Source organism: Schistocerca serialis, chromosome 2 (assembly GCF_023864345.2).
Source record: "Schistocerca serialis cubense isolate TAMUIC-IGC-003099 chromosome 2, iqSchSeri2.2, whole genome shotgun sequence".
Taxonomy (NCBI): Eukaryota; Metazoa; Arthropoda; class Insecta; order Orthoptera; family Acrididae; genus Schistocerca; species Schistocerca serialis.
Window position 1 is genome coordinate 743596810 of NC_064639.1, and position 72089 is coordinate 743668898.

The window sequence follows — 72089 nt, forward strand, 5'->3', positions numbered from 1 at the left end:
TTCTCTGCTTTACCTAAGAAGACTCTTTGGCAGTTTCGTATCGAATAGGTACCTACTGGCATCTCAATTTTTTTCCTACTTGTGAGTTACATTTAGCTACCCTGGATACAGGTCTTAATGCTAGTGACATTCGAACGCTCATGGTTGATTAAAGGAGTTTGTTTTGTACCATATTTTATGAATATATCTTAAAAATTCTGGTCAGTAACATTCCATTTTTACTAAATTTTGGCTTGTTCATCGCTATGGTGGAACTGTTTTGTATTGAATTCCAGGTGAAATCTCTTGTTAATATTGATCTCTGCGTTCCACTGATTGCTCCTTGTATTCCGTGTGCTTTGCTCACGCTACTATGCAAGTGACCAGCTTATACAATACATCATCTATACATATGCAGCTCTTCTTGTCGTTTTCTAGTAGCATGTAAGGTTATTTTTCAACTTGAAACTCTTTGACGTACTTTTTGTCAATGAATGTGTCAATAGCTTCATTCTTACGTTTGCATTTTCGTAATATTTAACGTGTTCTTACTCGATTTTCGGAAGCACTACAGTTTAATACTCTTGTCATTGACATTCTATTTATTTTTGTGGTTTTAGTTACATTTGTAGCTTTGTGTTCCAATTACGATGATACACGTAACAGATGACGGTTTGTAACCGGAACTGGTTGTAAAATAAAAGAACCACATACAGTTTTGTGTCATAAATATTGTGACAGATTTCTGCTCTTGACAACTGCCCAAAGAAAATGTTCAATACTTACGTTACACGCGGCCACAATTCGGAGGCCCCCAGTGGCAAAGGGTTGCAACTTGTGTCAGCAAAGCAGGACAATCGACCGTGTAACATGCGATATTGGGAACAATATAAAAAGTTCTGAGGCATTACTTTTCGGTACGTCCTCGTAGTTTCAAATTAATTTTACGGTTATTCTTCGTGAAGAGCTAAGCGGGGTGGTACATTTTTCAGAAAAAATTTATCGAGGTTTTGGCGACTATATGTGTAGATGAAAGTAATTGAGTCGGTCATGCCCGAAGGAGCAGATACCACTGGAATACGAGGGTTGGAACTTAAATAGTGACAACTATTTATTCCCAACCGATACAAAAGAGTTACGGGTTTGCACTAGTTACTGTCATTCAAAGTAGTCACCAGCGTAGTGAAGAACCGTTTCCAGCGATGTGGAAGGCGCAGTATACCATTAGCAGAGTCTTCTATTGATGGTGCGAATGGAACGGTCTACCGCCTGTCGAACCTCGGGAACAGTTCTGAAGCGAATGCCACGAATTGGTTCCTTCATCTCCGGAATCAAATCAAAGTCAGAAGGACTGAACTTCAGGGAGTAGGTGGATGGTATAATACTTCCTATTCCCATAGACAGAACAGAGCAGCCACAGCTTGCGCTGTATGCGCCCGCGCTGGTCGCAGGTGTTGCTCCAAAAACGTACAGTAATACTGTGCATTGACGGTCTTCCGTGGAGGAACGCAATGCGTTAGGATAACACCATCACAGTCGTACACGAGAATCACCATAACTTCGGTTGTGAATAAATCGTTGCCACTATTTAAGTTCGAACCCTCGTATACAGATTTCTGGAGAAAAGGAAGACAGCTCTTCAACGTTTGTTTCAGTGCAGGAATCAGGATTTGTGAGTAGTGAGTTTAGTGGGCGAGGGACACTGCTTTGCAGAGTGCCATAAGTTTGAAATTTCAGTCGGTCAGGGATCGTGTCCAGAGGACCGAAGCGGTTAAGGCAACCGCTCACGTTGAAAGCGGTAAATCCAGGTTTGATTCCCGGTCCGCAGAATATTTCAATACATGCGGTTAGTTGTCACGATTTCCCAACCACCCAGTCTCTTTCTATCCACTTTCTACATTTCTTAATTACAGGTAAGTGCAGTGAATTGATCTCTATGCACATGCTGCTGCTTTTCTGCACTATAATATTGAAACTAAATTCAGACAAGCTTGCAAGAGAAAAATCTTGGTAGCTGTTAGGAAACAACGAAAGTGTTGTCTGTGATGACCCCAAAGACGTAGAACAATGCGGAAGAGAATCGTCGGAGAAGAAAGGTGTGATGCGAAATTTTAAGTAAGAGGCCGAGAGGAGGCAGTCAGTTAATTAAGTCTGGCGCGGGATAGGATGGGGGTGAGCGAAAAAGGCGATGAGAGGGGGGTGGGGGGTGGGAAGGGGGCGCGACTTCATTAGCGGCGCGACCCGTCTGCGTCTGCGTCTCGCGCGCCGTGCCGTGCCGTGGCGTGGCGTCTGATCAGCAGCGGGTCGATTCTGTTAACGAGCAGCTCGCGGCGTGCTGTGGCTGCTGGCCTTGCCTACCGTCGGGCGCTCCGGGGCACAAGAGCAGAGCAGAGCAGAGGAGGGCAGGCGGCGGCGCTAACGACTGGCCGGCCGGCTCCACGTCGCCAACCACCTGCCGCCGCGCCGGCTGACGTCACACGACGCCGCCTTCCCGTCTCCTCGTTCGCCTAACTTTCAGTTTCATTTCTCGTATCACGTCACTTTGCCAGCCTTGATTTAGCAGTCAGTTGAAGTGGTTTTATTTCTTAATGGCTTTATCATTCACAGAGCTTTTAATGTAGTCAGATTTGGAGTTCGGTCAGCACACACTGGTTGCTGAGTTGGTTACTCTCATGTTCCGTTGATAAGTATTGCGACCTTTCTGTGTGGTATGGAACGTCTCAGTTTTAGCATCACAGTACATGGTACCAGTTCACTCCGAGGCGATATAATATGCGTTATGATGCAGAAGCAACCCGCATCGGCGGAGCGCATAGAAACATCATGGTAGAGACTTAACTGGTTCACACTGAGATGATAGTGGTATGACACAGACATGCATCTCCACCGTACTGTCCTGCACAAAACGGTGTGCTGCTCTTTTCACGCAACTCCTGTCGTACGATACGTGTAGAATGAAATTTAAAGTTACTCAATTTGCTTTAAAAAAAAATTGTTTTATATAGATGCAGCTAACTACGACCGTTTCTGTTGTTAGTTTTTCAGGAAAATTTTATTTTTTATGTAAAAAACAACTATTTTTGCGTTTCGAGCGTCTTTTCCGCTACACTGTCTTTCACATTCGATGCCGAGAAAAATACGCAGTATATACACTACTGGCTATTAAAATTGCTACACCAAGAAAAAATAAAAAATGATAAACGGGTATTCATTGCACAAATATATTATACTAGAACTGACATGTGATTACATTTTCACGGAATTTGGATGCATAGATCCTGAGAAATCAGTACCCAGAACAACCACCTCTGACCCTAATAACGGCCTTCATACGCCTGGGCATTGAGTGGCGTGTACAGGTACAGCTGCCCATGCAGCTTCAACACGATACCACAGTTCATCAAGAGTAGTGACTGGCGTATTGTGACGAGCCAGTTGCTCGGCCACCATTGACCAGACGTTTTCTGGAGAATGTGCTGGCCAGGGCCGTAGTCGACCATTTTCTGAATCCAGAAAGGCCCGTACAGGACCTGCAACATGCGGTCGTGCATTATCCTACTGAGATGTAGGGTTTCGCAGCGATCGAGTGAAGGGTAGTGCCACGGGTCGTAACACATCTGAAAGGTAACGTCCACTGTTCAAAGTGCCGTCAATGCGAACAAGAGGTGACCGAGACGTGTAACCAATGACACTCCATACCATCACGCCGGTTGATACGCCAGTATGGCGATGACGAATATAAGCTTCCAATGTGCATTCACTGCGATGTCGCCAAACACGTATACGACCATCGTGATACTATAAACAGAACCTGGATTCATCCGAAAAAATGACGTTTTGCCATTCGTGCACCCAGGTTCCTCGTTGAGTACACCATCACAGGCGCTCCTATCTGTGGTGCTGTCAAGGATAGCCGCAGCCATGGTCTCCGAGCTGATAGTCCATGCTGCTAAAACGTCGTCGAACTATTCGTGCAGATGGTTGTTGTTTTGCAAACGTCCCCATCTGTTGACTCAGGGATCTAGACGTGGCTGCACGATCCGTTACAGCTATGCGGATAAGATGCCTGTCATCTCGACTGCTAGTGATACGAGGCCGTTGGGATCCAGCACGGCGTTCCGTAATACCCTCCTGAACCCACCATTTCCATATTCTGCAACAGTCATTGGATCTCGACCAACGCGAGCAGCAATGTCGCGACACGATAAACCGCAATCGCGATAGGCTACATCGACCTTTATCAAAGTCGGAAACGTGATGGTACGCATTTCTCCTCCTTACACGAGGCATCACAACAACGTTTCACCAGGCACCGCAGATCAACTGCTGTTTGTGTATGAGAAATCGGTTGGAAACTTTCCTCATGTCAGCACTTTGTAGGTGTCGCCATCGGCGCCAACCTTGTGTGAATACTCTGAAAAGGTAGTAATTTGCATATCAGAGCATCTTCTTCCAGTCGGTTAAATTTCCCGTCTCTAGCACGTCATCTTCGTGTTGTAGCAATGCTAATGGCCGGTAGTGTACATCCTATATGCGCGTGCATTTCACGGCATATATCGTTGGGTAAGAAATGTAGTTAACATGTCTAAAAATGTTTTTAACGCTCGTCAGTAAGCCATACCTCTTTCCAGTCTGAGTAAATGAGTGACACGTTTTGGCGTTTTGCCGCGACGAGCTATGACGTGCTGCACTTGACGCTACGACCGCGCTTCGCGGTTTATGGAACCACAGCCGAAATAAGCCAAGGCACTCACTGGTAAGTGTGCTGTCCGGCTGGAAAGGCGTTTGGACTAGTGCATTTCTTTCTGTGCTGCCAACATCACACGAGGTCACTGTTCGAAAGTGATATTTTTTGCCTGGCTTTTTGAGAAAAGCCCTTGACTGTGAGACTGCAGGATGATCGTATTAAAGGGCAAATGTGACCAGCTTGGAGTGGACGATGATAGCAACGGAAATGAGAGAGAAAGGTAAGAATTTGCTGTGGAATTTGTGCCTTCGTTTCTAACTCTTTATCTTCGTTGATGCATTTTCTTATTCAGATAATAAACCTGCGGCTTTAGTCGATCGCTGTAAAATGTTAAGCGTTTTCTGAAAATTACTCGACTCGAAACTGGAATGGAGGAACCCCTATTTAAGATTCTGGATATTAATTGCAATTATACAAACTGCATTCTTTGTTTATATATGTATTTCACTGAATAAAGAGTCACATTATCTGGTCTCATTAAATTAATCTTTCAGAGGTGGCATTTTTAACGTAAATCACACACTTTCGCCAACTTACCTTATTGTAATAAGCAGCCGCTCAGCACGAGAAATAGCTGTTCGAAAATTTTTGTCCCGCTCTGACAGAGTGACTGATACAAATAGCTCCAAAAACTGCAGGTTCACCCAATATCCTTTTCCTTTTCAGTTGTCTGTGCTTTAAGTATTGATAACCCACAGTAATATCATCTTCAGATGTGTTCATGATTGCAACTAAGCCACAAAGGTGATTCGGTGTCTTGTTGCTTGTCGTAGCGCACGGCGCGTCACGAATCGTAGCACATATCGCATCGCTTCAGTGGGAAAGCGAGCGTCGCACTAATGAGCGTCATCTCGTGTTATATTTATTACAACGAATTGTATCGCACATTCACTGAAGAGCCAAAGAAACTGCTACACCTGCCTACTGCCGTGTAGGGCCCCGTGAGACATGCAGGCATGTACTCGACTAATGTCTGAAGCAGAGCTGGAGGTAATTGACTCCATGAATCCTGCATGGCTGCCCATACATCCTTAAGAGTACGAGCGTGTGGTGATCTCCTTAGAACAGCACGTTGCAAGTTTTTCCCAGATATGTTCAATAATGTTCATGTCTGGGGAGTTTGGTAGCCAACGTGTTTAAACACGGAATAGTATTCCTGAAGCCATTCTGTAGCAATTCTGGACGCGTGGTGTGTCGCATTGTCCTGCTGAAATTGCCCAAGTTCGTGGGAGTGCACAGTGGACATGAATGGATGCAGGTGATGAGAGAGGATCCTTACGTACGTGTCATCTGTCAGAGTCATATCTCGACCTATCAAGGGTCCCATATCACTCCAACTGCACGCGCCCCACGCCACTGCAGAGACTCTACCAACTTGAGCAATTCCCTGCTGACATGCAGGGTTCATGGACTCATGAGGTTGTCTCCATACCTGTACACGTCTATCCGCTCGATAAACTGGAAACGAGACTCGTCCGAACAGGCAACATGTTTCCAGTCAGCAATAGTTCAAGGTCGGTGTTGACGGACTTAGGCGAGACGGAAAGCTCTGCGTCGTGTAGTCATCAAGGATACACGAGAGGGCCTTTGGTTCCGAAAACCCATATCGATCATATTTCGTTGAATAGTTAGCACGCTGGCACTTGTTGATGGTCCCGTTCTTGCAGGACCTTCTTCCGGGAGCAGCGATGTCGGAGATTTGAAGTTTTACCGGATTCCTTATGTTCATGGTACACTCGTGAAATGGTCGTACAGGAAAATCCCAAATTCATCAAATGGGTCAAATGGCTCTGAGCACTATGGGACTTAACTTCTGAGGCCATCAGTCCCCCTAGAACTTAGAACTGTTTAAACCTAACTAAACTAAGGACATCACACTCATCCACGCCCGAGGCAGGATTCGAACCTGCGACCGTAGAGGTCGCGCGGTTCCAGGCTGTCCTGCCTAGAACCGCTCGGCCACTCCAACCGGCCCCACTTCATCACTTCCTCGGATATGCTGTGTCCCATCGCTCCTGCGCCAACTATAGCACCGTGCTCAAAGTCAATTAAATCTTGATAACTTGCCATTGTAACAGCAATAACCAATCTAACAAAAACATGGCTCTGAGCACTATGGGACTCAACTGCTGAGGTCATTAGTCCCCTAGAACTTAGAACTAGTTAAACCTAACTAACCTAAGGACATCACAAACATCCATGCCCGATGCAGGATTCGAACCTGCGTCCGTAGCGGGCTTGCGGTTCCAGACTGCAGTGCCTTTAACCGCACGGCCACTTCGGCCGGCTACCGATCTAACAACTGCGGCAGACACTTTTTGTCCTATATAGGCGTTGCAAACCGCATTGCTTTATTCTGCCTGTCTACATATCTCTATATTTGAATACGCATGCCTATACCAGTTTCTTAGGTGCTTCATTGTAGAGTCGCCTCAGTGTGAACCGCGCCTGATATGTCCTCATTTGAGGTCGTTAATAAAGATGCTTAGACATCTTCAAAAACGTACCACATTATTAAGTTTATTTACAACATGTACTCTTACTAACTGAGAGACACATACTTCTGAAATTTCGTGAGATCCTTCTGTCGTTCTGAGCTATGAACAGCGGTGAGTAATGTTTTTGACAGAAACACATAGTGTTGTATGCAGAGACAATCAGATAAGTCGTGGGTAACTAGTAATGCTTACTCACGTCGTGCCAGGCCGATAGTGTCCTCACTGCAGTCTTCGTATTGAGGTTGATATGACTCTGAAACTTAATCTGGGGTGGAGCTCTGAGAGTGGCTACTTGAAAATATACACTGATCAGCCAAAATACTGTGATCACTGCGCACTGCGACGTTGGATACCGCCTGGTAACGTGCGGGCACCTGATGCAGTAACTGTCTATAAGCGGAACACATACGGACAGGGGGCTCATCCTAGCGAAGAAAAGGGCTGCAACTGGGGAAATCCATTGAGGTAAGCGACGTTGGCAAAGAGCAGATTATTGTTACGCAGGGCCTGTGAACGAGTTTCTCAAAAACGGCGAAGCATGTAAATGTTCACTTGTTACTGTCGTAAACGTCCACGGAAAGAGGTAGAAGGAGAGTAGGCACTAAATGGTCGTAGGTCCACGACTCTCCACTGAACGTGGAGGCTTTTCTGCTCTATAAAACAAGATAGATTATGATCTGTGACGTCTCGGCTGAAGGAACACAATGATGATGCACGCACTAGTGTTTCGGAGCACACCGTTTATCGTTTTTTTTTTTTTTTTTTTTTTTTTTTTTTTTTTTTTTTTTTTTGTCATCAGTCTACTGACTGGTTTGATGCGGCCCGCCATGATTTCCCTTCCTGTGCTAACCTCTTCATCTCAGAGTAGCACTTGCAACCTACGTCCTCATTTAATTGCTTGACGTATTCCAATCTCTGTCTTCCTCTACAGTTTTTGCCCTCTACAGCTCCCTCTAGTACCATGGAAGTCATTCCCTCATGTCTTAGCAGATGTCCTATCATCCTGTCCCTTCTCCTTATCAGTGTTTTCCACATATTCCTTTCCTATCCGATTCTGCGTAGAACCTCCTCATTCCTTACCTTATCAGTCCGCCCAATTTTCAACATTCGTCTATAGCACTACATCTCAAATGCTTCGATTCTCTTCTGTTCCGGTTTTCCCACAGTCCATGTTTCACTACCATACAATGCTGTACTCCAGACGTACATCCTCAGAAATTTCTTCCTCAAATTAAGGCCGGTATTTGATATTAGTACACTTCTCTTGGCCAGAAATGCCTTTTTTTCCATAGCGAGTCTGCTTTTCATGTCCTCTTTGCTCCGTCCGACATTGGTTATTTTACTGCCTAGGTAGCAGAATAACGTAACTTCATTGACTTCGTGACCATCAATACTGATGTTAAGTTTCTCGCTGTTCTCATTTCTACTACTTCTCATTACCTTCGTCTTTCTACGATTTACTCTCCAACCATACTGTGTACTCATTAGACTGTTCATTCCGTTCAGCAGATCATTTAATTCTTCTTCACTTTCACTCAGGATAGCAATGTCATCAGCGAATCGTATCATTGATATCCTTTCACCTTGTATTTTAATTCCACTCATGAACCTTTCTTTTATTTCCATCATTGCTTCCTCGATGTACAGATTGAAGAGTAGGGGCGAAAGGCTACAGCCTTGTCTTACACCCTTCTTAATACGAGCACTTCGTTCTTGATCGTCCACTCTTATTATTCCCTCTTGGTTGTTGTACATATTGTATATGACCCGTCTCTCCCTATAGCTTACCCCAACTTTTTTCAGAATCTCGAACAGCTTGCACCATTTTACATTGTCGAACGCTTTTTCCAGGTCGACAAATCCTATGAAAGTGTCTTGATTTTTCTTTAGCCGTTTATCGTACATTGTTGAATATGGAGTTCCGCAGCTGCCCACCCCTATGTTTTTCACATGTTAACCCAACGACATCGTCAGTTACGATTACAGTGGGCAGGGGACCATCGGGATTCGCCCGTCGGTCAATGGAAACGTATCGCCTCTTCGTCTGATTCACATTTTTGCTACACTAGGTCAATGATCGTCTCCACAAACGCCGTTATCGACGTGAACGTGGGATCGAAACGTGCCTTGAAGTCTTCCCCGACGGCGATGTCGTCTTTCAGCAGTACATCTGTCCATGTCTCTGAGTCCGAACCGTGCTACAGTGCTTTGAGGACCAGTCTAGTGAACTCACTTTGATGTCTCGGCTACCACATTCACATGATGCAGATCCTATGGAACCCATCTGGTTTGCTACCGGCCACCATCACCGCGTGCGCAAACCAGCGGTCCGTTATTTACGCCAATACATGACCTGTTCGTAGACATACATCTACATATAAATCTAGGTAATTAGTCTGCTATTCGCAATAAAGTGCCAGGCAGAAGGTTGAATGAACCACCTTCAGGCTGTTTGTCTACCGTTCCATTCTTGAACGGCGTGCGGCAAAACCAGCACTTAAATTTTTCTGTGCGAGCCCTGATTTCTCATATTTTATCGTGATGATCATTTCTCCCTATGTAGGTGGGTGCCAACAGAATGTTTTCGCAATCGGAGGGGAAAACTTGAGACTGAAATTTCGTGAGAAGATCCCGCCGCGACGAAAAACGCCTTTGTTTTGATGATTGTCACTCCAATTTACGTATCATGACTGTGGCACTCTCTCCCCTATTTCGCGATAGTACAAAACGAGGCGCACAGCAGTACTCCAGAATATGGCGAACAAGCGTGGTGTAAGCAGTCTCTTTAGTAGACCTGTAGCACCTTCTAAGAGTTCTGCCAACGAATCGCTGTCTTTGGTTTGCTCTGCCCACAACATTATCTACGTGATCGTTCCAATTTAGGTTTTTTGTAATTGTAATCCCTAAGTATGTAGTTGAATTTACAGCCCTCAGATTTGTGTGACTTATCGCGTAATCGAAATTTAGCGGATTCTTTCAGTACTCACGTGAATAACTTCACACTTTTCTTTATTCAGAGTCAACTGCCACTTTTCGCGCCATACAGATATCTTATCTGTATCATTTTGCAATTCGTTTTGGTCATCTGACGACTTTACAAGACGGTAAATGACAGCATCATCTGCAAACAATTTAATAAGGCTACTCAGATTGTCTCCTATGTCATTAACATAGATCAGGAACAATAGAGGGCCTATAACGCTTACTTGGGGAACGCCGGATATTACTTCTGTTTTACTCGATGACCTTCCGTCTATTACTACGAACTGTCACCTTTCTGACAGGAGACCATGAATCCAGTCACACAACTGAGGCGATGTTCCATAGGCACACAGTTTGATTAGAAGACGCTTGTGAGGAACAGTGTCGAAAACCTTCTGAAAATCTAAAAATATGGAACCAATTTGACTTCCCCTGTCGATAGCACTCATTAGTTCAAGAGTATTAAGAGCTAGTTGTGTTTGACAAGAACGATGTTTACTGAATCCGTGCTGACTATGTGTCAATAAATCGTTTTCTTCGAGATACTTCATAATGTTCGAACACAGTATATGTTCCAAAACCCTACTGTAAATCGACGTTAGCGATATGGGCCTGTAATTCTGTGAATTACTCTTATTTCCTTTTATGGGTACTGGTGTGACTTGAGCAATTTTCCAGTCTTTAGGTACGGAATTTTCTGTGAGCGAGCAGTTGTATATAATTGCTAAATATGGACCTACTGTATCAGCATACTCTGAAAGGCTCCCTGATACGCTGAATGTGTAATGTATTTCGTTCTGAAGACGGACAAAAAAGCTATTAAACATGTGGTCATGATGTTTTGGATAATTAGTCTACATCGACCTGTCACAGTGGAAGCAGTGAAGTCTTGTGCATTTAGCGTCCTGTGGTGGCGTGTATGTGACGCTTCTCCGGCCCCCTCCTATCCCTTCCCCCTTCCCCTCCAACGAGGGATAGAAAATACAGTTAGCACGGCAGGACGTTGATGGGAGATTTAAATAATGTGCCGTCTCCTGTGTATCTTTCAGCTGCATGCAGTGTTCCGGGGGCGTCGGTGAAGATGCCGTCGATATCGCATTGAATAATTTTTGTAGTGATTCATGCTTAACTTTCTCTCACAAACACACACAAACACGCACACACACAGTAATACTATTATCCATTCAAAAACTCTTCTGTGGTGTAGAAAGAGTTGTTGAGCAGATACGATTTCAATTTGTGTTGGAAGTTAACTTCATCATCGATTACATTCTTTATATCATTGGGTAAGTCAAAGATGTCTATGGCTGATATCTCACTCTTACTCTGCACAGCAAATGTTGAAGAGTATAGCAAGAAGGGGCAAGAAGTATGAAATGAAGATAGATACAGTGTAGTCATACGTAATGAGAGTAAGTAAAAAAGAAGCGTCACGTAAAAGACGGAACAAGTAAAATCTCTACTGTACCTGTTAAGTTTAAAGACATGGCACGGAAGCTGTGCAGAAGAAATAGGTTGGAGGATATCTGTGCGAAAGAGCATTTTAAATGTGAAGCAGAAGTGCTAGAATAATTTCCATGCAGCTGAGCAAAACATCTGCTAAATGTTAAGCGTCGAGTGTAGTGTTAAACAGCAGTCAATCATGAACAGTTAAAAAGAAATAAGAAATATGCTTAGAAAGTTTTATTTTTAATTTTTTGATGGCTTTTTGGCATCACCCATACAGCCAGCCTCAGACCCCACCCTCACACAAAAAAGAAAGGAAATATAATTATCTGCTACATTCATTTAAACTGAACTTACGGAAATTATCTGTCAATTATATTTACTATACTATAATGTAAAGGAAGTTACATTTCCTACATTCTTATTTGATCTTCTGTTATGAAATCACATACTTCCTTATCCACTTCTATTTACTCCGTACATAAAATGATTTTAATGTTTGGTAGCAAAGCATTTGCAGAGGCCACCAGTTGCCGTAAAAATTTCGTAGTTTGTTGATTGCTTTTGTGGCAGCCGAAGAAGTGTGATTAACATTTGTCTCAGTGCCGCATTCGAATGATGAAGGTGTGAGATGAGTCCGGACTGAGGCGGTAGAGATATTACTGGAACTCCCATGATTGAAGCGAGGTCATGCCATTCTCACTATAAAGATTTTGCTGTATCAGCAATATTGGTACCAAGAACATGAAGGGACATTGGGTACCAATGCGGCATTGTGTCTATTTCGTAAATTTAGAGTGTCTTGAAATGTAAGTATGGGGAAAATTAAGGTAAATTCGACTGACAGGATTAAGAATGCAGAACTAATGAAGAAAATACAGAGAGAGAGATAGAGAGAGAGGGAGAGAGAGAGAGAGAGAGAGAGAGAGAGAGAGATTATTGGAAGGGATCAGAAAGAGGAAAAAACGTTTCTTGTACACACAGTGGGTAGGAATTGTCTGCAACAAAGACTTATAGAGGCCAAAGTGGAAGGCATGAGAGGAGGAGGTAAGAAGCAAATTCGAATGATAGACAACGTTAGGGATGGACGAACATAAAAACGGATGGAGGAAGATGCTCAGAGAAGAATATGATTGAAAGCCTCCAGTTGAAACCTGTCGCAATAAGGATGCAGTAAAGAAAGAAGAACTTTCACTCCTTTCTGTGTAACATTAAGGCTGCATGCTGAATAGAGTAAATCATTACTTCTTCAACTATATACACTCCTGGAAATTGAAATAAGAACACCGTGAATTCATTGTCCCAGGAAGGGGAAACATTATTGACACATTCCTGGGGTCAGATACATTACATGATCACACTGACAGAACCACAGGCACATAGACACAGGCAACAGAGCATGCACAAAGTCGGCACTAGTACAGTGTATATCCACCTTTCGCAGCAATGCAGGCTGCTATTCTCCCATGGAGACGATCGTAGAGATGCTGGATGTAGTCCTGTGGAACGGCTTGCCATGCCATTTCCACCTGGCGCCTCAGTTGGACCAGCGTTCGTGCTGGACGTGCAGACCGCGTGAGACGACGCTTCATCCAGTCCCAAACATGCTCAATGGGGGACAGATCCGGAGATCTTGCTGGCCAGGGTAGTTGACTTACACCTTCTAGAGCACGTTGGGTGGCACGGGATACATGCGGACGTGCATTGTCCTGTTGGAACAGCAAGTTCCTTTGCCGGTCTAGGAATGGTAGAACGATGGGGTCGATGACGGTTTGGATGTACCGTGCACTATTCAGTGTCCCCTCGACGATCACCAGTGGAGTACGGCCAGTGTAGGAGATCGCTCCCCACACCATGATGCCGGGTGTTGGCCCTGTGTGCCTCGGTCGTATGCAGTCCTGATTGTGGCGCTCCCCTGCACGGCGCCAAACACGCATACGACCATCATTGGCACCAAGGCAGAAGCGACTCTCATCGCTGAAGACAACACGTCTCCATTCGTCCCTCCATTCACGCCTGTCGCGACACCACTGGAGGCGGGCTGCACGATGTTGGGGCGTGAGCGGAAGACGGCCTAACGGTGTGCGGGACCGTAGCCCAGCTTCATGGAGACGGTTGCGAATGGTCCTCGCCGATACCCCAGGAGCAACAGTGTCCCTAATTTGCTGGGAAGTGGCGGTGCGGTCCCCTACGGCACTGCGTAGGATCCTTCGGTGTTGGCGTGCATCCGTGCGTCGCTGCGGTCCGGTCCCAGGTCGACGGGCACGTGCACCTTCCGCCGACCACTGGCGACAACATCGATGTACTGTGGAGACCTCACGCCCCACGTGTTGGGCAATTTGGCGGTACGTCCACCCGGCCTCCCGCATGCCCATTATACGCCCTCGCTCAAAGTCCGTCAACTGCACATACGGTTCACGTCCACGCTGTCGCGGCATGCTACCAGTGTTAAAGACTGCGATGGAGCTCCGTATGCCACGGCAAACTGGCTGACACTGCGTGTGATTATTGCTTGTACAGCCCTCTCGCAGTGTCCGGAGCAAGTATGGTGGGTCTGTCACACCGGTGTCAATTTGTTCTTTTTTACATATCCAGGAGTGTATTTATGAATGTCACGTTCTGGTCTCTCAGGTCTTCTGGGAGCGACTGAGTGATGGTATGCATCCGGGTGTTACGTGTCACAGGTGTTTCCATGTAAACAACAACTCGGAAGAATAAACGAAAGTATACCATTAATGTTACTGGTGTTTTCAAACTGTGATTTATTGTTCCCAACTTCATAACTGAGTTAATGTACTGCGAGGCTTTTGTCAGTACACCCAACCTTCTAAAGAGCTCTCTACAAGAGATTCCAGAGTGCTCACCATACTAGGTCTGCTCAAAAAAATTCGCATCGTTCGTAATTTCGCGCTGGTGGTTTGTTGGAGTGAATTACGGTAGGCATCCCTGCACACGTCTATGTTTAATGTGTCAGTATCGGATGTTTCGTTGTTATATGTTAGTTACTGTTCAATTCTGTATTGAGTAGAACATTATGTCGCGCAGTCTGCGAATTTAGAGGTGGTAGAGTTACAGGAGTAACGCGTCTGCGTTAAATTTTGGGTGAAACTCAAGAAAACCTTAACAGAGACGCACTAAATGGTTTAGGAAGTCTATGGTGATGAGGGCTGAACCGTACTCGGTGTTACTAATGCTCCACATTGTTTAAAAACGGCTGAACAGAAGTTAAAGCTGACCCTCGTTCAGGACGCCCTTCAACGTCTACCGACGAAGCTCATGTCACGAACATTAACGAGGCTGTGTGTGCCAATTGAAGACTGACTGTCTGAGAGATTGCCAAAGAATTTCAATTTGATCTTGTCATGAAATCCTGACATAGCGTCTTTGAGTGCATCGTATTGCCGCCAAGGTCGTCCCGCGGGTCATGAATGAACACCAGAGAGACCTTCGCCTCGCAATCTGTGAAAAGCTTTTGGATAGTGCAAATGAGAACGAGATACTCCTTAAGAGAATAATACGACCAATACGGACTTCTCTTTATTCCCAAAGTTGAAAACCCCGTTGAAAGGACAAAGATTTGTAACAATGGACGAGACAAAAGAAAATTTGCATACGACGCTTCGCGCGATCCAGCAAGAGGCGTGCCAAAACTGCTTCCGGAAGTGGAAACGGTGTTGGCAGTGGTGTATCACTTGTGGAGGAGAGCATCTCGAAGGAGACCAATCACAGTAAGTAAACGGCAAGGGCAAAAAAATTTTGTGGCCAAAGTTTCGGAATTTTTTGAACAGACGTCGTACTTCTGTGCAACAAACACTTTTTTTATCAATGGCGAATTACCCCAGAATATGATACCATAACGCATTAGTCAATGAAGGTATGAAAACTGAGTCGCCTTTTAAAATTTTTATCTCCATAATGTGCTTCATAAGGCCGAAGTTACAGACCTAAGACGATGAGAAGATCTGTAACTTGTGAGGTTTAGGTCTCCTTCCGATCCAAAAGAACACCAAAGACTTTGAATAATTTGTTTCATTTGTTGGATTAACCTGGTGAATCATTTCTAATGAGGTTGTCAGGCCGTGTTGACTTACTCAAACTCCTAGTAGATATGATTTTTCATTGCCTTTCAGCGGCTGTTACCTGCGTCGGTTGGTGCACAATGAGGCAAATGGCTGCATGTAGTAACAAGGCGAAGATCAAGGTTTAAGAACAGTTCACTGACTTGTCCTCACAGCGTCTGATGATACAGAAAGTTATGCCACTGCAGCAAACTGCTCCCACTGTAGGAAAAAAAAAATTCTGGTACCTGTATTCGAACCTGATATCTAAGAGGAGTTCCCAGAAAGTAACCCACCGCTTTCTTTTTCTCAGCTGAAAATAATGCTACAAATACGAATCGTTACTTATGTACTCGTATTATCTGACATCTTCTGAGTGTGTGCGACAAGTTTCCGTCACTAGCTACAGGTAGCGTAGCTGCAGGACAGTTTCAAAATGGTGTTTGTAGGTGATACACGTTACGAGCAACGTGCCGTCATTGAATTTTTCACTGCATAGAAAGAAACTTTGGGGAATATTCACAGACGCTTGTGCGAAGTCTATGGAGCATCTGTTGTTGACAGAAGTACAGTTAGTCGCTGGGCACGGAGGTTGAGGTCATCAGGAGGCGGTTATGCGGAGCTCCACGATTTGCAGCGGTCGGGGAGACAATCCACGGCTATCACACCTGACAACCATGACACAGCCCCCCTCTACTTCTACTTGTTTGGACCATTAAAGAATGTCATTTGTTGAAGACATTTAGGGGACGGTGAGAAGGTGATTCAACAGAATTGGATTTATAGATTTGATCCATACAGAACCTAACTTTCATAACTTGGCAGTATTTAACGTTTCCCAAGTAATGTAGGCATCCTTAATTTTGTGGCTAGCTACACGTGGAAGGGTGATTATTTACTGTAATTTAACGTGTGTTAAATTTCTACGAGGCCCATTCATAAATTAACCTCTGATTGGTTATTTAAACTAAGCAAGTTCTTGCAGTTTCGTAGTACTTGCGTGGTTTTAAAAGGATACTTTGTAGACCCGTTACATCAGTCAACTCTGTTGCGTTGGATACGTAACAAGCGAGTGAAATAGACGCTGTCACCTCCTCTCATGCCAGCTGCGAGGTAGGTTCTGTCATTCGCTTTGTGCAACCATAAGGAGTCAATATGGCCGAGAGTCATCGTAGGTTGTGTCGTATGGGCTGGGGTTAAAAGTGATGGCGTTTTAAGAGAGCGGTGCAGAAACTGATAGCTGCCCGTCCAGATGTGCGTGATGAAAGTGGCCGAGGAAGACCCTCTTATGTGACTGGGAACTTGTGCAGCACGTTGACGAAATGTGCCTCTGTGACATCATTTCACGATTACGAAACTTTCTAATGCTCCTCACATGTCAAGGCCAACCATTTTAACACTGTTAAAGAGAGCTAAGGTTACCATAAGTTTCGTGCATGGTTGGTACCAAAATACGCAACTGGTGTTAACAAAACTGAAATACTGGACTCGTCGTTGAGATTCCTGCAGCGGTACCATAAAGAGGGGCTGGAACGTCCGAACAAAATCGTAACAGAGGACGAGATGCGGGTGCAGCGTGTCGAAATCTGAAACTAATGAACATTCTTCCAATAAGCCCAAAAATTCAGCCAGACTCTGTAAAAGCGCAAAATAATTGTTATAGTTGTTTGAAAAAGCAAATAAAATTTTACACCAAATTTCATGAGGATAACGCGTAAGAAAATTATGACAACACAGGATTATTGTGAGACTCCTACGAAATTCCGAAGAACAGTCCAAAACTAACGGCGCAGGACAATGCGCGACCCTACATGACGAACTGAAGGAGAAACTCAGACTTTCCGGCTGGAAGATTTTCAACAGCCGCCCTGTAGTCTGGATTTGACTTTTATCTCTTTCTCAAGATGGAAGTCTCGCTGGCCGTCAGCACTTCACGATCGACGCTAAGCTCAAGTATGCTGTCAACAACTGGTTCAAATGGTTCAAATGGCTCTGAGCACTATGGGACTCAACTGCTGTGGTCATTAGTCCCATAGAACTTAGAACTACTTAAACCTAACTAACCTAAAGACATCACACATAGCCATGCCCGAGGCAGGATTCGAACCTGCGACCGTAGCTGTCGTGCGGTTCCAGACTGTAGCGCCTTTAACCGCTCGGCCATTCCGGCCGGCTGCTGTCAACGACTGGCTCGTGTCCGAAAGGACGCCATTCATTGTGAAACGTCTCCTTAGAAAAATTAATGAATTATTGTGCTGATAAACCTCTTACATTATTTCGCATAAAAACCTAAACAGCCTAATTACAATTGATAATGGGATAAAGAAGTTGGTGCCATGGTACGATAAATGTTTGAATCCTGGTGGCGAGTATGTGAAGAAGCAATTTCGATATGTGAGTACATATATAAAAAATCTATTATTTCTTGTTTAGTAGCCAATCGGAGGTTAATTTATGAATAACTCTCGCAACTATTAAGTTCCTGAAGAAACGTCAGCTGTTCACATAGGACGGTGGCGGTTCCAACGGCACTCGTTAATTCTTAAAAAGAGGAGTGTATTGACTAATTGTTGCAGGTTATTCGGTTCAACCCTTCCTGAAAATACCTACAAAATGTATTAAACGAGACGTGACACACACGGGCCTCAACACGTATCGGTTGTTGGCATGGAATGATTGGTGAATATGTTCTATGTTGCCAGTCTTCTCCTCACATATACAACAGCTGTTCGTCCCTTTCTAGTGGCTAGTTGCACTGCAAGCTTTAACGAACGGCATGGCATTACATTCGACATTCATAAAAGCGATGTAATATGTGTATGATGTGTGCCGCTGCCACTGTACACGTGTATTTTGTCCGGCGGACTTCATGCCGACTGTAAACTCTGACTTCTGGTGGTTGTTTTGAGCCTGACAGCGTAGTGCAGATGCAAGTGATAAGCTATGGAGGAGGGACAATCCCGGCTACCCAGAATGTTTTTGTTCTGTTTTCATAGGATTGACAGCGAGCGCACGCGTTTCAGTTACGTGCGTGAGAATGTACTTTGTTCATACGTGGTTATACATTCTTGTGAAATCTGGACTCCCTCCTACAGATTACAAAGTAGTGATGCCAAAGTGTTCTCGTAGATGTTGAGAGCTACAGTTGTTACGTATTTCCTGTCAAAAAGATCTCTCTCTTTCCCATATCATTAGATTAAGTCAAACTGACCATACGCTAAAAAGTTTACTTCTTGACATAAATATACACTACTGGCCATTAAAATTGCTACGGCAGGAAGATGACGTGCTAAAGACGCGAAATTTAACCGATAGGAAGAAGGCGCTGTGATATGCAAATGATTAGCTTTTCAGAGCATTCACACAAGGTTGGCGCCGGTGGCGACACCTACAACGTGCTGAAATTAGGAAAGTTTCCAACCGATGTCTCATACACAAACAGCAGTTGACCGGCACTGCCAGGTGAAACGTTGTTGTGATGCCTCGTGTAAGGAGGAGAAATGCATACCGTCACGTTTCCGACTTTGATTGTAGCCTATCGCGATTGCGGTTTATCGTATCGCAACATCGCTGCTCGCGTTGGTCGAGATCCAATGACTGTAAGCAGAATATGGAATCAGTGGGTTCAGGAGGGTAATACGGAACGCCGTGCTGGATCCCAGCGGCCTCGTATCACTAGCAGTCGAGATGACAGGAATATTATCCGCATGGCTGTAACGGATCGTGCAGCCACGTCTCGATGACTGAGTCAACAGATGGGGACGTTTGCAATACAACAACCATCTGCACGAACAGTTCGACGACTTTTGCAGCAGCATGGACTATCAGCTCGGAGACCATGGCTGCGGTTACCCTTAACGCTGCATCACAGACAAGAGTGTCTGCGATGGTGTACTCAACGAGGAACGTGGGCGCACGAATGGCAAAACGTCATTTTTTCGGAAGAATCCAGGTTATGTTTATAGCTTCATGATGGTCGCATCCGTGTTTAGCGACATCGTGCTGAACGCACATTGGAAGCGTGTATCCGTCATCGCCATACTGGCGTATCACCCGACGTGATGCTATGGGTTGCCATTGGTTACACGTCTCGGCCACCTCTTGTTCGCATTGACGGCACTTTGAACAGTGGACGTTGCATTTCAGATGTGTTACGACCCGTGGCTGTACCCTTCATTCGATCCCTGCGAAACACTACATTTCAGTAGGATAATGCACGACCGCATGTTGCAGGTCCTGTACGGGCCTTTATCCTGTACGGGCCTTTCTGGATACAGAAAATGTTCGACTGCTGCCCTGGCCAGCACATTCTCCAGAAACGTCTGGTCAATGGTGGCCGAGCAACTGGCTCATCACAATACGCCAGTCACTACACTTGATGAACTCTCGTATCGTGTTGAAGCTGCATGGGCAGCTGTACCTGTACATGCCATCGAAGATATGTTTGACTCAATGCCCAGGCGTATAATGACCATTATTACGGCCAGAGGTGGTTGTTGTGAGTACTGATTTCTCTGAATCTACGCACCTAACTTGCATGAAAATGTAATCACATGTCAGTTCTAGTATAACATGTTTCTCCAATGAATACCCGATTATTCTTCTTGGTGTAGCAATTTTAATGGCCAGTAGTGTATAGTAACTCCTTTTAGGAACTAATCTGGTTCTTGTGAAATTATTTCTAATGGTTCAAATGGCTCTGAGTTTTATGGGACTTAACAACTGAGGTCATCAGTCCCGCCGGCCGGTGTGTCCGAGCGGTTCTAGGAGCTTGAGTCTGGAACCGCGCAACCGCAACAGCCGCAGGTTAGAATCCTGCCTCGGGCATGGATGTGTGTGATGTCCTTAGGTTAGCTAGGTTTAAGTAGTTCTAAGTTCTAGGGGACTGATGACGGATGCTATGTCCCGTAGTGCTCAGAGCCATTTCATCAATCCCCTAGAACTTAGTTCTACTTAAACCAAACTAACCTAAGGGCATCACACACACCCTTGCCCGAGGCAGGATTCGAACCTGCGACAGTAGCGGTCGCGCAGTTCCAGAGTGAAGAGCCTAGAACCGCTCGGCAACATTGCCCGGCAAATGCAAAGACTCTGTCTAGATACAGTAGGGGTCAGTGAAGTGAAATTGAAACAAGATGAGAATTTCTCGTCAGATGAGCAAAGATAACACCAACAGCAACAGAAAATGGTATAACTGGATTCGTTACGAACAGGAGGGTAGGAGAAAGAGCGTGTTACTGTGAACAGTTCAGTGGTAGGATGGTTCTTATCAGAATCGACAGCAAACCAACATCGACAACAGTAGTTCAGGTGCAAATGCCGACGTCGCAAGCTGGAGATGAAGAGGTGGAGAAAGTATATAAGGATACTGAAAGGTAATACGATACGTAAAGAGAGGTGAAAATCTAAAAGTCACTGGGGACTGGAATGCACTTGTAGGGGAAGGATTAGAAGAAAAGGTTATAGAATAATATGAGCTTGGTACAAGAAATGAGATACGAGAAAGACTAACTGAGTACTGCAATACATTTCAGCTAGTAATAGCGATTACTCTGTTCAAAAACTAGAAGAGCAGGAAGTATACTTGGAAAAGGCAAGGGTGATACGGGAATATTTCAGTTAGATAACATCATGATCAGACAGAGATTTTGAAATCACGTACTGGGTTATAAGGCGTACCCAGACCACAAAGTAGTAGCGGTGAGGAGTAGGCTGAGGTTTAAGAGATTAGTCAGGAAGAATTAATACGGAAAGAAATGATATGTGAAGAACTGAGGATTGACGAGACACACTTTCAGTTCTCTAAGGCTATAGATACACCAATAAGAAATAGCTCAGCAGGCAGTACAATTGAAGAAGAATGGACATCTCTGAAAAGGGCAATCTCAGAAGCTGGAAAAGAAACATAAGTACAAAGAAAGTAACTGAGAAGAAACCATTGATAACAAAAGAAATACTTAAGTTGATCGATGAAAGAAGGAAGCACAAATTTTGTGCGACCTACTGGAATGGAAGATTAGGTCGGTTGGTACCTCAAACACGTATCTTACAAAGCAACAGCAACGATCCGAGAAAGATTAACTGTAGGAAATAACAAATATTCAGTCTCTGTATTCGCTATAAGCTACATTTGTTTCACATCAGGTACATAAGAAATAGTTGTAAATGAAAATAGCTGCTCTTTCTGGTCAAAAGCATTGTTTAATTCACCCAAAATATCATAATATTGTTGCGCGAAGCGGAGCTGATTTCTTCAACTCTAAGCATTCATGTCTTTGAGGGACTGTAGGGCCTCTCCAGATGGTGGATGTAGAGCAGCATCACCTGCAATCAAAAGCTTTTGTGAAGTTCTACAGTGGAAAATAAAAATTTTTGTGTTACTCACACAGGCAAAAAGTTTACATTAATTCTATTTAGGAGCCTCCAGTACTTGTTTTACGCCAACATGTTGATATGGAATTTCTTTAAATCTGTATACCGTACTGAAAGCTCGCTTGACAGAAGACCGATCACTGTCACGTTCTGTTTCACTCTGTGCTGTCGACAATTATATTTTAGACGAATGAGTACACTCTAAATGTTACTTATTAACGTGTACCTTTTCTGTCGTAGGAAGACGCTATGACACATTATTTCAAGACAGTGAATACCAGATTCCTTCTTCCACAAATTAATCTGTCACAGGCGTTATTACGGAAAACGCCCTTTAAATACTTTGGTTCCTCCTTATTGCAGCTGATCGCAATAGCGACAAGTAGTGGTGCAGGTGATAAATTATAAGTGTCAGACAATAAGCTTAGGCAGTTATAAACATAAGGCCATCAACAAATTAGTCTATTTGTGGTTGCATCATAAAGTTGTTCTTATTAGTAAGCTTACCAGCCCAATTTTAGTCATTTTGTTAAAGTTTTAATATTCTAGTTTAACATGAAGAAATCTACGGCCGAGGGTCATAAGATTCTGGATAAATGTTGAGGCACCTATCTGTGAAAGAACGCGCAGAGAATGGTTTCAGCGCTCCAAGACCGGTGATTTTGAAGTCGAAGACCTTCACGATGGTGGGAGAGAGAGGGTTTTCGAAGCTACAGAAACCGACGGAAACAGTCACAGGAGATCGTTATTGAAAGCAATTGATGAGCCGAGCACTGAGAGATAAACGGCCGCAATACAGAAATAAACATGAAGATGTGATTCTGCAGCTTGACAATGTCCAACCCTACGTCACAAAATTCGTCAAAATATACTCGAAAAAGTTGAAACGGGTAGTCCTGCATCACCAGCCGTATTCTCCAGACACTGACACCTCTACCACCTTTTTCGAACAGTGGTACACGGCCTGGCTGAGAAGCACTTCCAGTTATATGAACAAGTGCAAAATTGGATTGGCTCATGGATCACCTCAAAAGCCACCCAGTTCTTACAGTGCGAGATTCGTATGCTGCCCAAAAGCTTGAGGAAAGTGTTGAGCAGCGATGGAGAGCCTCTTGAACCGTATAGTTTTTGTAAGTTTGTCACACTACATCATCTTCGGGGAAAAAAAGGCGGAAACAAAGCTGTAAACCTAAACACTGATCAGCCAGAAAATTATGGCTACCTACCTAATAGCCGGTATGCCCACCTTTCACACGAATAACAGCTTCGACGCGTCGTGTCATGGTAGCAATGAGGCCTTGGTAGGTCGATGGGGGGAGCTGGCACCACAACTGTTCACACAACTTGCCTAATGCCCGTAAATTCCGGGGAGGGGGGGATGAACTGACGCCATGTTCAATCACATCCTAGATGTGTTCGATTAGGCTCAGTACTGGCGAGCTGTGAGTCAGTTCTTTAATTAGAATTCTCCATGGTGTTCCTCGAACCATTTCATCACACTCTAGGCCTTGCGACATGGCGCATTATCTTATTGAAAAGTGACATAGCCGTTGAGAAACATGCACACCATGAAGGGGTGTACGTGGTGTGCGACCAGTGTACGAGTCTCCGTGGACGTCATGGTGCCTTGCGCGAGCCTCACTGGGCCCATGAATGCCAATGTGAATGTTCCACGGAGCTCAAAGTAGCCGCCGCCGGCTTGTCTCAATCCCGCAATGAAGGAGCGGTTTCTTTAGAAGACAACGGATTCACGCTTTCCCTTCGGCATGGTGAAGGTATCGGGATACATCAGATCATACAACGCTGTGAAACTGCGCCAACGTCCAATGCCGATGGTTACGTGCCCATTTCAGTCGCAGTTGCCGGTGTTGTGGTGTTATCATTAATTATCACATACATGTGTCTTCGGCTGCGAAGGTCCATTATCAGGAGTGTTCGGTGCACTTTGTATTCAGACACACTTTGAATTTTCTCATTTTGAGAGTACTGAACCATTCAACAGCCAAGACCTCATAAAATATTTAAATATTTCTTTATTTAAGAGATTATCACATACATGTGTCGTCGGCGGAAGAGGCCCATTATTATAAGTATTGGGCACTGTGTATTCAGACACACGTATACTCCGAATTTTCTGATTTTGAGACTACTGAACTATTCAACAGCCAAGGCCATATACAATATTTAATTATTTCTTTATTTAAGACGATCGGTTCCAAACCTTTTTGTTGTGAAATATATTCTTTTTACGCTGAACCTCACGAACAAGATGTCAAGTGGATATAAATAAGCACTTTATACCGATTTGTCACCACCGAAATATTTCACGCACAAGATGCCAGGCGTTTTGAACATTTTAGCAATAACAAACATTTATAATGTGCTAATTTTTATCCACTTGAAGTGTTGGTGAGATTCAGTGTAAAATGAACATGTTTTACAACAAAAAGTTTTTAAGACCTGAAGATGACAGCAAAGTTTGTTGAAACTGGCTGTCTTATATAAACAAATATTTTATGCGATCTAGGCTGTTGAATGGTTTTTTAACACATGTACTCCACCCAGCACTAGTCTGATGTTAGTTCTGCCACAGTTCGCCGCCTGTCGTGTTTTACCAGACTGCCCAGCCTACGACGTCCAACATCTGTAACTAGTAGTGGCCATCCAACCTACGTGCCGAAGACACTTACCACAGCACTGCCCGAACACGCGACAAATTGTGCAGTTTCCGGAAATCTCGTGCCAAGTCTCCGGGCCATCACAATCTGCCTTCGGTCAAAATCACATAGATCGTGCGCCTTCCCCATTCTGCAAACGGACAGCTCGCTCACTGATACTACATGGGCCTTGCGTGTCTCTGACTAGCGGTCATTCCACGGGAGGTGACGCTGCCATCGCATGGAATCTGTCATATCGATAGCAGGTTTGTGGTCATAAAGTTCTGGCTGAGCAGTGTATTTATGCCTCACGATAAAGATGGCCATCAGAGCTTTGTTATCGTGTTGGAAAGTTGGCAAAACTAAAGCAAAATCTCATAAACTACTTAATATAAATTATTTACGTCTTTCAGATCACTGGGAGAGTTATTCCCGGAATTTATATATTTTATGGTCTACTCAGAAGCATAATTACGTAGGAAAAATGTGACGTTGATGCAGTTGTGCATGCATTCGCACATTTATGGTGTGAAGTTTTTCATGGTTGCTTGCTGTATCGAAAGATTACTGCTGAACCATTTGTCACAGTTATGTAAGCCGTTACACCGAATATATCGTGCTGAGTTATTCATACACTACGTGATCAAAAGTATCCGGACACCTCAAAAACATATGTTTTTCATATTAGATGCATTGTGCTGCCACTTACTGCCAGGTACTCCGTATAAGCGACCTCAGTAGTCAATAGATGTCGTGAGAGAGCAGAATGAGGCGCTCCGCGGAACTCACGGATTTCAAATGTGGTCAGGCGATTGAGTGTCACTTGTGTCACACTTCTTTACGCGAGATATTCATACTCCTAAGCATCCCTAGGTCCACTGTTTCCGATGTGATAGTGAAGTGGAAACGTGAAGGGGGAGGAACACGTACAGCACAAAAGCGTACAGGTCGAACTCGTCTGTTGACTGACAGAGACCTCCGACAGTTGAAGAGGGTCGAAATGTGTAATAGGCAGACATCTATCCAGACCATCACACAGGAATTCCAAACTGCATCAGTATCCACTGCAAGTACTATTACAGTTAGGCGGGAGGGAAGAAAACTTGGATTTCATGGTCGAGCGGCTACTCACAAGCCACATATCACGCCGGTAAATGCCAAACGACGCCTCGCTTGGTGTAAGGAGCGTACGCATTGGATGATTGAACACTGGGAAAACGTTGTGTGGAGAGACGAATCACGGTACACAACGTGGCGATCAGATGGCAGGGTATCGGTATGGCGAATGCCAATCGAACGTCATCTGCCAGCGGGTGTAGTGCCAATAGTAAAAATAGTGGAGTTAAGGTGTGGTTGTGTTTTTCATGGAGGGGACTTGCACCCCTTGTTGATTTGCCTGGCACTATCACAGCACAGGCGTACACTGATGTTTTAAGCACCTTCTTGCTTCCCACTGTTGAAGATCAATTGGGGCATGGCGATTGCATCTTTCAACACGACCCAGCACCTGTTCATAATGCACGGCTTGCGACGGAGTGGTTACACGACAACAACATCCCTGTAATGGACTGGCCTGCACAGGGTCCTGACATGAATCCTATACAACACGTTTGGGATGTTTTGGAACACCGACTTCGTGCCGGGCTTCACCGACCGACATCGACACCTCTCCTCAGTGCAGATTTCCGTGAAGAATGGGCTGCCATTCACCAAGAAAGCACCTGATTGAACGTATGCCTGCGAGAGTGGAAACTGTCATCAAGGCTAAGGGTGGGACAACACCATACTGAATTCCAGCATTACCGATGGAGGGCGCCACGAACGTCTAAGTCATTTTCAGCCAGGTGTCCGGATGCTTTTGACTACATAGTCTATATCCTCGAAGAAAGTTTTATTATTCCAGTTATAAAGATAGTCTAGTAATAGTTCTTTAGATAAGATTTTATACTGTTTACTTACAGTACAGTCCGAGGTGTGATTGAGAGTGTATATAAAATGTTGGTAAATAAACTTATAAAATAAAGAGAAGTGAAAATATGTTTTGCAAGTGCTCTACTACTTACCTTTAACCTCTTCTTACAGTTTACCAATACTTGGAAGCGGTAACACAGGAGCTGTGGGCATGAGAAAATGTTAAAATTAATGTCTTTTTCCCATACTACGATGATGTAACAGTTGGTTTCACCTCAAAGCTTATCTCTCACTAGTTGTTGTCGGGTGCAAAGATCAATGATATTACAAATGATTCGGTATCTACTAGTTATGCAGACAATTTGTTTTACATAGAAAGTTTTTTTTTTCGAAAACCTAAATTGAACTACCACGTTTATGTATAGCTTGTCAGCACAGAAAATTAAAAATAAGGAAAGGAGTAAATCACCACGTGAATCTAAAATCCGACGAAAAGAACGTAAGAGATGTTTCAGGTTTGTTGTAGCAAATCCAGGATCTCAGTTGACTCCTTAGGGAGTCAATGAATTCATATGTCCATAACAGCAAAGAGGTACGGTCTCAATAAAACTCATAAATACGTTATCCTATGTTACAAGAAGTTATTCCACATACAACTGGCATGAAAGAAATTCTCAAATAGGAAACACTTTGTATCTATGGCTATATTTCCCACTGTTGTTTACAGTGGTGTTATTCAGTAAGGTCCCTCTCAGGAAAGCACACGTCGCCTGGAATTTGTTGTGAACGCTTCTGTTCGATACATGTTTGACGTTCGACTCTTTGGTCATCTTTGACATCATGCGCTCAGCATCGTGGCTGCGAGCAGACAGACGCAGAGACTTCCGTACACTGTATACTGTCCCCCATATATTGCTCTTGTATGAATAACAAGAGAAAAATCCTTTCTGATACGCTCCATCACTGAGCTCAGAAAACCGAACAACATATCCTGTCCCAAAAGACTGTTAACGACAAATATTCTGAAGAAACAGTAATGTCTACCTTTGTGGCTGTAGCATTTCTTCCATCTTTACGTACTTATTTCCAAGTAGATCTTCCTCGTTTTCGGATTCTCTTAGCTAGTTCAGTCTACGTAAATCTGCCTGCCTCAGGACTCGCTATGTTAAAATATATAAATTTTCTACATGTATAAACACTTTTTGTATTGACACTCTGTTATTACTACAACAACAACAACTACTACGATTATTATTATTACAACCATCAAGAAAAGTTTTGCATTACCTTGGTTCTGCGAGTTCTGGAACCTATACAGAATATAGATCAACGTAAACATCATTTCCGCCCTTTTTATTGTTCATGAAAACCACACATTACATGTTGTGCCACCATACGGCGGGACCTTCAGAGACGGTGGTCCAGATTGCTGTACACACCGGTACCTCTAATACCCAGTACCACGTCCTCTTCAATTGATGCATGCCTGTATTCATCGTGGCATACTATTCACAAGTTCATCAAAACACTGTTGGCCCAAATTGTCTCACTCCTCAACAGCGATTCGACGTAGATCCCTCAGTGTGGTTGATGGGTCACGTCGTTCAAAAACGGCCCTTTCAATCCCAGGCATGTTCGATAGCGTTCATATCTGGAAAGCATGCCTGCCACTCAAGCCGAGCGATGTCGTAATCCTGATGGAAGTCATTCGCAAAATGTGCACGATCGGGGTGCGAGTTGTCTTTCACGAAGACGAATGTCTCGCCAGTACGCTGCCGATATGCTTGCACAATCGGTTGGAGGATGGCATTCATGTATCGTACAGCCGTTACGGCGCCTTCCATGACCACCAGCGGCTTACGTCGGCCCCACGTGCCACCCCAAAACAGTACGGAACCTCTTCCTTGCTGCACTCTCTGGACAGTGTGTCTAAGGCATTAGCCTGACCGGGTTGCCTCCTAACACGTCTCCGACGATTGTCTGGTTGAAGGCATATGCGACACTCTTTGGTGAAGAGAACGTTATGCCAGCCCTGAGCGGTCGAGCATGGCGTCGTGGTTGCAAAGATAGATCTCGTCATGGTCGTCGGGAGTGAAGTTACGCATCATGCAGCCTATTGCGCACAGTTTGAGTCGTAACACGACGTCCCGTGCGACCACGAAAAGCGTTATTCAGCATGGTGGCGTTGCTGTCAGGGTTCCTCGAATCCATAATCCGTAGGTAGCGGTCATCCACTGCAGTAGTAGCCTTTGGGTGGCCTGAGCTAGGCATGTCATCGACAGTTACAGTCTCTCCGTATCTCATCCGTGTCCGAACAATATCGCTTTGGTTCACTCCGAGTCGCCTGGACACTTCTCTTGTTGAGGGCCCTTCCTGGCGCAAAGTAACAATGCGGACGCGATCGAACGGCGGTATTGACCGTCTAGTCATGGTTGAACTACAGACAACACGAGCTGTGCACCTCCTTCCTGGTCGAATAACTGGAACTGACGGGCTGTCGGACCCCCTCCGTGTAATTAGCGCTGTACGTGCGTGGTTGTTTACATCTTTCGGCGGGTTTAGTGGCATCTCTGAACAGTCAAAGGGACTGTGTCTGTGATACAGTGTCCACAGTCAACGTCTATCTTCATAAGTTCTGGGAACCGGGGTGACGCAAAACTTTTTTTGATGTGTGTTTTAGTGGAGCAGCAAGTTCAGCGGTAGTGGAACTACTGCCAATAGTAACTTTATTAATCTTGAGTCAGTACTGCTTATTCACATTGTCTCCACATATATCGAGAACATTTTCATTTCTTTTAATCCTCTTTTATTACTATCTCCCACATTAAAATTTGTATTATATCTTAGGTAACTCTGGTGTCAAACCCTGGTTCGATGTAATCCAATGAGGTAAAATGAATAAATAAATAAAATAAATACTGCTCCCATATACGTTCATTAGTCGTTCCTCTAAGAAAGAACCTGCAGCTGTTAACTTGTGTTCATCGATGTGAACGTATGTGCTCATGGCTGATGAGACTATTAATATTATAATGATTAAATGCTGATGCTTCTGCAACAACGGACAAGTTTTTGAAGTGTTCATACAAAGCATTAGAGTTCACGCAAATCAAGGTGCAGAAAAGTGTCTAAAACTCGAAATTGTGAGTAGTGGGATATGTGGAGAAAAACTGCAAGGGTAGGTGAATGGGAAAAGGAACTGGTATATTAGCCGTGGTAGACAAGAAACTAAAATCTACCTAGACAGAAATTGGAGCTGCGTGCGCGTTCGTCTGGACGAACCACGCTGTAAGGGTGCGCATAAACTTACCTCCCCGTATCAACCAGCAGACGTAATGCTACATTTAACAAAAAACTTCAGACAACAAAGCAGTTCGCTATTAAATACATTCCCCAGTCGTATCGTTATCGCTTAGGAGACTATAATCTTAAGACAATCTAGTGGTTTAATTACAATTTCGTTAGCAGTGGTCATTAGAAGACATCCTGCGCAGCAATACTAAATGTCTTCCCGGAGAACAATTACTTTGAATAGGTCGAAAGACCATGACGGAAATCTATTACGTGCTTAGAATAAAGAGAATACCGTTTTGGAGTGATTTACTTACATTACTTTATTTCTTTCATATTTCTTGCGAAAAATCATATGCAAATTTTAAAATGTCGCAACAGGTCCCGCCCAGCCAGTGGTCATCTTCGAACAATAGATAAGAAGAAGGAACAAATAACTGTTCTATAATCTATAAAATCTGCCAAGTAACTACGTAACGATGAAAAGCAGTGAAACAATACGTGAAGCACACGCGGTTTCCGTAACGTTGTCCTCTATATTTATCGCTGCAGTGGGTAAAGGTCGACGTTTTGCTGGTGAAACTACTGATAAACGTCTGTATTCGCGAGAAGAATATCTGTTTCTGCAGACCTTTACAATTACGTTTATGAGAATAATCATGTATGATTTGTAAACAATCTTGAAAAACTTCATACATATACCAGAAACACTTTATGCAAATTTTAGTATGTATAATAAGGGTAGAAGCATGACTGGGGGGGGGGGGGGGGGATAGATGATGGTTCAAAGGAACAGGTTAATGTGTGTACACTAATCAAGGAAATTACCGAATATGAATCTTCTGCTTTCTTGTTTCGTGCCTGCGTGTCGCATCGGCGAAAGGTCCACATGGTTATTAACATGTTTGGCATGGTTAATTTAAAGGTGGGGCAGATGTCGCCACCCCCGGGACGGAGTATGTGTACTCCAGCTCTAGCGTATTGTATTTGCAACGTGTGAGTGGGCATCAGTGTTCGAAGTGTTCGCGGATAGTGCAACTATTTAAAATGGAATAGGTCTAAATGTAATGATACCTGGATCCTACACGCACACTATGACATAATATTTCAGCGGCCCAGCTGGACGATATCTTCAAGTGAGAACACTATTTGCTAATTTCGCCTGAGATTGGTCTTACCCAGAACGGTGGCCCTATTATATGCCACGGAAGCCCAACAACGTGTGCGTCAGAAATCATCAATTCTGTCCCTTAACAAAAAGTGAGCAAACCAAGAAATAATGGTGCAAGTAATAGAAACGACGAATCGCTAGCGAATATATGGATCAATAGATTCTGCCGACAGAGTAAAATCCCGTTTTCTTTTTTTAATGTTATCTAGCCCTTGTCTCTCAGTATAATGTTATCTGTCAGTCTAATTTCGAAGGATTCGAGACACAGGGGCACCTATCGTTTCGCTGTTGGGATTGTGTGTTAAACTAAGCGCTCGAAATTAGACAACCAGCTAATATTATAATGAGATTAACCATGTTTGAAAACATTGTTTAAGAATGTCAGCGATCACAGTCTAATTTTTGAAATTCATTGTATAACAGGCTAGATCTCTAGAGACATTTATTGCAAGGTGACTGGCTTCGTTCATCACATGGACATCTTCAGGCCTTCAACCAGATAGATGCGCGTGCGCAGCCATTGTCCATGAATGTAATGATGATAATGTGATGATCGAAACCTGTCATCTATTAAATTAAGTGCCTCGCAATCTAGACTGCTTTTAATTAACTGGTTTAGCGCCCGCTGCTTCGCTCGCGTAGACTGTATGGTCTCACAGATTTTTGTTATTTCTGTTCTTCTTTGATCGAATTTTTATGTTGCTTACAATTTGCAACACATAAACTTTTCACGCTAATTAAGGCCATAGAAGCATCTTCTTTCCCGAACGTACTTTTCACCAAAAAGCGATCCTGGTAGCAGGAGTCCAAGATTTTTGTTAATCATGATTTATTCGTCCTTTTGGCGGTATTTCTGTGGAAACTTTCATCCTCTAATACATATTACCTTATATCTAACCGAGGAATGAAACAGCAATTTTCATAGATATAGCTTTAAAAATCTTTTATAAGATTTTTTCTTTCATTGTCATCCCCTAATTCATACCATTTAGTGATTACATTAAAAAAAACGGTGAATAACCTTCTTGTGTATTTATAACAGAGACGCCAAATACTCATTTGCATAGATTTATCTTTGAAAATGTTTTCATAATGAAATAATTTCACAAAACTTTCATTTCCTGTTTCACTCCTGGGGTGAAACCTCCAAAATCATTGAAACACGTTACTTTTTTTTCTAATAGAGAAGTAAACACCGATTTTCAGAGCGGTAGTTTTAAACATGCGTAAGTAGTTCTTTAATAATTATTTACTTTCAGAAAAGCTTTCAGCCACTATTTTATCCCGTTAGTGATTTAATTTAGAAAAATGCTGAAACACGTGCTTCTTATTCCTATCTCAAAAACCGAATACAATGTTCGAAGTTCTTGCTCCAAAATTGCCTTAACAGCGACATTACAGGCATTTCATTCCAGGTTTCACCTCTTTTGGAGTAAAAGTTCGAAAAGCCCTTTCTTAAACAATGCTTACAACATAAGATCCACATACTCTCCAAATTTAAAATTTGTATCCTTAGCAGTTCTGGGACGGTCGGTGACGAGTCTGTCAATTACGACATTATATATACAGGGTGTTACAAAAAGGTACGGCCAAACGTTCAGGAAACATTCCTCACACCCAAAGAAAGAAAATATGTTTTGTGGACATGTGTCCAGAAACGCTTACTTTCCATGTTAGAACTCATTTTATTACTTCTCTTCAAATCACATTAATCATGGAATGGGAACACACACCAACAGAACGTACCAGCGTGGCTTCAAACACTTTGTTACAGGAAATGTTCGAAATGCCCTCCGTTAGCGAGGATACATGCATCCACACTCCGTCGCATGGAATCCCTGATGCGCAGATGCAGCCCTGGCGAATGGCGTATTGTATCACAGCCGTCCACAATACGAGCACGAAGAGTCTCTACATTTGGTACCGGGGATGCGTAGACAAGAGCTTTCAAATGCCCCCATAGTTGAAATTCAAGAGAGTTGAGGTCAGGAGAGCGTGAAGGCCATGGAATTGGTCCGCCTCTACCAATCCATCGGTCACCGAATCCGTTGTTGAGAAGCATACGAACACTTCGACTGAAATGTGCAGGAGCTCCATCGTGCATGAACCACATGTTGTGTCGTACTTGTAAAGGCACATGTTCTAGCAGCACAGGTAGAGTATCCCGTATGAAATCATGATAACGTGCTCCATTGAGCGTAGGTGGAAGAACATGGGGCCCAATTAAGACATCACCAACAATGCCTGCCCAATCGTTCACAGAAAATCTGTGTTGATGACGTGATTGCACAATTGCGTGCGGATTCTCGTCAGCCCACACATGTTGACTGTCTAAATTTACAATTTGATCACGTTGGAATGAAGCCTCATCCGTAAATAGAACATTTGCACTGAAATGAGGATTGATACATTGTTGGATGAACCATTCACAGAAGTGTACCAGTGGAGGCCAATCAGCTGCTGATAGTGCCTGCACACGCTGTACATGGTACGGAAACAACTGGTTCTCCCGTAGAAGCCTCCACACAGTGACGTGGTCAACGTTACCTTGTACAGCAGCAACTTCTCTGACGCTAACATTAGGGTTATCATCAACTGCACGAAGAATCTCCTCGTCCATTGCAGGTGTCCTCGTCGTTCCAGGTCTTCCCCATTCGCGAGTCATAGGCTGGAATGTTCCGTGCTTCCTAAGACGCCGATCAATTGCTTCGAACTCCTGTCGGGACACCTTCGTTCTGGAAATCTGTCTCGATATAAACGTACCGCGCCACGGCTATTGCCCAGTGCTAATCCATCTGCCAACTCCGCATTTGTAAACATTTCACTGACTGCAAAACCACGTTCGTGATGAACACTAACCTGTTGATGCTACGTACTGATGTGCTTGATGCTAGCACTGTAGAGCAATGAGTCGCATGTCAACACGAGCACCGAAGTCAATATTAGCTTCCTTCAATTGGGCCAACTGGCGGTGAATCGAGGAAGTACAGTACATACTGACGAAACTAAAATGAGCTCTAACATGGAAATTAAGCGTTTCCGGACACATGTCCACATAACATCTTTTGCTTGTTTGTGTGTGAGGAATGTTCCCTGAAAGTTTGGCCGTACCTTTTTGTAACACCCTATATATATATATATATATATATATATATATATATATATATATATATATATATATATATATACTCCTGGAAATGGAAAAAAGAACACATTGACACCGGTGTGTCAGACCCACCATACTTGCTCCGGACACTGCGAGAGGGCTGTACAAGCAATGGTCACACGCACGGCACAGCGGACACACCTGGAACCGCGGTGTTGGCCGTCGAATGGCGCTAGCTGCGCAGCATTTGTGCACCGCCGCCGTCAGTGTCAGCCAGTTTGCCGTGGCATACGGAGCTCCATCGCAGTCTTTAACACTGGTAGCATGCCGCGACAGCGTGGACGTGAACCGTATGTGCAGTTGACGGACTTTGAGCGAGGGCGTATAGTGGGCATGCGGGAGGCCGGGTGGACGTACCGCCGAATTGCTCAACACGTGGGGCGTGAGGTCTCCACAGTACATCGATGTTGTCGCCAGTGGTCGGCGGAAGGTGCACGTGCCCGTCGACCTGGGACCGGACCGCAGCGACACACGGATGCACGCCAAGATCGTAGTATCCTACGCAGTGCCGTAGGGGACCGCACCGCCACTTCCCAGCAAATTAGGGACACTGTTGCTCCTGGGGTATCGGCGAGGACCATTCGCAACCGTCTCCATGAAGCTGGGCTACGGTCCCGCACACCGTTAGGCCGTCTTCCGCTCACGCCCCAACATCGTGCAGCCCACCTCCAGTGGTGTCGCGACAGGCGTGAATGGAGGGACGAATGGAGACGTGTCGTCTTCAGCGATGAGAGTCGCTTCTGCCTTGGTGCCAATGATGGTCGTATGCGTGTTTGGCGCCGTGCAGGTGAGCGCCACAATCAGGACTGCATACGACCGAGGCACACAGGGCCAACACCCGGCATCATGGTGTGGGGAACGATCTCCTACACTGGCCATACACCACTGGTGATCGTCGAGGGGACACTGAATAGTGCACGGTACATCCAAACCGTCATCGAACCCATCGTTCTACCATTCCTAGACCGGCAAGGGAACTTGCTGTTCCAACAGGACAATGCACGTCCGCATGTATCCCGTGCCACCCAACGTGCTCTAGAAGGTGTAAGTCAACTACCCTGGCCAGCAAGATCTCCGTATCTGTCCCCCATTGAGCATGTTTGGGACTGGATGAAGCGTCGTCTCTCGCGGTCTGCACGTCCAGCACGAACGCTGGTCCAACTGAGGCGCCAGGTGGAAATGGCATGGCAAGCTGTTCCACAGGACTACATCCAGCATCTCTACGATCGTCTCCATGGGAGAATAGCAGCCTGCATTGCTGCGAAAGGTGGATATACACTGTACTAGTGCCGACATTGTGCATGCTCTGTTGCCTGTGTCTATGTGCCTGTGGTTCTGTCAGTGTGATCATGTGATGTATCTGACCCCAGGAATGTGTCAATAAAGTTTCCCCTTCTTGGGACAATGAATTCACGGTGTTCTTATTTCAATTTCCAGGAGTATGTATATATATATATATATATATATATATATATATATATATATATATATATATATATATATATATAAAGAGAGAGAGAGACAGTGAGAGAAGCATCAGATTGTATTGACCCCAGATACTCACTAGCGTTTCTACCAACTTTCACCGTGGGGCTCTGTACCCTCACTTTGTGTAAGGGGCTAGGAGCAACGATTTGTGGGGCTCGCGCTGTTGGTTTTCCGTGGCGTGTAAAAGGTCCGCCGTTTTGTCAAGGCGCTCTTAGATCCGGGTGCAGACCTGACAGTTATATCGACAAGTACAACGTCCTGAAAGTATATAATAGTGAGCGCCACGTGAGGTGGTGGATAGTTTCCACCGGTCACTCTGAAAGCGTTGTAACGCCAAGTGTGTGGGGCGACATGCTGTGTGGCGACACCTGTTGCTGGCGCAACAAGTGCCTGGCTGCTGTGGGCTGCGCTGCGCCGCGCCGGCCTCACCTGTGAGGGTGAGGGTGAGCGAGACGCTCTCGCCGCCGCCGCACGAGTAGCTGGCCGTGTGCTGCACGTCCAGCCGGTAGCCGCCGGGCTGCCGCTCCGAGCCCTGCTCCACCGCGTCCGCCGACTCCACCTGCTCACCACAGCGGCCCTCAGCAGTGGTTTTCCGTATGTTTACTACTGTTGTTTGCGTTAACATGCAGTCATATTTATCAGCGCCAAAACTCGAATATGTATCATACAACTTATAAAGCGATAAACCCAGCAAATTAAAAAAAGTGCATTCATGAATAACTGAACTGCGAGGGGCGTTCAGCGAGTGATGCCACCCATTTTTTTTTCTCACCCAATTTCAGTTACAAAAATGCGGAATTTGTTGTGGGGCATCGTGGAATATTTCCGCTTCAGTCCATATAGTTTCATGAAGTTCCGATAGGTGGTGGCGCTATTCGTAGCCTTCAAAATGGCGCCTGTAACGGATGTGCCTTCCAAGCACAGAGCTGTTACAGAGTTTCTATTGGCGGGAAACCAGAGCATCGCAGATATTAATAGATGCATCCAGAAAGTATACCGAGATCTGACAGTGAACGTAAGCGCGGCGTCTGTCATTACTGCAAGGTCTCGTAAACCTGTCAGATCTCCCGCTTGTCAGTCGGTCGCACACATTTCTTCTGCACTGCTGGAACGTGCGTACACTCTTACTGCTTAGATGGACGTGTCTGTTGGTAGTGCTGACACGCTAGCCCAGCAGTTTGAGTTCTCAAGAGGGTGTGCCCGCTGAGTTCCTCGTTGCCAAGCAGGACCATCTGTGCGGAATTACCTGCGCGTTACGAGGTTGGTCATGACAATTTTTTGTCGAACATCGTCACGGGCGATTAAAAATGCGTTTATCACTGTGAACTGGAAACAAAACGCCAATCCATGGTGTGGCGTCACACCACCTCTCCTCCTAAGAAAAATTACAAAGTGGCACGCTCAGACGGTAAAGTCATGCCGACAGTCTGTGTCGTGTCCTCCCTCATGGTGAAACGGTCGACTCTGAAGTGGATTTTCCCATACTCAGAAAACTGGAGAAATGAGAACAGTGTGTTCGTCACCACAAAAACTGCAAAGGGTCTTCTCCTTTCCTATGACAACGCAAGGCCTCACGTAACTGTGCGTGCTCGAGAGGAGCTCACAAAACTTCATTGGACTGTTTTCCGTTCCGTAGTCCCGACCCCTCACCTTCCCATTTCCATCCGTTTGGCACAGTGAGTTACGCACACCGCAGGAAGCAGTACGAAGACGATGGTGAGGTTACTGACGCAGTAATACGTTGACTCCGACGTCACCAGCGGAGTGGCAGCATACCTGGTATACAGGCGCTCCCAGTAAGGAGTTGAAATGAGCTTATGTCGAAATATGGTTTTGTAGCCGAGAGGGTGGAGAATAATATTGCGTATTGAAATCCTGAATATAGCTTACCTGTATTTCTAAAAAGCGTGTTGCATTACTTACTGAAAGCCCCTCATATGTATAGCAGCTGTGACGTGAAGACAATAGGCTTTTCACGTGACACTTGTCGAGATTGTGCAGTGGTAACTTCGATCCGGGATACTGACAGTGCCTAGACTCGTGAGCAACATCGTGTTAATGAGAAGGGTGGCCGATGAGTTCGCAGGTTGTAACAATCCGTGCATGGAGACGATCAACTCCCGGTCTTGAGGCCGCTCGGTTTTATGAGTCTTGGTACACTTTGGGAGATGCCTATGGCAGGATACGAGTCAGCCAAAAACAACATGCATCCAGTTTGCGACCATGTACGTCTACATCTACATCACTATTCTGCAATTCACACTTCATTTCGTGGCAGGAGGTTCGTCGAATCACCTTCAGGATATTTCCCTACCGTTTTACTCTCGAACACCGCGCGGGGTAAAAGAACGCCTATAGCTTTTCTGGCTAGCTCTAATTTCTCTCCTTTCGTTATGTAGGTTTGGGCGTCAACAAAACATTTCTCTTTAGGAGAAGGAAGATGGTGACTGAAATTTCATCGAAAGATACCGCAGTAACGGCAAATGCCTTTAATGATTGCCACCCCAACTCGGTTATGATATGCGCGGTACACACTCCCCTGTTTTCCGATAATACAAAACGAGCTGCTCTTCTTTGAACTTTCCCCATATACACCGTCAGTCCTCTCTGGTATGGATCCAGCACAGCGCAGCAATTCTTCAGAAGAGGACGGACAAATGTAGTGCAGGCAGTCTAGTAGATTTGTTGAATGTTCTAAGCATTCTGCCAACCAAACGCATTCTCTGGGTGGTTATTCCTACAATATTATCTACGTCGTTGTTGCAGTTCAAGTTGTCAGTAATAGTAATCCACAAGTGTTTAATTGAACTGACATCCTTTCGATTTCCTTTATATTTGTGCAATTTATCGTGCAACCGAAATTCACGTGATTCCTGTTAGTACTCATATTTCTCATTGTTTACAGCTAATCCACATTTTCCGCACCAGGTATCTTGGCTAAATGTGCAGTTGGTTTTCATATACTGATGATTTTACGAGACGGTAAACGACAGCGTCGGCTGCGAGACATGTAAGACAGATTGTCTCCTAAATCTTTGATATGGATTGAGAACAGCAGAGTGCCTATAACACATCCTTGAAAAAAGCCAGATTTCACTTCGCTTTTACTCGATGACTTTCCTACAGTTACTGCGAACAAGTCACCTTTCAGGCAATTAATGGATGTATTATAATTTGATTGATCTTTACGCATGTTGGAATGGAATTATGGAAACGTCCGTCATCGCCTCACACCGCCGAACGAACTACTAACCTGTCCACCAATCTCGTACATCACTTACAGTTCCGCGCAAAAAATCTGCACCTTCGAGGAAGGTGCCTGAACTGTTATTATGGTAAGAGAATTTATGACGCTATAGGCTGAGAGGCTGAAATTTAAGAGAGTAGTAAGGAAGAATCAATGCACAAAGAAGGAGAATATGAAGATACTAAGGAATATAGACACACGCTTGAAGTGCTCTGAGCCTATATATTCTGCGATAATGAATAGCCTAGTAGGCTGTTCGGTTCAAGAGGAATGGACATCTGAAAAAGGGCAATCACAGAATTTGGAAAGAGTGCCGCAAAAGCAAGAAAGGAGCTGTGAAGAAAAAACGCCTAACAGATGAAATACTTCAGCTAATCGACGAAAGAAGGAAGTACAAAAATTTTCACAGAAATTAAGAAATACAGAAATACAAGTCAGTTAGGAGCAAAATAAATAGGAAGTTCAGGGAAATTAAGGCAAAATCGAAGACGAAACGGTTGTCGGAAGGACTAACTCAGCATATAGAAATGTCAGAACAACCTTCAGTAAAATTTAAAGCATTAAGAGCATATGGGAATTCCATTTCGAAATGCAGATGGCTCTGAGCACTATGCGACTTATCTTCTGAGCTCATCAGTCACCTAGAACTTAGAACTAATTAAACCTAACTAACCTAAGGACATCACACACATCCATGCCCGAGGCAGGATTCGAACCTGCGACCGTAGCGGTCGCTCGGCTCGAGACTGTAGCGCCTAGAACCGCACGGCCACTCCGGCCAGCAGGAGAGAGGAGATAGGTGGAAAGAGTGCATTGAAGACCTCTATGACAGGGAAGTTTTGTCTGATGTGATAGCAGTAGTAAGGCACATAAGTGTCAAATACATAAGATACAACGCGCCTGAAGTATTTCCTTGGCTGAGATTTGAAACCACTTAAAATCGGCATTCTGCCTGCCATATGCAAAAAACCAAAGGTCCTTCACGCGACTCGAGCGTACGATCCGTGTGTGGTTCACTTCCCTCCCTCGCAAACAACAGTACTACGCGTTATGAATCCATAAACCAGCAGGTTATGGTACTACGTCAAATCGGAGAGATGGAAATGTAACGTGGCGGACGTGAACTGCATCCACTAAATAACGCAAACTATTCATGGATATTTTATATTTTAGTGTCAGTGATTACAGTTGTCCCCGGTGGCTCGTTACTCTGATTTATGGTTGGATCTGTGCTGCACTAAAGATGTCTGAACATAACTAAAAAAGTCGACGGCATGAGCTAAATGTGTTATGTGGAAACAAAGTTGTTCCTTTCACTCAAGATCTTTCCTGTTGAAAACTGTTGGTCCGGTTCTGCCTCGGGTTTGCAGCAGAGGTGACAAAAGTCATGCGATACCTCCTAGCACCCTATCGGACGCGCTACGGTCGCAGGTTCGAATCCTGCCTCGGGCATGAATGTTTGTGATGTCCTTAGGTTAGTTAGGTTTAACTAGTTCTAAGTTCTAGGGGACTAATGACCTCAGCAGTTGAGTCCCATAGTGCTCAGAGCCATTTGAACCCTGTCGGACGTACTTTCGCCCGGATTAATGCATCAGCTCGACATGGCATGGACTCAGCAAATCGTTGAAACCCCTGTAGAAATAGTAAGCCATGCTGCTGTCGGTAATTGCATAAAGGTTGCAAGTGCAGGATTTTGTGCACGAACTGACCTGTCGATTATGTCACATAAATGTTCGATGAGCGTCGTTTCGGGCGGTCTGGAAAGCCAAATCATTCGCTCGAACTGTCAAGCAAGTTCTTCAATCGTGAACAGTTGTGGCCCAGTGACATGTCGTACTGACATCAATAAAAAATTCGCCTTTATTTGGGAATATGAAATCTGTGAACGGTTGAATATGGTCTCCTAATAGCCGAACATAACCATTTCTGGTCAATGATCCATTCGTTTTGAACAGAGGACCCGGACCATCCCATGCAGAGATAGCTTACGCCATTATGGAGTCGCTACAAGTTTTCACAGTGCTTTGTTCACAACTAGTGTTCATGGATTCGCGGCTCTCCGCTGCACTAACCATACCATCCGTTCTTACCAACTGAAATCGGGAATCATCTTAACAGACCACGCCTAGTATCCAACCGACGTAGTCACGAACCCAGGAGAGGCGCTGCAGGCGGTGTCGTGCTGTTAGCAAAGGCACTCACGTCGGTTGTCTGACGATGCAGCCCATTAACGCCAAATTTCGCAAAACTGTCCTAACGGATAGGTTCGTCGTGCGTCCCACATTGATTTCTGCGGTAATGTCGGGCAGAGTTGGTTTCCTGTTAGGACTGACAACTCACGAAAACGTCGCTGCTCTCTGCATCTACATCTACATCTGCATTTATACTCCGCAAGCCACCCAACGGTGTGTGGCGGAGGGCACTTTACGTGTCACTGTCATTACATCTCTTTCCTGTTCCAGTCGCGTATGGTTCGCGGGAAGAACGACTGCCGGAAAGCCTCCGTGAGCCCTCCAATCCCTCTAATTTTACATTCGTGATCTCCTCGGGAGGTATAAGTAGGGGGAAGCAATATATTCGATACCTCATCCAGAAACGCACCCTCTCGAAGCCTGGCGAGCAAGCTACACCGCGATGCAGAGCGCCTCTCTTGCAGAGTCTGCCACTTGAGTTTGCTAAACATCTCTGTGACGCTATCACGCTTACCAAATAACCCTGCGACGAAACGCGCTGCTCTTCTTTGGATCTTCTCTATTGCCTCCGGCAACCCGACCTGGTACGGATCCCACACTGCTGAGCAATACTCTCGGTCGTTGAGTGAAGGCCGTCGCCCACTGCGTTGTCCGTGGTGAGAGGTAATGCCTGAAATTTGGTATTCTCGGCACACTATTGTCACTGTGGATCTTGGACTATTGAATTCCCTAACGATTTCTGAATTCCCTAACGATTTCCGATATGGAACTCCCCATGGGTGTAGCTCCATCTAAAATTCCGCGTTGAAAGTCTGTTAATTGCTGTCGCGCGGTCATAATCACGTCGGAAAGCTTTTCTCATGAATCATCTGAGAATAGCTCCTCCGATGGACTACCCTCTTATACCTTGTGTAAGCGATACTACCGCCATCTGTATATGTGCCAATCGCTATCCCATGGCTTTCGTCACCCGAGGTGTACGTTAAAAAGGATACAAGGCACTATGATGAGGTCTGCCAGGAAAGAGTTGGTCTACAGACATCTGGAGTATGGACTCTCCTGAAAGCAATGGTAGAGTGGCGTGCTTTCCAGAGCTGTAATCGCAAAGATGGCAAACTAAGCAGAGTGCCTTTCCTTTGAAGGTTTTGCTATAATTTATGTTCTGCATTGAACACTTTAGTAGTCGTATATTACAGGCTTTCTTTCTGTTGCAAGATATTTTCACAGAAACAAAAGCAAATTAAGGTAACCACAGCAGTCATAATTACATTACTTGCAACTAGGCATCAGAAACCACGGGTTTCTTTTACCCAAAGTCACTGAGAATGTACTTGAATAACTTCCTAAAATTTTTTGGTGGAGTTTGGGTTCACCCAGGAGCACGAAATGGGAATAATGCTGCCTCATAACCAGTAGTCTTTAATGACAGAAATATCAAGTGGATGGTTAAGCTTTTCATGGAAGAAGTGATATCTCAAGCGACGAAAATATGACTTTGACATCCCTTGCAATAGCTATTGTAAGATCTTACGGTTCCATGCTTCACTCGGTAAAAATGCAACCCTTATAGCCAGCATGGGTAACCTTTAACTATCCGCGGGCCTCACTCACATACATATTGATCCTCGCGGGCAGACTCGTCACCTGACGGACAGCAGCGTTCGTATTGCATAAAGCCAAAACTATAACCGCTGATGTTAACCTTTTTTCGGTGACGCATCGATACGGGTGACACTCCTATTCCGACACTCCGTGCCAGCAAACTATGCCTCGAATCAAAAGTTTTTGAGAGCACGTTTATTTTATGTTCGCACCATCTTCAGATGTCTACGTGTCATGAACATTGTTTCCTGCCTTACTGCGTTTTCAGCAGCTGCCTTAACCCTTCAGCTTCTTAATGTTCAATTGGTATTGTTCCAAACTCCATGCCTTGTAAATACCTTAAGACTCAAAATATTTTTAAAAAAATTACTTTTCTACCCCTCGCTAAAACTTAATTATTTGTTACACTTGCGTTCATGGGGCCAATATGACCCGGCGGGGGGGGGGGGGGTTAAAACTTCACAGAGCGTACAAATATTATAGTCATGTATTTTTGGCTACATGACTGTTCTCTATACTTAACGATTTTTCATGACGAAGTAAATACCTGATTCTTTATTGTTGGGATGTGCGAAGAATACGCAACAATGCAAGTCGCTGATTGCGCTCTACAATATTTGAACACTATAACTAACAGTTACATTTTATCAACTGTTAGTCGTGCGGAGTGGCCGCGTAGTTAGAGGCACAATCTCACGGATTGCGCGGCCCCTCCCTCCGGAGGTTCGAGTGCTCCATCGGGCGTATGTTGGTGTGTGCGTTGTTTTTAGCATAAGTTAGTGTAAGTAGTTTGTAAGTCAAGGGACCGATGACCTCAGCAGTGTGGTCCTTTAGGAATTCACACTCATTTGCTCATCAGCTGCTGTGTGCAGACTCAGTTCAGGTATCTATCGTAGTAATTTCTGGATGGCTATCATGATAAAACCAGTTGTTTCTGATGAGCAATTGGAATCATTAGTAAATGCACCTGACACCGATAAGAATATTTCTGAAGGAGAAAATTACACTAGTGATGACAACATTCATTATTCGTCTGATTCAGAAAACGTTTCAGATACTGAAACTCCAAATGACAATGTGCAAGCTGTTCAGCTGATTCGGTCTAAGGAGAAAAAAAATCACGTGGAGTTCAGAACTTTTTGCGCAGACTGGTAGAACTTACATCATTGTTGAGAGTGTTGGCATGTAATACTGTAAATTTTTTTGATCTTGTAAAATAGAAACCTGCATTTAAAAATATAATAAATTTTAATAACATACCGTGTCTTTAGATAATATGTGTATACATTTTTTAAGAGAGGTGGCAGGGTTAAGACTTCCGTTCCAATATTCTGCAACGCCATTAGTGCAGGAACGATATTCACGACACGTATATAAATGTAACCATCTGAAGGAGGGATACCAGGCACCTTGAAATGTCGTCGTGGACAAAAACACACCTATAAAAGCGAATGGTTGTAGCTAACTCACTGTAAATTACCTTCAATTCCAACAGTTGTAGTGTCCTACACTGAAGGGCCAAAGAAACTGGTACACCTGCCTTAACATCCTGTACGGCCCCAGGAGCACGCAGAAGTGCCGCAATGTGACGTGGCGTGGACTCGACTTAAGTCTGAAACAGTGCTGGAGGAAACTGACGCCATGAATCCTGCAGGGCTGTCCGTAAATCCATAGGAGTAAGAGCGGGTGGGGATGTCTCCTGAACAGCACGTTGCAAGGCATCCCAGATATGCTCAATAATGTTCATGTTTGGGGAGTCTGGTGGCCAGCGGAAGTTTTTAAAGTCGAAGAGTGTTCCTGGAGCCACTCTGTAGCAATTCTGGGCGTGTCGGGTGTCGCATTGTCCTGCTGGAACTGCCCGAGTCAGACGGAATGCGCAATGAATAGATGCAAGTGATCAAACGGAATTCTTACGTACGCATCACCTGTCAGAGTCGTACCTAGATGGATCAGGGGTCTCATATCGCTCCAACTGCACAAGCCCCACACGATTACATAGCCTCCACCAGTTTGAACAGTCCCCTGCTGACATGGAGGGTCCATGGGTTCATGAGGTTGTCTCCATACCCGTAGACATCCATCCGCTCAATACAATCTGAAACGAGATTCGTCCGACGAGGAAACATGTTTCCAGTAATCACCAGTCCAACGTCAGTGTTGACGGGCCCAGGCGAGGGGTAAAGCTTTGTGTCGTGGAGTCATCAAGGGTACACAACCGGCCCTTAGTCTCCGAAAACTGATATCGATGATGTTTCGTTGAATGGTTTGCGCGCTGACACTTGTTGATGGTCCAGCATTGAAACCTCACTTCTGTCACGTTGAACGATTCTCTTGAGTCGTCGTTTGTCCCGTTCTTGCAGGATCTTTTTTCCGGCCGCAGGGATGTCTGAGATGTTTTCACGGATTCCTGATATTCACGATACACTCGCGTAATATTCGCACGGGAAAATCGCCACTTCATCGTTACCTTGACTGTTAACACCACGTTCAGACTCGTTTAAATCTTGATAACCTGCTGTTGTGGCAGCAGTAACCGATCCTACACTTGCTGTCTTATATAGGTGTTGCCGACCACAGCGCGGTATTCTTCCTTTTACATATCTCTGTGTTTGAATACGCATGCCTATACCAGTTTCTTTGGCCTTTCAGTGTAACAGTTTTCTCAGTCCCGCCCACGAATCTCTACCGCGGGGCCGCGCGGGATTAGCCGAGCTGTCTAGGGTGCTGCAGTGATGGACTGTGCGGCTGGTCCCGGCGGAGGTTAGAGTCCTCCCTCAGGCATGGGTGTGTGTGTTTGTCCTTAGGATAATTTAGGTTAAGTAGTGTGTAAGATTAGGAACTGATGACCTTAGCAGTTAAGTCCCATAAGGTTTCACACACATTTGAACATTTTTTTTAACGCGGGGACGATTGCCCACGTTAGTTATGGGGCCACTTCATTGTCCGTCAGTCTAGTGAGACTCCTCTCTCTCAGGAACCGGTAAAAAAGTATGAGGTTGAAATTCATAACAAATAATAATGTCCAAGATCTCTTGGCCGTGTAAAAGGTTTAAGCTTCGGAGTCAATGCAAGATACGACCATTTACGTAATATATTTTGATATTCGCGAACTCACTCATCAAAACATATGAATGAGCTATGTATACAGATAATTAAGTCTGTAGGTAATCCTCAGATCGCTAAGTTCTACTCGCGCTTGTATAACTTTTATTGTCAGTCCATATGGAATGCTTTAAAAGATGGGTGGCACCACGTAACGCTACATGCAATTCCTAGGGAAGATAGTGTTGTTTATCTCTCGCAAAATACTACTAGTGCAGAGACAATTTATGGAGCACCTGGTTTAGCCTTTGATATTTCGTACTACGACACTAGGAATTCTAGTAATGTGATACTCGACTGTGGACCCTGGCGGCCGTGTTCAGTCTCCTCCTAAAACGACTCCGCCGCACTTGTGACGCGTCCCTTTGCTCTCGATTGCAGGATGAAGTTATTTACCTCGTCCGTCCACACACCAGACGAGTTCCTCGCACTGCGCAGCGACATGGAGAAAGTGGGGACAGCGCACTCTGACAGTGGCCGCACGTCGTCAGCAGTGGTGGTGGTCGTCGTCGACTGCCTGGTCGTTGGCACGGTGTACGTCGTCAGCCTTGTCGATGTTCTCGGGGTTGCCTGCGGCGACGGCGTCGTTGGCGCCGTCGTCAGTGGAGACGCATACAGTTTCTTATCCACCACCGTCGTAGAAGTGGCCACCGCAACCTGGAAGTTCATGTCAATTCAAATGTGTTATGTAAAAGCTAAAAGCACGTCAAGAGTTTTCAATACGCATTCAACTTAATTTGTTTTGAAACACCTTTATCGGCGCGGAACATTAAGTGTACTTTGCAAGTGGGTATCTACTGTCTGATCAAAGTATCTCGACACACATTAGGGGACAGTAATGTAGGGTGCGTCTACCGTTAGTCTTTACGGCGGACAGAGTTCTGCTGGGAACACTTTCATGTTATGTCTGTGAAGGATTGGCAACCAATTCTTCGAGAGCAGAAACCGGAGATGATAGGATGTAGGACGTTGGGGTCTTGAGCGAATTCCACGTTCTGATTCGTCCCAAAGAGAACCTCTGAGAAAGCCAGTCAATTTCAGGAATGTTATTGTCAATAAACTATTGCCTCAGATACTGCTTGATGGACATGGAGAATTGTCACGCTGACACAATAATCGTCTCTCAACTGTCCCTCTGCCGTGCACTGTACGCAGTCCTGTAAATGATTTTTATACCCTTCTAAACATAGCATTTTCTTAAGCTGACAAATGGACCACATTCTAACCACGGAAGATACCCCTACTCGGTAATATCCTCTGTACTTTACTGTAGGCACGGCACATGATGGCATGCAAAGTTTTCCAGGCATTCGCCAAACCAAAAACCTTTCATCTGACTGCCACAACATTTAGCGTGATTCATCACTCCGATGCTTCCCAGGCACCCAATGTTCAGTAACGTCCCTTTTCACACACCTGAAGCGCCACTTAGCTCTAAATACAGAAAAATGTGGCTCCTCGACTGTGGTACCCCTTTCTTTCTAACTCCCTATTCACTGCCATTCCTCTAACTGCACCGCTGGCAGTACTTTGGAACTCGCGACTTCATTTCATGCGAGATTATGCAATCACCCTACAGAATGCCCGACAGTCTCTGCCCGTCATTACATGAGGTATTCCTGTTCTTGGTTCACAGGTCGTTGTTCATTCGCATTCCCACTTGGCGGCCACGTTACCCACTGTACCTGATGGATTCGTTATTTAGGTGACATTCGGTGGCAAACGCAACTTCGAAGTCACTGAGCTTTCCTGGGCACCTCACTCTGCAGTTACTGCGTGTCTAGTGACAATAAAATGCAATCCGCCCCCTTTCACGCTGCTGTATCGGCCCCTCGTGGCATCCAATGCTCAGTTCCACACTATACAGGAGCGTCCTGATCATTCTGGTCAAATGATGCAAATACCGTGATTGGCAGTAGTGCGGACACGTAAACAGATCTCAATACGTGTAACGTTATACAGGAGGTTCATTTAATAAAAATCCGAAGTTTTAAGGAATCATTTTAATTGAATCAACTTTGGGCTTTTGGTGAAACATTCTAAATTAACTAAACAAACACTGTTTCTTGCCTTGTTTCATTATTTTATTATTAATGTTATCGCACAACCTAGGTTTCGGGTTATAAGCCCATTTTCAAGTACATTACTGATTTCCAAAGAATCAGCACGTAGTTTGGGGGGGGGGGGGGGGGGGGGGGCGGCATAAATTTCCTGGACGTTAGCTTAAAGACAGAAGACAGTAGCAATAAATTTAAAATTTACCGAAATGATTCCTTCACTGACACTTTCATCCCGACTTCGTCTCTACATCCTAAAACCTCCAAACAGGTAATAGTACATTGAGCTACAAAGTTGAAATGATTATCTCTGCATTGTCATCATGTTTATCTGTGCATTATCATCTTTGTGAATCAGTAATGTACTTGAAAATGGGCTTATAACCCGAAACCTAGGTTGTGCAATAACATTAACAATAAAATAGTGAAACTATGCCAAAACAGTGTTTAGTTAATTGTAAGGAATCTAGTATCTAGTATGAGAATAGTACACAACATTTATTTTTCAACGTAATCCCCCTCGAATTCCATACATTACGACAGTGCTGGATAAGCTTCTCAATTCCACGTACGAAAAATTACTGGGAGCGTGTGCATAACCAATTATGGACTTGTGCCTGGACCTCGTCATCAGCGAACCTTGGACAGTAAGAGCTTCTTTCAGTGGATGAAAAATGCCATAATTTGAAGGTGCAGATCCGGGCAATACGAGGAGAGGCGCAGGGAAATGAACTTCAGTTCTCCCTGCATATTTACATGCATCTTTCATTCATTTCTGATGTCAAATGTTTTAGACACTTACTTGAACAGTAGTACACCATGAATAATGTGACGGGCTGATCCGACGCTAATGTTCATCCGTGCTGCAATATCACTTACGGCAATACGCCTATTTCCCAGTATGAACTCATCACCTCTCGCAGTGATCATCTCCGTGACTGCCAAGACAGAGAGTTCTGGGCGTGGCGACTCATGAACGCTTCTTACATGCCACTTGAACTTATCCGCCCGCTCGTGGACTTTTGTTGGCACTGCCATCCGACGGTGAATTTCGATTGATTCCAGCCCTTCAGCTAACGGAAATCTAATGACACCCCGCTGCTAGGATGGCACCATCTTGTTTCACTGATTCTCAGCATCCCATTCACGCGGCAGGCTTGCCAGTCTCGTCTGATAATAGTTCTGGGACACGAGCAAAAAATAACGAAGAACCACAAACTCTGCTGAAGTTTTGTATTTCTCATTCAACTTTCTCAGTTATTCCTTGAGTGGACCTTGTATGATCTAACATTATCTGCAGGATGATTTAAAATGTTGCGCGAAGACTCAGCTTTTTCGGTTATTTATTGAATGGACCTCGTATGGTTTAACAATGTCTGCAGGGTGATTTAGAAGGTTGCGCAAAGGCTGAAGTAGTTGACAGAGGAGTCGAAATGTAACAATTATTGAATAGGAAATTACTCTCTTGAAAGCAATCGTGATCCAGTGACAGGTTTGTAATGTCAGGAACAACAACCGAAGCATACGTGCCGCAAGTTCAGCAAAGATAAGGTGTTTCTGTGTACGTACAACTACTTGTGAGGACATAACAAAAGCCTCGTATACACGACACCAGTTCACGACGCAGAAACACTTCTCACCAGGATACTTGCAGCGTTTGATGATATTTACGCGATGCCTGGTATACATGGTAGAGTGCGCCATATTTCTTTTGGAAGGTGTTATGCCTGTGCAGATCGTGATGGTAGCGGGTGGGACGCCTTCTGTAATGTACTGTACTACACTGTAGAGAAAACAGTACACTATCTTTTCTGAACCTAAGGGGCGTTTATATTGATTGTCGTTGTTTCGGTCACTCCAGAGCTTTCACTGGCTCACGATTGCTTCCAAGGTCCTTAGTACCTGTTTGAAAGTTATTGTATTCCGACTCATCTATCAGCTTCTTCAATTTGTGTTCAAACTTTTGAATCACTCTGAATATACGAAACCTCTTACGAAAGCTCAACGGCCACTTCAGAAGTAACAGGAGATACAGAAGAACAGTCCTGTCTTACTAATGCAAAACAATGTAATCGTGTGATATTTTTTGACCTTTCTTGCATATAGTAAGTCTGTAGTTACAGCACAATTAATCGTCTGAAATAAAATAAACTGTCCTGTATTCGCAGCTGTCGTGTTGATAACCATAATATATTCAAAAGAAGTATCACGTATATGTAAAAATGAAGTATAAACAAAATGTCAGTTTGTTTTTCAGAAAGGATTTTCAACGGAAAATGCTGTATATGCTTTCAGTGACGAGATATTAAATGCTCTGAATAACCGAACATCACCCATTGGAATTTTTTGTGATCTCTCAAGGGCTCTCGACTGTATGAGACATGAAATTCCTCTAGATAAGCTTATGTGTTGTGGTATGAGGGGGACAGTACACAAATGATTTAATTCGTATTGATCTGGAAGAATGCACGTTGAAATTAACAGTACAGCCAGTTTGCAAAAATCAGCAGATTCCTCTAACTTGAGAGGACCAAGAATGGTGTCTCAGAGGCTTCAGCATTGAATACTTTATCGTCCTTATTATGTTTTAATGACTTGCCGCTCCACATTCATGAAGATGCAAAGCTAGTTCTTTTTGCTGATGATACAAGTGATGAAATTATAAATGATGTATTTCAGAAAATTATTATGTGGTTCTCTGCTAATGGACTCCCACTAAATTTCGAGAAAACAGTACATACAGTTCTTTCCAGTAAATGGGGTAACGCCGTTGATAAATATAGACTTTGAACAGAAGCTGTTGCTGAGGCAGAGTATTTAATATTTCTGGGTGTGTGCATTGATGAGAAATTGAATTGGAAGGAACACATTGATGATCCACCGAAACGTTTAGGTTCAGCTACTTATGCTACTAGGGTTAATGCAAATTTTGCTGATAAACATATCAGTAAATTATAATACTATGCCTATTTTCATTAAGTCTTTCACATGGCATCGTATATTGGAGTAATTCATCATTAAGAGAAAAAGTATCCATAGCACAAAAGTGTGTATTCAGAATAATAGCTGGAGCGCACCCAAGATCACCTTAAAGACATTTATTTAATGAACTCGGGATATTCATAGTACCTTCGCAAAAACATATATAGACTTATGAAATTTGTTATTAATAACTCATCCCAGTTCAAAAATAATAGTAAAGTGCAAAAAAGGAATTATATCGTGTAAAGATAATGTATGTTAAACTGACACGTTCCACATCATTACAAAATGTCGTACTCATGATCTATGGAAGAAGTACTAATTGAATGCAATATAATGTATTAATTAGTCGTGAATATAAAATACTTTGTTTCTTTGTTTTAAAGAATGCTCATTGATAAGTAAGTGAAAGGTGTGTACTAACATTCTGTACTTCTTTCGATTCTCGCAAATCGTGCTGCCCAGCTTAATGTCACTTTCTGAAGGACCAGCAAGAGTTCCAGTTGCCTTCAGTACATATCATTTACTAAAAGGTTTCGGGTGTAATTCGAAACATTTGAGCTTAGTGTAGTGGTTAGACACACAGTGCCAATAACTCTTCTATTTCCTACCGGTTACAGTTAATAAATATTTCGTTTACCTGCAAGGTAGGAACTTCGATTACTGTGAACGCCATTTAGGAGCATTTGATACGGATAGGTAACTTGTAATATCGCGTATGTCTCCATGTCTGGACCACTTCAGTACGTGGAATAAGCCCAGTGAGAAAGCCAGTCGGCTGACTCTTGGTCCTAAGAAAAAGCAATACGCTTGATTTTGGATATGCCACTTTGTAGGACGTGATGTTTGTTATTTTCAAAGGGAACATCTGGCTGTGCCAACACAAGTATATGGTTCGCATATGTTAATACCCCCCCATTGTTTGAAGAAACGTCTTAATGACAGACTGCCTGCTATACAGTTGGCTGAATACTCAAACAAAAATCAGGGAACGGGCCACCGACTTATAGCTCTTTGACTTCCTCCCCCCAACACAGGTAGGCGGCCCGACGTGTCCTAAAAATTTACAGTTGTCAGTTAGGAAGGTAGACAGGTCTCTATCCAATCATAGTGTATCATGTAAGCGTATGAAACAAATGGAGTTAAAATATGTTACGTCGAAGCTGATTTTTTTGTGCTTCACGTATTGGTGTATCATCCCGCCGGAAAAGGGAACTGTATGTCACTGAACAGTATCCTGCTCTTGACCTCGTGAGGATCGATGTTATTTTCGTTACAAGTCTTGACAGTAATGATATACAGATACAACAGTCCAAACTCGTTTGTATATTGGTAAGTTCTGTATTGGTGACTTACGCAAAAACTGAGCACCAACACTGCGCAGAGCATCGTGCCGCTGTATAGAGACTAGGAGACCGTAATTAGCTGTACTGCTGGTTCCTGTGATGCAGATCTGAAACACAAGAAAACCACATTAAAATAGCTGTCCTCGCAGCAATACATTGAGACAGACTAACACATATGCAGAAAAATTTTCATTTTATCATTTCACTTTTCGTTATTACAGAGAGAAACCAGAAATATTTGACAAATGTAATGATCAATAAGACAACCCCGTATATAAATGTATTATGCTGGTAGCCGTCCATGCAATTACTTTTGAGCAAAGTTATTGGAGAATATATGACAGAGAATGACAAAATATGTGTTGTCGCCATCTAATAATGTAAGGGTAAGAGCAAACGAATTTGTTGTATATTAAAAAAACATCTTATGGCTACATTTGCAACAGGAACAATTCTTAATACTTAAGTAGAGAGACAGAGAAACAGTCTTGGTTGTTCCACACGAATTGTTTGCACAAATGTTCAAGCACTTCACGAATTGTTCCAAGGCTCATTAACGTATTAACCTGTTTCACAAAAATGTTGGATTTCATCTTTACATTCAAGTTACCTATCACGATTTACCTGTGAAGCAATTGTATTTTTCATTTTCTACGCTACGAGGACTATAAGCGCCAGAGGTAAGACCATTCAACACAGCAGACTTACGTGCAATTACTGTGCTACTTATTTGGTAGGACTTCAATCGATAACAATTAACCAGAATTCAAAGAAACGGAGGAGAAATATCAATAGCAGCTTATAGGTACAACACAACTGAATTTGAGATAAGTACAGTTTAATTTGAGAATACGTGGACATAGGAAAGAAGTCTGTTGCGAAATGAAAGAACGAAGTACCTTGTTGAACAGCTACATAATAGATGTCACTGCTTATAAGCATATATAAAGAGAATATTAAACTGAATATCAATCAATATATAATAAGGCAATCTATCTGAGCTAAATAATTTAGCACAGCATTTAATGAAATAAAAAATAAACTAACTGGAATAAGGGAACATGTCGAACAAAGGAAGAAAGTTAAGGGAAAACGGTGATCAATTATTCCATTTTATTTGACATTGCTGTGAAACTAACGTTATAAAGATCAGTTACGAGAACAGTTACTGAGAAAACTTATGAGAAAAGGGGTCGTCCTCACGTATTAAAATAATAATCTTACTTGGTTTCTCATAACATAAAATTCAGTTTAAATTCTGGATGAAAGAGAAATAGTTTGTAAAGACAGTTATGTTTTATTATTTTGTAGATCGCATAATATCACTACTAATAACAATATCACCCAAAATGGAAGTAGTAAATTTAGAGTGTTCGGTAGTAAATTTCTCTTTTTGAGTATTTAACGTACATCTTGCCAAAAAATTTCAAAATTTAGATTTAAGTGCTCCAAGAAATATAACATGAACTGTATGATATTAGTGTGGTAATACGTGTATATGGAAGAACACATGAATAAATTCTCGTGTATCATAATCCTAACGGTATAGAAATGTAGACACGATATAAATATATGCTAAATATAAACATTCTTAGAAATTAAAAAAACTGTAACACAGATATAGATACCAAATTCGGAACGTTTCAATTCGGCTAAAATCGCAGTGGTTTTCATGAAAGCTTAACCGCAAATGGCCAAAGATTTACCTCTAAATCTCAATTGAAGTTAAAACTTAAAAAAAGAATTTTTTGTGTAAACAATGCAGAGAGTAACGTTATAAAAGACAGAGTGTTACAAAGCAAATTGGCACTCAAGAATATTTCCGGATATGGAAGAAATTGTTCAAATAATTTAAGTGTTTATTTCACAGCAGTGAATGTTGGATGTTAGACAGGTAGAACTGTAAGGCGAATGGTTGAATTGTGGGTACAGGGGGAGCTATTACAAATAGTATGACAAGAAAATTAAGTACAAGCTACTGGAAATGACGAAATATAAACGATAACTCTTAAAAAAGATCACTAAGAGAACTACCATTCCCATATTTCAAGAAGATGACTAAAATTGAAATAACAGCATTGATCTAGAAAGGAGCATCTTGTTGATACTTGTGTTGATGTTGCATCTTAATACAAAATACTGAAAAAATATCTGGGAACGGAGGTTAGTGTCAGTAGCGATTAGACAGACGCTTTTGAGCCTTCATAAGCTCTACCTTCAGCTAGCTGCCACTTTGGCGTGCTGTCTTCTCTTGTGACAAAGTAAATGACGTGAAAGGAGCAATACTAATTCGAAAGTTAACGTCTTATGAAAGTCGCTTTCTTTGTCAACAAGTTCTCAATGTTTTAGGTACTGAAAGATAATGTCACAGCTTGCGGAAACAAAACGTTTTACCACTTACCAGAAGTCTTATGAAAAGGGTCAATCGTGCCGGCGAGCTGTACCAGGATGGATGCGAGGCGCTGTTCCGCCCCCGCACGGCACCTCACAGTTCATTAGCTCCTTCCCCCCTCCTTCCCCCTCCCCTCCTCCACCTTATCGGCTTATTGGCTCCTCTCCGGATAAGTCTGTTGCCGCCGTCCCTAAGCTCTCCACCAGAGCTTTCTGACGTCATGTCTGTTTACACGGTAACACGTGCCGCGGTAGCTGTTTGTGTCCAGGTCGCAGAATACCTGTCAGATCGTAGTCATAAGTTTCCGCGTCAAGCACACTCTCGGAGGGGGAAAATAAAATGGCTAATACGTTTAACGTTATGTGCGCATTTAGACAGGAAATGGACTTGAAACGCCTTCTGTTAAAATGAAACGTTGCGGAGCTCACGCCACAAACGCTGCCGGGCTTCAGAATACCCACATTTACCTCTATTTCATACAATTCCATATTTTAGAAGCACTCATTCACACCACTAAGTTATGGAGGGGCTTTAAGAAATGTGTTCCATATTCTTTCAAGAGGTACTATGTATAATATTTTTCCGGAAACAGTTACTTATTGAGACATGAAACTTTCTATTCAATGACAAGCGTCTCTCTGTTGACGCTACATGAGGTTTTCAACGTGGCTACCACCCATACATACGTATCCTTGATCCTTATTCCTAAAATCGTCTCGAATTCCTGCAAACTCGTCATATGAGTAGGACACACAATCCTGCAACGTGTTAACGTTGGTTTACATGGAGTAGCAAACAGCTATAAATATCCCCACAGCCATGAATGTCAGGGCTTGTGTCAGCTGTACAGGAATTCCGTGCTACTACATCCCCTCCACCAATTCGTCGCTCATCAATCGTTTAACGTTTGTGTTAGGTACTATCACGCGATGTGTAGACTACGAGCTTGTGTCCCGTCTTGCATAAACCGCACTCTTCGTCTTCAAGTTCTTCAGTAGGACTGGTATTTTGCCACGCAGAAAGAAATAAACCTCGTCTCCTAATTTGTGCTCTACCCATGTAGGCTCCCATGAACAGTGCCTGCCACGTATTAATACTACAGTGAGCATATTACCTATATCCCCATGGTCACCCAAGGTTTTGCATCTGACAGCATGCGGCTTTTGCGTTAATTTACTATTCCATTCATCAGTGTACAAATGTAAGGTGTGAACTTTGGATCATGCCGGCTGGAGTGGCCGAAAGGTTCTAGGCGCTCCAATCTGGAACCACGCGAACGTTACGGTCGCCGGTTCGAATCCTGCCTGGAGCATGGATGTGTGTGATACCCTTACGTTAGTTAGGTTTAAATAGTTCCAAGTTCTAAGGGACTGATGCCCTCAGAAGTTAAGTCCCATAGTGCTCAGAGCCATATGAACCATTTAGAGTCAATTTATAGAGCTGGAACCTGGAATCAGCCCATATCGCAACAAGTATTTTTCCCGGACATGTATCCATAGTACTTTTTTCTAGTTTTCACTGTTACCATCTCCTGTAAGAATATGAGGCTTTTTTATCCAAGAAGCATTATCTAATGTGAGCCTGATCCATAGTTCCGAGGATGGCAACGGCGAACTACATGCACTACAAGCCGTATCTCTTGCCGGCCGCTGTGGCCGAGCGGTTCTAGGCGCTTCAGTCCGAAACCGCACTGCTGCTACGGCCGCAGGTTGGAATCCTGCCTTGGGCATGGAAGTGTGTAATGTCTTTAGATTAGTTAGGTTTAAGTAGTTTAAATCTCGGGGACTGATGACCTCACATGTTAAGTCCCATAGTGCTTAGAGCCATTTGAACCAACCGTATCTCTCATTTTTTTCGCTTCCTATCCTGATTCCTCAACTTTCCATGTTTACAGATAGTGTATGTCAGTTCTAGAGATATTATTCTAGAAAACAGTTGGAAATACTTATTTAAAGAGAGTAACAAAAAGGGGCTGCAGGTATTAACAAGTACAGAAAATAATTTCTTATCTCTGAAGTACTATATCGTAAACCTGAAATGTGATGTACAACTAAGTTAACAGTTCAGATCTACCATGAAATATTTCAAGAAACCTTTAAAAACGCTTGTACTCCAGAAACAGTGGCATGCAGTCGTATTCTGGTTCACAAACTGTGACAGAAATGGAATTCCATCCGCTCTAACAGTGCGTAATGTTCTTAAAGCGTTAGTTGGCAATTCGTAGTTGGCAGTTCACAAGACAATTTGATCTTGGCCTACAAGTGTTCTGTAATAGCCTGCGAATGAAGACTGTCACCAGCTTCCAGAATTAATGAGCTATTCTTCTTCTTTCGCGTCCTACTCAACCCGTTATTTTAGAAGTAATACAGTACGCGAGTGACCTGATTTCGGAGAAAATAGCAGGAGTCAAAAATGGTTCAAATGGCTCTGAGCACTATGGGACTCAACTGCTGAGGTCAGTAGTCCCCTAGAACTTAGAACTAGTTAAACCTAACTAACCTAAGGACATCAGAAACATCCATGCCCGAGGCAGGATTCGAACCTGCGACCGTAGCGGTCTTGCGGTTCCAGACTGCAGCGCCTTTAACCGCACGGCCACTTCGGCCGGCTAGCAGGAGTCGATGGCATACTTTAGTACTGATATAAACTATAGGAGAAATCTACATTCATAAAAACGATGCCTGAGTATCTGATGCCTAGGACGAGGAAAGACAAGTTCGTGCTGAAAAGGGTGTTAGTCAGGCCTGATCCCCCTGTTAAGTTTTTAACTGGTATGTTGAAGAAGTATGACGGAAGTAATAGTTCCAAAAGAAGAATAACACTTTTAAAATGTTAAATACAGAATTAGGGTTCGAAGGTGACATAGCAGTTACGAGAAAGTGTAATGAAGACATAACCGTTTAAATAATATTAATAGGGAACTGTGTTCACAATATGGGTTAAGGATTAAAGATCTAGGATGAAAGTGTTGTTGAGAGATTGAATAGTCTAACAGCAAAGTTGATTCCACTGCTATACAGTACTTTTACCACTGAAGAAAGGTTGCTCACGATGGCAAAAGTAAGGACAATGTAACAAGTACGTAGGGGCAGACGAAAAAAAAATCCTCAATCTAATGAAGTCCTACTGGTATTGTGTATTCATACAGAATTTTGAAAATATGTCTTGAAATCTTCAGACTACGCAGCGTTTGGACGTGAAAGGCGAATCATGCAAAGTAAAGAGAATAATAATCTAGAAACAATGGAAATGCCTTATAATCGAAGAACGGGAAAAATTACGAACACAGATGAAATACAAGGGGAAGAAATGTTGAAACAAAGAGCCGCGGAAAGTAGTCTGTGCAGAAGAATAAGAGTTAGTGGAGCACACATTGAGCTGTCCACGAATATTTAACTTGGCACTAGAAAATATGTGGTGCCAGAAAAATACTAAAATATACGAAAGAGAGTGTTGAGTACAGTAGTTGAAAGGGTATGAAAGGAGTAGCACAAAACCAGCTGTATTGGATTATAGAATCAAGCTCAAATGATCTGAACAGAAAAATAAAGAAAAACTCGCTCGTATAAATTCGTATCAGATCGGCAGTTACAGTAAAAAGTCGCTGGATCGGGGTAAACTTGAAGCCATAATCAGAAATAACAGGATTATAAATCACGCTAGTAGTGGCGATATTAGTGTAACACTTCGCACAAATGCAACATTCACTCCTCGAGTTGGATGGTAGCAGTGAGTTAATAGGGAAGCACTTAAACATTATATCGTCCGTTATGAGAAACCTTCGATCACGGTAGCGAGCTAGTTAAGACACTGGACTCCCATTCAGGAAGAGCGTGATTCAGACCCACATTAGACCATCCTCATTTACGTTTCTCCTTGGCTCATGAATCACTTCTAGTGAATTATGCGATAGTTAGAAAGTACTGCATTTGGTTCCTCTCCGATCTACACTCCTGGAAATGGAAAAAAGAACACATTGACACCGGTGTGTCAGACCCACCATACTTGCTCCGGACACTGCGAGAGGGCTGTACAAGCAATGATCACACGCACGGCACAGCGGACACACCAGGAACCGCGGTGTTGGCCGTCGAATGGCGCTAGCTGCGCAGCATTTGTGCACCGCCGCCGTCAGTGTCAGCCAGTTTGCCGTGGCATACGGAGCTCCAGCGCAGTCTTTAACACTGGTAGTATGCCGCGACAGCGTGGACGTGAACCGTATGTGCAGTTGACGGACTTTGAACGAGGGCGTATAGTGGGCATGCGGGAGGCCGGGTGGACGTACCGCCGAATTGCTCAACACGTGGGGCGTGAGGTCTCCACAGTACATCGATGTTGTCGCCAGTGGTCGGCGGAAGGTGCACGTGCCCGTCGACCTGGGACCGGACCGCAGCGACGCACGGATGCACGCCACGACCGTAGGATCCTACGCAGTGCCGTAGGGGACCGCACCGCCACTTCCCAGCAAATTAGGGACACTGTTGCTCCTGGGGTATCGGCGAGGACCATTCGCAACCGTCTCCATGAAGCTGGGCTACGGTCCCGCACACCGTTAGGCCGTCTTCCGCTCACGCCCCAACATCGTGCAGCCCCCCTCCAGTGGTGTCGCGACAGGCGTGAATGGAGGGACGAATGGAGACGTGTCGTCTTCAGCGATGAGAGTCGCTTCTGCCTTGGTGCCAATGATGGTCGTATGCGTGTTTGGCGCCGTGCAGGTGAGCGCCACAATCAGGACTGCATACGACCGAGGCACACAGGGCCAACACCCGGCATCATGGTGTGGGGAGCGATCTCCTACACTGGCCGTACACCACTGGTGATCGTCGAGGGGACACTGAATAGTGCACGGTACATCCAAACCGTCATCGAACCCATCGTTCTACCATTTCTAGACCGGCAAGGGAACTTGCTGTTCCAACAGGACAATGCACGTCCGCATGTATCCCGTGCCACCCAACGTGCTCTAGAAGGTGTAAGTCAACTACCCTGGCCAGCAAGATCTCCGGATCTGTCCCCCATTGAGCATGTTTGGGACTGGATGAAGCGTCGTCTGACGCGGTCTGCACGTCCAGCACGAACGCTGGTCCAACTGAGGCGCCAGGTGGAAATGGCATGGCAAGCCGTTCCACAGGACTACATCTAGCATCTCTACGATCGTCTCCATGGGAGAATAGCAGCCTGCATTGCTGCGAAAGGTGGATATACACTGTACTAGTGCCGACATTGTGCATGCTCTGTTGCCTGTGTCTATGTGCCTGTGGTTCTGTCAGTGTGATCATGTGATGTATCTGACCCCAGGAATGTGTCAATAAAGTTTCCCCTTCCTGGGACAATGAATTCACGGTGTTCTTATTTCAATTTCCAGGAGTGTAGTACTGTGTCTTTAAGTATTCAAAGATCACTGGAGAAAGAAACAGACAAATCACTAATATAAGAAACGCTAATAATTGCAAACAATCATTACTAATATAACAAAGTTTAAGGATTGCAAACAAACATCAAGTCTATTACTATAATCTGTCGAGCAGGAAGTCTTCGGGGCTCCCATTATAGGCTCTTCTGGAACACTCTTCAACAATGTGGCTGATGGTGTGACTTTCTCCGCAGTCACACTGAGGGGATAGTATTTTATCCCATTTATACAGGGAGTAAGCACATCTGCCATGACGAGTTCTAATCCTATTTAGAGTGGACCACGTTTTGCGTGGTAGGTCAAAACCAGGTGGCTTTTGTGTGATGCAAGGCATGATATGATTTTGCCATGCGTTCCATTTTTCAGACCATGCATTTGTGATACTGAAACCTTCTCGTACACAGTTCCTTGCTGTTCTTGTTGGCGGGTTCCTAGATCGAAGCCTATTAGTGTTTGCAGCCTCAATGTCGTGGTGGATTGGCAGGCTTAGATTTCCCATGATGTTTTTGTATTCACGTACAAGGGCGTCAGTATGTCGCAGATGTGGCGGCGGGATGTGGCTTAATATTAGGAGCCATTGCGTTGGAGTGGGTTTAATTACTCCAGAAATCATCCTTAGAGTGTTATGCAACTGGACATCCACCTTTTTACATGTGGGCCGTTTAGCCAAATCGGAGCACAGTACTCGGCAGCCGAGAATACAATTGCTAAAGCAGAGGTGCGGAGAGTGGAGGCCGTTGCTCCCCAGGTAGTACCAAAAAAATGGTTCAAATGGCTCTGAGCACTATGGGACTCAACTGCTGAGGTCATTAGTCCCCTAGAACTTAGAACTAGTTAAACCTAACTAACCTAAGGACATCACAAACATCCATGCCCGAGGCAGGATTCGAACCTGCGACCGTAGCGGAGTTGCGGTTCCAGACTGCAGCGCCTTTAACCGCACGGCCACTTCGGCCGGCAGGTAGTACCACAGAGCCTTGATTAATGTTGTTTCTTGTCTTTAATTTTTCGGCAGTCTTTGTTAGGTGCTCTTTAATAGATAGTGTTCTGTACAGCGTCATGCCCAAGTACTTCGGAGTTTTATTATGCCTGAGAACGGTGTTTTCAAATTGAATGTTGAGTTCCTTTCCAGCGAGTTTGTTGTTGAGATGGAAGCAACTAACCTCTGTTTTGGAAGCATTTGGTTGAAGTGTCTACTTACGAAAATATCCACCCATTATCTTCAGGTCTTTCGTCAGGATATCCTCAGATGCTTCAATTGTGCTACATCTTGTAGCGAGGGCCCAATCGTCAGCATACCCGAACTTTCTTGATTGTGTTTCCGGCAGGTCTGCAATATAGAGGCTAAACAGCAGTGGTGCGAGCACTGATCCTTGTGGTACGCCATTCTTTAGTATTTTGGTGGAGCTATAGTCAGTGTCCATACTTATTTGGAACACTCTATCATTGAGCATGCTGTCTATTAAGCGTGCTATAGATTTGCAAGGAATTACTCGAAGAATTTTGTACATTATGCCTTCTCTCCACACAGTGTCGTAAGCTACTGAGAGGTCAATAAAGGCGACCGATGTTTTCAAGTTTCTCTGGAATCCCGCCTCAATGTAAGTAGTGAGTGACAACAACTGGTCAGTACAACTTCTTCCTGGACGAAAGCCTGCCTGTTCAACTGGGATCGCCCTGAACAATACTGGGCTAATTCTGTTGTATATAAGCCTCTCTAGTAGTTTGTAAATTACACACAGCAGGGCAATTGGTCTGTAGCTTTTCGGGTTGTCAGCTGGCTTCCCAGGCTTTAGAATAGCTATTACCTTAGAGCGTTTGAGTTCTTGTGGGATATTGGCAGTTTGCATGATGTTTGTGAAAAACTGAGTCAGCCATACTTCTGTATACTTGCAACAGTTTATTATGAATTCAGGGTGAACGTTGTCGAAACCTGGTGCCTTCGTTGGTTTGACATCTTTCAGAGGTTTTTCTATGTCTTCGCTAGGGAAAGGGCGAGAGTGTTCAGTTTCTGTGGCTACATTTTTTTAAGATTTTGAGTTCTCGGTTCACTTGGATTGTATGTGTTTTATCCTTTGGTGTTCTAGACGTGTTAACTAGATGTGCAGCTATGGCATTTGGTCTTACAGCTGCTTTTTGTCGTTGTGCTGGTGGGCTGCTACCTAGTTTTCTCAGAAGTGACCATGCTTTCCTGCTTGATGATTGGAAATTGAGACTTTCTACAGTTTCCGTCCACTTTTGTCTTATGGCAGCATCTCCAGATTCAAGGAAATTCTGGTATAGTTCTTCGCTGGTTTGGGACCATCCAGAGATGTATTCTTTGCGGTATCCTCTTGGCATGTGCTTCTTAGCCATGCTTATGATGGCGCCAACAAATATTTGGTAATTTTTGCTAGTAGGTGGTATCCATCCCAAACATTTGTCCAGATGTGTGGAGAACCCAGTCCAATTGGCTTTTTTAAAATTCCATCGTCGGCGAGGAATAGAAGTAATTAGGGGAATCTAAGCTCGTACCTCTATTATGAATGGACGGTGTTGACTTTGCGGAATGTCGGGCAGAACTCTACGCGAGGCCATGAGAGGTTGGTCTCTGTTGTTGGACGAGACGAAACACAGGTCGGGGTTGTATTCCTGTCTCCAGACAGCTGATCTAAACGTAAATCGATCCTTAGCATTGAATATATGTTATCAGTATTCGTCTTCTGCCCATTTTGCTAGTGCTTCTCCATTTGCATCATTGTCTTCACACTTCCACTGTTCATGATGACTATTGAAATCCCCAATGTATGCAGCAGGATGTGGCTGAGTTTGAAGAACGTGGGCTGGCCAAGGTGTAGCAGGTGGCTAATAAATATTGGAGACGGTAATGCTTCCGATTTTTGTGACAACGTTATGAATGTCTTCGTTGGTGGATGTAGAAATTAGGAAAGCGTTTGTAATATCTTGTTTGACGTATGTGGCTACTTCATAAAACCTATGATAGGTCGCTCCCAACAGCTCATAGCCTGGCATTTTGCCCCTTTCTTTTAGTTTTTGCACTGTATCACAATGGGTTTCCTGTATAGCAACCAAGTCAATGTTGTCATTTTTTAATAGTTTTGATACAAACTGGCACTTAGCACATAGCTTATACCTTCTATGTTTATGTAACAAATTCGAACCACGGGTCCGAGTTTCCTGGTCAGAGGGACCTGAGAAGGGCCGTTTGGTCTGTCTGCTTACATAACTCTTACTGAAAGTGTCTTATAGTCAGGAGATCCCCAGATTATCTGACTGCCAGTATGTGCTAGTTCAGTTAGCGTTACCCAGGGTGCACGTGTAGTGTTACACTACGGACCCGGACTAGCTTTACACCACATCACTGGAGAGATCCACACTAATCATCCCCTTATATACTACATGGGGTTCCATTTATCTGATGGCCGCCTGCCCAGGGTGTTGCAAAAGGGCCACGGAAGCCGCCCCTACCAGTCGAATGGGTTATGCAGGACCGCACTATGTCTCCCCCTTTTTTTGTGGGTTTTAGCCTGAAAGCCATACAAACATACCCGCCTTGTTGGCCAGAGTCATTCGAGCAGTAAAACAGGCATCACGAGTGTAACAGTGAACTTTGCGAACGCAACAATGGCAAGAGCGAATTACTCAATTTCACAACCAGTGTTTATTTATGAGTCGTATAACAGAAGATTGCAGGTGTTCGAGTTCCGAGTCGTGATGCAGTTCACAAATCAGTGAATAAATTTCATGAAACGGGGAGTGTTCAAAACAAGAAGCGTAAGCGACGACGTACAGTGCTCACAGAAGCTCGTCTCGATGACATTGCGTACCTCCAGGAAAATTCCCCTAAAAAGTCTCTTAGACTTCTTTCGCAGCAAGCACAAGTATCGTGCACCTCTGTACAAAGAGGTGCTAAGCTGCTTGGACTAAGACCCTACAATGTGTAAGTAGTACAAGAACTTCGATCGGGTGATCCCGCGCACTGGGCTAAGTTTTGCGTGTGGATTTTAAAACAAGTGCGTGACGGTGAAATAGATCCTTACATCATTCTGATTTCAGACGAGGCTTGGTTCCATTTACACTGGTATGTTAATTCCAGAAACTGTCAACATTGGGCGCAGATAGGCTTGTTATGCTTAATGAGGAACCCCTTCATGTTCAGAAAATAGGTATGTGGTGCGTACTTAGTGGTGACAGAATAATAGGCACAATTCTTTGAATGACACAGTTACAAGTGAAAGATATTTTGCGACCGTTTTTAATGAAATGAGTCAAGACAACGAAGCTTCGCATTTTTCCAACAGGATTCGGGAAGGGCTCATACGGCCAATGTTTCTTTGCAAGCAATTCACGATGTGTTCGATGAAAGAATGAAGAGTAGCAATATATGGCCCGCTAGAAGTCCTGATTTAACTCTGTCTGATTTTTATTTGTGGGGTGCACCTGAAGGACAAAGTGTACACAACAAATACACGATAGAGGAACTCAAGGATAACATCCGTGAATCAATTATTTCAATATCTCATAGAGAATTACATCGTGTGATTGATAATACTAAAGAATGGCGTACCACAAGGATCAGTGCTCGCACCACTGCTGTTTAGCCTCTATATTGCAGACCTGCCGGAAACACAATCAAGAAAGTTCGGGTATGCTGACGATTGGGCCCTCGCTACAAGATGTAGCACATGTAAGAAACGCGTGGAAAATAATGGTAGGCAGTTCCAGCATCTCCTTGCATGATACGGATGAGTAAAAAATTTATTTGCTTGTATTTTATACGCAGTCTGTCGTAACGTAGCAGCAGACTGGCGACAGGCATCTGATCGCCTGGCAACGGAGCGCTCGCTGCGCAGCATCTACTGCGCCACACAGGCTGTCATCAGATAAATGGAACACCCTATATTTCACAAAACAGCAGGGAAGACAGTGAGACATTATACACGTCGCAACACAATTAAAGGAACACTTTTTTTGAAATCCCAAAAGTGTTTCCCACTGCGACGCGAAAACTTGAAATTTCGTACAAAGGTGCCTACAACCATCCTCGGTAATGGGGCAAAAGCTGGCCGGCTCCGTGCGACGTCACTCTCAGGCCGGCGACGTTCCGAGCAGCAGTGTGTCGACACATGTGATACAAAGGCCAGAGCTCAGAATTTCATTTGAGATGCGTTAATGGTATCACATTGGCACCAAATTTCACTACATATGTGTCAAATACCACTGTGGAAAGGTCATTACGCCCTCTCTTACCCACAATTCACTACTTTGACACCCCTGGGATGGAGGTCAGAACCGCGTCGCCTAGCACTGAAATCATGTGAGTTTCTTATGGCTGGCGGAGGAAAACATTTCGAACATACCGTCGCACAGAATCGAGACGGATAGACCGCTGAGGGTGGCATAAATGGGGTCAATGAAACCACCCATTTCTCAGCGGCGTTTCACATCTCTCGCGCACGAAGACGACAGTTTGCGGTTCAGTGTACAACACGACGTTCTTGACAAACATGCCGCTGCTGACATCCCTAGATGATTCAACGCTTTTCTAAGAACATCGCTGGGCTACAACCCCATTGAACGTGATCTCACCCGCTAGCAGTGTAGCTTTACTGCACGTTTGGTTTGATATACAGGCTGGAACCACCAGGAACCGTTCAAAACCATTCGATGAACTTTTAACACGAAATAAAACAGAAAATGGTGTTTCAGCTTTTAAATCGCTCCTTTTTTCCTCCCTGGTCTGGTGTATGTACGGTACATCCATTGAAACGATCGTGAATATAACAGCAAATGTCCATTTCAGATCCCCAACTTGGCAACTTTATCGGTGTCACCTGCGCACCTTTATTGTGCACTATAAAAGTTGTCTCTACAGCCTCTTCCATCCACCGGAGAGCCAATCCTTTTGACACCACTCCGATTTCATATATGGTCAGCAAACACTAGTTCGGAGTAGGGTGCTCGTACAATCTGCAGGTAGTGATCGGTGAGTGTGTCCTTCTCTACAGTGGCACTATTTAAGTGCCCAACAAAAATGCATGCCAAGACCATTGCCGTACTGGGCGGTCTTTAAGGAACCCTTCCAAATTCATTCTCATGCGTACCAATACCGCAGCCCTCCATGCACACGCCTTGGGAGGGTAAAAAAAGGAATAAAACAACATAAACACACTTTTCTGCTTGCATTACCTTCATATTTCTTTATATGGTTTTGAACGGTCTTCGGTGGTTCCATGCTCCTTATCAAAGCGTAACTTATGTTCACCCTAAGCTTCATAGGAAAGCAGTCAAGTTAAGGTGGGCTGCCACTAGTCCATGTCCTTAGAAAAGAGGTGAATCGTATGCTCAGATGGGGATGGAGGTGGGGGGGGGGGGGGGGGGGAGGTGCTCGGCAGTGGCAAAATTTGTGAAGAAACTCACACTGCAAACACTAATTTCGAGGGCGAAATGTGTGCAAATGAACGACCCAAGGGAAGTGATGGTTTTTTGACGTCCATCACAGGCGACAAACGAGGGGCCGAAATGTAAGAATGTGTATAATGACCTTCCCATAATGAGACGTGTCTATAGTGACGATTAGCAGAATTTTGGTGAAACTTGGTGCCAATGTAAAATTCTTAACCCTCCTCACGCCTCAAATGAACTTCTGAGCTGTGGCCTTTGCTTCGTATGTGTGATTTTTGAAGCGTCACTGAGCCAGAGGTTGACGTCACAGGGTGCCACGCTTTTGCACTGTTAGAGAGGCACTTTCGTACCAAAGTTCAAACTTCTGCGACGTAATAGGACATAACTACGGGTTTTCAGAGAAGTGACCCTTTAATTCTGTTGCGTGTTGTATATGAAGAGAATACATACTTCAACGTGATTACCATCCACACCTGGTAATCTACATTTCTATGAGGAATGCAACATTGAGACTGAGCAAAAATTTAGGAACCACATAAAGCTTTCAAGCTATAAATGTCACCTCCCCCTGGCACTGTTCAAGGTCACTTCGAACTCATGCTTTTTGGGGAGATTCTGTTCGGCGTCCAATCATACCAAGCAAGATGCCTGTTGAAATAGGGCGGCCACGAAAAAGCGCTAATTCTGAAAATGTCAACAATCGGATGCACCAACGCAGATTGCTAAGTTCTCGCAGTGGTTATACAGATACCATTCGCTGAGAAGTGTTTCGGTACAGATTTGAAGACCGATCAATACAAATTTGCAGCGAACTTCCGGACTGGCATAACCAATGAATGGTTAACTGACCCGCAATTACTACCCCCTCCCCCTTTTTTTAATTACACAGTGTGCGTCTGAGCTTCTATGTTGCTGGAAGACGTCACATTTCCGTGTACGTATGTGGTTCCAAAACGATGGATGCCAGCTCACTTTGTGCACCATGCTCGTTATCTGGTCAGAAGACGTAGTTTTATTGATGACTGGTGTCCCTCTAGTTACTTCCAGACCTGCCCCAGACGGGGACAAACACGTTAGGATATTTTCCTCTGTATTTCCCGTAGTTTTGTAGGACGATGGAGTAGGGGATCAGTTCACGAAAGACGGCGAACGAATTATTTCACTGCATATCTCAGCACACTTTAAGTGTTGCATAAACCTGTATTCTCTCTGAAAACTGCAGAAAAAGCCATTTTTGGCCACGTCATAATCGAGATTATATATGTTGTAGTTATTATTAAAAATCAAAGATTTGAAAACCAATTTCCTTTTGAGTTTATTTATAAGCAGGCAGTTTCGATGCAAATGATACGATAACGGTTCTTAATTATAATTTGGACCCAGTAATTGTATTCTTATTTCATATCTGCCACACGTCGCCGCCTATCCTACTTTATAGCCTGGGCAAATATACGACCTTCACGTTTTGTGATGGTGCGTAGACATCCAGCACCTTGTCGGCTACTGTTAATCCATGAAGAGACGCAGGTGGTCTCCAATGAAGTTCAAGTAGTTTGCATTTTCATGGTGCCTCCGATTACTATCACACAGCTCATAGAAGCCGAATTTCTCAATACCAGGGGAAATTTTGTGATAAATACTCCTCAGACGTAGCAATTTTAGAATTGCAATTGAATGCCTTTTATTCAGCAGTTAAGATAAGTTATTTAATTATATTATGTTTAGTACAAATTTAATGGATTAATGAGGTTAATGAACTGAAAAGAAATCTATAAGGCATTCAACAAGATTTCTAATATGTTATGAAAAGCTACTAAAAAAATATCAGAAAAATATGTTGAGATGCATGTTCATGCAAAACTCAGGTTTTCAGTTATAAAAATTACGGTTGTAATTATAGCGACTTTAAGTTGAAATGTAGCTTATATAGGCAAACACATTAGTTTGTCGAATATAATTCTTTTGACAAATTTAAGATAAGAAAGTCAGGTATCAATCAACCAGTACGCCTTAAATAATCATGATATACGGCAAAGCAAATCGTCACAGGCGGCCGTGCTTGATAAGTTGCCGATTCAGAGACGGGGAAGTGCGCCGTCCTCGGATCGAATTCGACGACCTGGGTCGATGTGCTGGCCATCCTGGATGCGGTTTTTTGGTGGTTTTCCACACCCCACTAGATGAATACTGGTCTGGTACCCAAGTTCACCCTCGGTTACAAGATTCGCAAGCATTTCGAAATCGTTTTCTCACTTTCGAAAGAGTTAACACTACACGCAGACAATTGGGAGTAGATGTTTTCTGGACGTAACAGTGTGTCGACAGGAAGGGCAAGCCAAATCCGTAAATACCCGTACCGACCATTCGCCGATGCGGTACAAAGACACAAGCGAAGTGTGTGACCACGGAGAATTTCCTGGCGTATTTACTGATGATATGCTTGTTGGGTCTGCAGCCTGACCGTATAATCATCTGGAGACAATAATTCCGTTGTTTATCTTGTGACCATTTTAAGATGAGAACACTGTTAACTATTCTCGCCGGAACTGTTTGATATAACGAAAGGCGTCTCTTTTATACACCGCAGAAGGCCAACAGTGCGTGTTCCAGAAACCGTCGTGGTTGGCCCTTACGCAAGCGAAGAACAGCGCTTCACCGGTGAAAGCTGACAAAAACGATGAATCGCTTAGCAGCACCAGTGTCATTTCATTGTGCTGGTCGACTCAACGACAGTTGTTTTATAATGTCAGATACATGAAACAGAGTTCCAAATCTTACTTAAACGGTGGCCTTTGTCTCTACTTTATAATGTTTTATGCCAATCTAATTTCAATCGATTCTTTTAAGATACAGTCCCAATTTTGAGACGCGGGGAAACCTTTTGTATCATATAATATTCGGCGGTCCTCGATAAGAAGTTCTCTACCACCGCAGATTCATCAGTCTGCAACAATGATGTATGGCGGTGGAGTTCAGTACATTTGTCGTGAAAGATGTGAATAGTTTAGCCGATAAACGATTTCCCACAATGTCTGTAAACAACAGGCTTCCTCACTCCGGGGAATCTTTTACCGAACCAAGGTGCCCTCTAATCTCATCTGGCAGACTAAACATACCTCTCATATCTTTATAATATCCATCCTATTTTTGAATATAGGCGCCCAGCGTATCGTAGGAAGGCCACTGATCTACGTGCATTTTCTACTGGTTCCGGCGAAGGTCCAGATTCGAAGGCACAACGGATCTGTTCGTCTACGTAGCCATTCAGCCATTCAGCCTTAGAGGTTTTCAAGTCTTGAGTCAAGCTTTATGCGACTTACATGCCGTGATCCCTGGTTGCCAACGTCTGCAAGACCCCTGTGCGTTGGTACGATGAATGGCAAGTCGTGTTATGTTGACCCCGAAGAAAATGAAAAGAAAGAAGTAAATCTTCATCCAGTGTGCTAATCACTGCACCACCTTGCTCGATGTTTAGAGATCGATCCGTGGTGGTTAGTTCCTAAGGAGCCGTGCGGAATGGGCGCGCGGTTTGAGGCGTCTTGTCACGGAATGCTTGGCTCCTCCCGCGGGACGTTCGAGTCCTCCCTCGGGCAACGATTTGCGTGTTGTTCTTAGCATAAGTTAGTTTAAGTTAGTTTCAGTAGTGTGTAAGTCTACGGACCGATGACTCAGCAGTTTGGTCCCTTAGGAATTCACACACACACAGTTTCTATGGGACCGAATTGCTGAGGTATCGGTCCCTAGTCGTACACACTACTTGATCTAACAAAGTAACTAGCGCTAAGGACATCATACACACCCATGCCCGAGGACTCGAGGACTCGAATCTCCAACGGGGGGAGCCGCGCGAACCGTGGCAAGGCGCTACAGACTACGTCGATAGACCGCGCGGCAGATCAATGCGTGTGAATCGGTTTTCCATAAATACAGTGGTTTTACATAAACACAGAAGAATCCCATCGTTCTTGCTGTAGACCAGTACCCCTACAAACGGAAAGTTTATACCTCTTTCGATCGCCACTAGGAACTTGATGCCTGGATGAAGGTATTTAAAATGATGGAGGGAACAGTTCAGTGAGCAGAATAAATTTATTTTATTTCCTTCAGTGACCACAAAACTTTTTTGACCTTAGACCATCTTAAGATCTGTCTTAGAACATGTCCTACTACAACTAAATCATAGGGGCATTGTCAAAAAATACTCACAAAACCAGCATGTTTTGACGGTGGCATTATGGATTCATTATATTAGGATATATTTCAGAACAGCTCTGAAGATGCTCATTGGTAAATGAAACCGGTAATCTAGGGACCAAAAAGCTTTCTGATCGTGGAGGGAAATAAAGGAAATTTATTCTACAATTTGAGCATCACCATTTTATGCGCATTTATGAGGCAGCTTATGGTTGGAACGCCTTGAATAATCTTATTGGCGGAGCTTGGCTTACACTTCATATCGATGAAGCTACATATATCATTATGTTTTCGCTGTTTTAAAAATATCACTTTCAGTACAGAGCGACGCAAGAACATGCCTACCTTTGAATCTTATGGTACAAATCCTGTTTTTGATCTACTTCAGTTCTGCACTTGACCTCTCACACTGCTGTTTATGATTATAAGTTACAGGTACATTCTTTGACCGCGATGTCAGGAAAACTTCTTCGACATTCGTTTGCGTAAAGTGAGGTGTGGGATAAGTTGGCTGTCCGAGGGACTGAACTTATTTTAGTCTGCCAAAATACCGTCAACTATTCTCTGAAATGTTTCAGTTGTTTTGCCGAATTGTGTGCTCGACGTGAGAGAGCACGAGATGTCGTTGTTGATGTTTACTCAATTCACACTAGCTGTCCACCGAAATATTCAGCGAAATAACCCGAGAGAAACTAATTACGCCTACGTATTTTACTGTTATAAGAGGGTACACAGCGCAGTATTAAAACAAACGTTTTTATTTGGAGCTCTGATGGTACTCTCCGCCATGTGGTAGCGGTCCAAGGCGATGGCCGCGTCTGACGGTTTCGTCGTCCACGATTCGCTAAACCTTAATTTTTCTCGCCGTCTTTCACCACCTGTTTCTGAGGGGCGCCTATTGCTGACCTTAAAGAATTATTTGCATATACTCGCTGTTATCTACATTAGGAGACGTCAAGAGCCGAATCCATAACTTGCATTTAGCTATGCTTGCCTCTAGTGGCGGGACAAGAGCTTCGTGACTCTAAGAGCAACATTTACCTGAGCGAGGCGCCTTTCATCACGCCGTAAAAGCTTTTTAATACCAAGTTCGTGGGACACCTGACAGCTTATTTCACGAAAAACTCCGTTGCACGGCCATCGACTAAAGCTTTAATATGACATACCAAGCAACACTCAGATTACGGAAGGTATTTTCTCAACGTCACGGGAACAAAATACAATCAGCCCCTACGCACTTACGTATTACATTAGGTACACTTAGCCAGAGGTTACAGGTACAGACCCTTTAGTAAATATGAAAAAATGGACTTATAGAAACGAAGTGACTCTGAAGGAACAGAATAATCTCCGAAGCAGTGTTGACATTGTCATATTAATTACATAATCTC

General features: G+C 44.0%; 1 protein-coding gene across 2 annotated transcripts; it reads right to left on the bottom strand.

Annotated features, from left to right (window-relative positions):
• Positions 1 to 21891: 21891 nt before the first annotated feature.
• Positions 21892 to 54803, bottom strand: LOC126455689 (uncharacterized). 2 transcript variants are annotated; one of them, XM_050091454.1, is made up of 6 exons: positions 54696 to 54803; positions 52305 to 52401; positions 46306 to 46566; positions 36196 to 36325; positions 26803 to 26853; positions 21892 to 22034 (listed from the first exon to the last, which is right to left on the bottom strand). In XM_050091454.1, exons 2-5 carry the CDS (start codon positions 52335 to 52337, stop codon positions 26816 to 26818), a joined length of 462 nt encoding a protein of 153 aa, XP_049947411.1. In that variant the 5' UTR covers positions 52338 to 52401; positions 54696 to 54803; the 3' UTR covers positions 21892 to 22034; positions 26803 to 26815. The 2 variants fall into 2 exon arrangements, with proteins under 2 accessions (XP_049947411.1, XP_049947413.1); XM_050091456.1 differs by lacking the exon at positions 54696 to 54803 and adding an exon at positions 54510 to 54639.
• Between the last annotated feature and the right edge of the window lie 17286 nt (positions 54804 to 72089).

Coding starts and splice junctions, on each gene's coding strand:
- LOC126455689 (XM_050091454.1), bottom strand. CDS start 52,337: ATGCTCTGCGCAGTGTTGGTGCTCAGTTTTTGC. Junction 36,326..46,305: donor CTGGTGTGTGGACGGACGAG/GTAAATAACTTC, acceptor TGTGGTGAGCAG/GTGGAGTCGGCGGACGCGGT. Junction 26,854..36,195: donor GCTCACCCTCACCCTCACAG/GTGAGGCCGGCG, acceptor TCATGCCCACAG/CTCCTGTGTTACCGCTTCCA.